Source organism: Periplaneta americana, chromosome 6 (genome assembly GCF_040183065.1).
Source record: "Periplaneta americana isolate PAMFEO1 chromosome 6, P.americana_PAMFEO1_priV1, whole genome shotgun sequence".
NCBI classification, from domain to species: domain Eukaryota; kingdom Metazoa; phylum Arthropoda; class Insecta; order Blattodea; family Blattidae; genus Periplaneta; species Periplaneta americana.
Genome location: NC_091122.1, coordinates 150,817,866 through 150,878,813, shown reverse-complemented (window position 1 = coordinate 150,878,813; position 60,948 = coordinate 150,817,866). Strand labels below are relative to the sequence as shown.

General features: G+C 34.9%; 2 protein-coding genes across 2 annotated transcripts in view; both read right to left on the bottom strand.

The window, feature by feature from the left end:
• Positions 1-339: 339 nt before the first annotated feature.
• Positions 340-49,215, bottom strand: alphaSnap (Alpha-soluble NSF attachment protein). The gene is made up of 5 exons (XM_069829298.1): positions 49,029-49,215; positions 48,565-48,761; positions 29,305-29,570; positions 23,172-23,345; positions 340-4,024 (listed from the first exon to the last, which is right to left on the bottom strand). The coding sequence occupies exons 1-5, from the start codon at positions 49,118-49,120 to the stop codon at positions 3,875-3,877; spliced, it is 879 nt and encodes a 292-aa protein (XP_069685399.1). The 5' UTR covers positions 49,121-49,215; the 3' UTR covers positions 340-3,874.
• Positions 49,216-57,547: 8,332 nt separating this feature from the next.
• Positions 57,548-60,948, bottom strand: part of Cog2 (conserved oligomeric Golgi complex subunit 2) — a 44,101-nt gene continuing 40,700 nt past the window's right edge. The window contains exon 12 of the mRNA XM_069829295.1: positions 57,548-58,282. Coding sequence (XP_069685396.1) covers positions 58,184-58,282 — 99 coding nt within the window. The 3' untranslated portion in view covers positions 57,548-58,183. The remainder of the gene's footprint in view (positions 58,283-60,948) is intronic.

The window sequence follows — 60,948 nt, the reverse complement described above, 5'->3', positions numbered from 1 at the left end:
CCTGGATCAAATGTCCTATTTTAATTATGTAATTACTTTATATTTATTTCTAATGGGTGCAGCGGAGCGCATGGGTATGGCTAGTAATAATATATAATTATTGGTAATGAGCGACTAGACATTCTTTTGTGACAGTCTTTCAGGCCACAAGATGGACGCCAACAGTGCAGCTTTGTGTTAAGGTCTTAAATTGGATGCACTGTAAATGTTAATCCACAATTCCCATTGCTGTACCAACCTTCAATTAACATTAAATCATGTAATAAACAGAAAAATAAGAAAAAGATTTCAGCTGTGAATTTATGAAGTTGAAACAATAATAAATGTTTCATGACAGAAGAGCATGTCATTAGGATTTTATTGCATAAAACACTGGTTTGAATACATTCACATAGATAATATGCCACAGGCAGCAGATGGGTGGGGAAGCATTACAAGATGCACATTTTTCCAACCACCTGTTGCATCTGCTATATATACACCTCCTTTGTCTTCATTCATGTAATAGAGAACAACAACCTAACACACCAACATACATGATACTAGCGACAAAACATTGAGCCTGTGCAAAAGGGTAATATGGAAACCGCCCTTGAGGCTTGGTTCACAACAAGGCTAAGTACTATTTCTTTCGTAGAGACCTTTTCAGTAATGTACAAACATTTCCAAACATTTGAGAACTAAAACACATGGAGTCAATAATAACAATAATCTACATCTGTACAGAATATATATATAAACTATATAGTACACACGGAATTAAACTCTTCATAATACAAAATCAAAACTACAAGGTCTATGCAAAAATATTATACAAATTAAACTGTTTTGTAGGTATCTTTAATGTCGTGAAATAAAAATTAAATCTGTGTAAGCTCTTTCGTTTTGTGATTGAAATTGACTGTATTTACGGAAAAAGATGGATTCCTAGAATCACTGCCTCTCAGTTTTAAATATTGATAGATTGCATTCAGTTGCATTGCACTTTTATCAAATTTTCAAAAACCAAATTTTTAAGCTCCTTGTGAAAATTTACTGAAAGTTTGATAGAAAATGTGAAATTTCTTTATTAGTATACGTATACATTCTAAACTTTTAATTACTTTCATATCCTGGTGCCTTGGTTAAAAATGTAAAGATTTCCATGAAAATGCTCAATAAAGAAGGAAATCTTAGTAAGATATTTTTATATATTATAAAATTACTACAAATAGTGCAAATTTATAGATGTGTGATCATATTCAATCATCTGAAAGGAAGTGCATTTTCTATTATATGCATTAATCAAACACGTGCTCTACAAAGCAGAATATACGATCATGAAATCAGAGCTATTCAGTTTGCATCCTTCAGTATCATTTTGTAAAAGCGAGTTTACGGTTAATTTTAACCATAATCTTACTGGTCTATAGTGATGGGTCCAAACGGCTCTTAGCGTGAGCTAGCTCGTTGCCTCGTGCTCCCAAGAGAGAGTCGTTCAAAAGAGTCAGTTCGTTCACGAGCTGGTTGATAGCTCCTTCGTTCGTGAGCTGGTTGTCAGCTCTTTCGTTCGCGAGCTGGCAGCCATCTCGCTCGTTCACGAGAGGCTAGACAGCTCGCGAACGACATCGTTCAAAGAGGTGGTTGCGTAACATATCGAAACTGTCAATAATAGTGTAATCTATGACATTAGGAATCAGAAGGATAACAGGGACAATCGTAATATTTTAAACAAAATAGATGAAAAAAACAAAGCCTGCAACATAAACGTTATACAATGTTATACATATATTTTTCTACACAAACATCAGCTGATAGAAAGCCGCGTGATATTAGTTCCACATCCGTCCGCTATTGGCGTATGGCACGGTCTCACCTTCTCTGTCTTTCTCAAAGTAACTGCAGATATCACGTGATCATGCATTGAATGCCATTGGTTATTCGAGAGCGGGAGTCGTGAGACGAGCTGTGAGCTGGTTGACAGTCGCGAGCTGAAGGAGCTGGAAGTGCCTCGCGAACGACCAGCTCTCAACGAGCGAGCTAGCTCGTTACTAGCTCGAAGGAGAGAGTCGTTCAAAAGAGTCAGTTCGTTCGCGAACGACCCATCACTACTGGTCTAGATAATAAATAGTTATTACCTTCCGTTGTAAAAGTTTAATAGCTCGCAGGCACCAAAAGGCATTTATAAAATGATGAAATACAGAAATTAAACGTCAAATTTGCTGGTGCAGTACGGTGAAAACAAATATTGTAGAAAAAGAAAAGAATAATCTTGAGAACACAAGCCCTAATGTCACAAACAGGAATGGTTTTTAACTTCCATTCTGATATTGTACAAGTAACAATGTATAGACTGGGAACAAATCAATCTCCCATTACAAATGGACAGATCATTCAACAATGAGACACGGCAACAACCAAGATTAGGCACACATTACGGCAGTTCTCCAGAACACGCAACACTTCATTTACGGTCTTCTGAGATAGAGAGAGAAGAAAAAAAAAACTTTATCACATGTCCAACACCCAAACTGAACAGCAAGGATTTCAAATACAAGGACATGTGAGGCCTTGAAGGTATGAAAATTAATGCACATAAATAACTTAAAGCCTTATAGTCACCCAAACTAATGTGTGTGGTTCCACTTTCACACAAGCCTATTTTGCACATCACAATGTGTTAAATAACAGTCTTGTTTATAAATCATGTTTCTGTCCTCTTATCTAACCAACATGCTTCTAGAAAGGAAAGAGTCTTTCCCACTGTTTTAAGAAAGACAGTAATTTCTAAATATATATATAAAAAAAAAATTCTACATCCTTACCTACACTCCGAATCACTCTCACAAGGGAAAAAGTTCTAAGACACAAAGAGCAACAAGATTAAAATGTATCAACATTCGTAAATTTATCACTTAATGCGTAATGGATAAAATGTAGTGCAGTAACCTTATGGTCTTCTTTTGCTAAAAAAAAGGGGGGAGGCGGCATAAGCAGCACTGACATGTTCTTACTAACATGTACGATCAGTGGTGAAAGTCAGTTACACCCCATCAAGTTCTGCAACTATTAGCACAGACTTTGAGGTCATACGATTAGGTATTAGTTTTAATTATGCGTCTGTAAAGGCAGTTACAGAAACAAGAGTGAGTTGTAGACCTCACAACTACACTAACATCATTCGCTTGGAAACTACAAGCACTTTGTCACCAATGATATTAGTGTAGAATTTCAACTTAGTTATGGAATTTGCCTGAAGCATCATTTTTAATTATGATTATGGCTATATTGAAGAGGGAGCATCTGAAATCTGACTTCCAAGGAACAATACCGGCATAACCATAATCCAGGTTCTGACTTGTAGTTTACAACGTGCTCAAGCTTCATCATTTCAACATGACCCATACATTGTTATTTTTCTACAATAAATAATACTTCATGTCACATACATTCCTATACTCGTTTTGGAATAACTCTCTTCCTTTATTGGGAAATATATTAACGAAACATTTACTTACATATTTAATAATAGAAAAATCAGTTTTAAATAATTTTCATTTCTCCTGAAAGTAACTTACGTGCTGGGAAATCACACTCTCACACAATCAGTCGCTAACACATGTTGCAGCATCGAGATGTACGGTAACAGAACTAAAAATCCCAAATATGAAACTAGATTACTCCTTTCCTAATATGCAGATGCAGCAAGGAAAATGTAAAGTTGTAATAAGTGTAATCAGCATTTTATAAATGGGAAATAAAATGTCTATTATTATGAGACTGTATTGTTATGATTTTCTTAGTTTCATATCGGTTGTGGGAAGTGTGACATTATGTTCGTAGGACGACAAAGCTCGTTGATGTCAAGGCCGCGTCCATGACAGAAGAGAATAATTCAACGAAGATCGGGATTATCGTTGACTTGTTTCTTGATACGTAACAGTATAGTCGTGTACCACTGGTCTAGTCGTGAAATTGAGTCGTAGTCTTTTACTGCCTCGGTGAAACCATCTACATTCTGCTCCTCCATGTGATCAATCAATACCTAAACACATTCACCAAACACATTAATATGAAAATTACATACACATGCAACATAAAGTATGATATTCTAAAAATGCCATCCACGAACGATACTACAGAAAAGAGGATATGATACTATACTAAAAGCCAGGTTATGAACCGACTAAACGGGAAGCAATGTTCTGTTGCTCTCTTTCTGAGCTCTGTTGCCACATAGTGGAGCGAGATTCAAAGCGTGTTCATCATTTGTCACCGATATGTTTAAAATAACTACTATATATAGTTCTCGATAACACTATCAACAATATTAGTAATTAAAATTACTGTTTTTAAGAAAGCACGAGCTAATGACGCTGGTATGAAATGCGACTCGTAATGCACGTGGTACTCCAAATGAACTGCGAAGTTTGGCTACACTGTCTCCGTGATTCCATTGCCAGATTTTCGTTAGCAGACGACATTTTCACGTGAGGTCCAATGAAAAGCTCCATTCTTCCTTTCCCCTCCAACACTCCACACTCAACATGTCATCGCTGAACAGGCTACCCCTCTAACCCGCACTTTCCTCTCGCCCTGCCAACTACTTCCTGTTTAATCGGTTCATAACCTGGCTTTTATAATAATTTAAGATCGGAATATGGACTTTCTTGTGTTAAATTCTAACGTACCTTGTTTACATGTTTCGACCTTTTATGGGTCGTCCTCAGAACTGGTCGTCGTTGGTCTTGGCGCCTCTTGTTTTGTTTCTTGTGAGGGTGTGTTCGTGTGGTGTAATGTAGAGTCAAAGAGTGTGTGTGTTCTGAAATTGAGTTGTGTGTTGAGAATTTCGTTGGGTGTGTTTTCATGTGTATATTTCATATTGTTCTAGTGTGTTTAGTTTCTGGCTTTTTGGTTGGATGTGTAGTATTTCCATGTCTGTGTTGATGTCTCTGTGGGTGTGGTTAGCATTTGTGATGTGTTCTGCATATGTGGAGGTGTTTTGTAATTTTGTTATGGCTGTGATGTGTTCTTTGTAACGTGTTTGAAATGACCTGCCTATATGTCCTATGTAGAATTTGTTGCAGGTGTTACATTTGAGTTTGTATACGCCTGTGTGGTTGTATTTGTTTGTTTGTGTGTTGAGATGTTTTTGTAGAGTGTTATTTGTTCTGTATGCGATGTTGTAATTTAATTTCTTGAATGAGGTTGCAATTTTGTGTGCGTTTTTTTTTTCTATGTTAGTGCGATATATTTTTTTGTGTTCTTGTGTTTGTGTTGTATTCTTATGTTTTTTTGTGATTATGTTTTGTCTTACATATTACTTGTCTATTATGTTAGGGTTGTATCCGTTTTCTTGTGCTATATATTTGATTGTGTTTAGCTCTTCGTTGTAATCCTGTTGGTTCATTGGTATGTTGAGTAGTCTGTGTACCATTTTGTTCAGAATGCAGCTTGTTTGTGTTGTGTTGGGTGGTTGGATGTGTTGTGTATGTGTTTTGTTGTGGGTTTTCTGTATAATTTGAATGTGTGTTTATTGTCTACTTTTGTTATTGTGATGTGTAGAAAATTTATGGATTTGTTGTTTTCAATTTCTAATGTGTAGTGTAGCTTTGGGTGTATTTTGTTTATGTGTTGATGTAGGTTTTGGATCTGTCTTTTGTTTCCTTTGTATAGTATTAGTATGTCATCTACATATCTGTGCCAATATATGATGTTGTCTGCGTGTTTGTTGTTGTCTTTGTTTAGTATGTATGTCTGTTCTATGTGGTGTAAGAATATTTCTGCTAGTATGCTGGAGACGGGTGATCCCATGGGTAGGCCTTCTGAGGACGACCCAGAAAAGTTCGAAACATGTAAACAAGGTACGTTAGAATTTAACACAAGAAAGTCTTATAATACATATTCCGAAGTGATACAGTGTTAAATGTTGTGTAACCAAAATGTATAATTAATTTAAGTGTGGAAAACAATAATCCACAATCATTTGTTATGGATATATCATGATTAATGTCTATAATTTAAGACATGTAAAAACTGTTGATAATACAGGATTTCCAACCTCGAGCACCTCCAAAATGTAAAGGATGGTTGACTAACCCTTCACCCATGTAATAGGTCCTGCTTCCACCATTAAAGTACTCATACAGAAACTACTCTTCAATCTTAGGATTAAATTACAGGGTTGAGAGTGTAATTAAATGGCGTCATAGTGTTTAATCTTACCTGTAATGTCCGAAATGTCCACTTGCTCATAAACAAACTTTAATAAAATGCTGAAAAATAGCCCAGTTTTTTTTTTTTTTGTATGTGTAACAGGGTTTAAGATAGAAAATAAATAACTCGCAAAAATGCACAAATGAAAAATTATATTCTTGTGCAAACTGCGAAATGCTTGTGCAATATTAGGGGAGACTGTTGTACCTTTAGCATAGTGTAGCTTTGAACATTTTTTCTTTTTTATTTTTTGTTACTACCTAGAGGACTTAAACTGAAGTAGATTGTAGGGAAAGACGCTAAGTAGCTCTGGTCGTAGTTTTGGTTTCATTTATTGCAAAGTGTGAGTTCTGTGAACGAAAGAATCTTTTTTAGTACCAAAAGTAAACATTTCGTTCATTGATATATGTTATCTAACATAAAACCAGATTGTATTTGTTACCATCCATTAAGTACAATGTGTTCCGTATTATCTGGTGAGTAATAACATATTTTAATTTCCATGATTTATTCGAATCTATAGTTTTGGTAGCCACATTTGTTTAAACGTGCACCTTCTTGTACCTTTGAACACAGAACATCTTGCACCACGGAACGTGTTCCAAAGTACATAATACTATTGGTTTTTGTTTTTATTTTATTTTAAGATCATGCCACGAACTAAATCTGGAATTAAGAGGTCCCCAATTGATCCGGATGCCTTGAAGAAAGCTGTTGAAGCAGTTATTGCTCCTCCAGGAAATAAAATCTCAATCAGAGCAGCCTTCTCTGGTTTATGATTGCAAATACATTTAAATACGATTGTCAGTTCTTACAACTATATTCCCACCTATATTACATGTGTTCCAACTTACAAGAGGGTATGTTCTAAGGTACATGAACCTGTTGTACCTTTGAACATATTATATTTTATTTTTTCCATCCTTAATAGATGTGTAGAACAGGAAAATATATACACGAAGTTGTAAAGGAATCTTCAATAATTATTTAAAGTATTTTTTAATTTAAAAAATATCATTTCCCAAAATTAAAAAAAAAATAAAATGTGAAAAGTGTTTAAAGGTACAACAGTCTCCCCTATAAATAATTGTGTAGAAATATAAAATTAATAAAGTATGCAGAAACAAAAAGTTATGTTATTTGTTTCTTGAAGTTTTATTACTTTCAATCCATCTTATCACACTCTAGATATACCTACTTATGTAAGTAAAGCATTAGACATAGATACTGTATGTTTAAAATCAATTACTGCTGAATTTACATCACATTAAAATACGTTATTTTATGGGCACTCTAAACTCTTTACTAGTAGGCCTTTCCAGATTTATTGTTAGCAGAGTGCTAACTCTTTTTACTGAAAGGTGGTTTCTAATTCCAGTTTTTACAAGATTCATGCAACTAAATCCTCACTCACAATTTACAGTATGCGATGGAATTACATAAATGAATTAAAAGAAATTGTTCACTTAACTTACATGAATTGCACTAACTCTTTGAAACCAATTCCTGAACATCTATTGCTCAATACCTTTTAGAACATTGCCAATGCCATCAGCATTGCATTTAAATTCAGTCTAGTTCAAACACGTCTCTGATTTCATTTTATCCATTATGACCTTCGCTTCTGAAGTCCAATGTGGTTGTCGCATTTTTGCACATTTACATTCAAAGTTTGTTGTACTTTTAGAAGTCGAGTAGCAAAATGCGACAAATGCGACTGTGGCTTAAACCCAGGTGTGTAATATTACGAAAAACAAAACAAATGCCACGTAATGGATGCTCATGTAACTTATCAGGTACTTCTGAACACCAATAATGATTGTTTTAGGGATTCACATATCCCAATAAATGTAGTCAGTAAAAATATCACTTCTAAGTCAGAATCCCATAATGTACAGATTATAGAAACCAATTGTGAGCTTTTTTCCCCAAAATTCACTATCTCCGAAATTTGAAGTTTTCAACTAAGAGTGGATTCATATAATTTTTGAGGTTAGGTATCCACTGGTGACATTATCCCTCTGAATTCTCAATGAAAAGAATGCAATTTTTTCCATAACTAATTAAATCCAGAGCAAAAATGAGCTACTTTCTTTCCATGAAACACTATATCCATAAGACCGTAACAGAAATTCTCCACAAGGAGCAAAATTACATGAAAAATAATGTAAGTATAAATTCCTATTTGATTTTTGCTTATAGCAATGGCAGCAGAAATTCGCGTTTCCTCTAAAATCAGGTTTTTTTAAAGTTTTGGGAAGAGAGCTAACAATTACACGACATAATTTTAGCTTTGTTATCAGGATTATTCAGTTCTTGAACCACTGAAATCTTACGTTAAAATTATTTAAGTAATTTTGTTGCCGTATGTGCAGCAGATTCATGTGAAACTGTACACTGTGATGCTACACAATTGAGAGACTTTCTTGAACTTCTTTCTTATGTTCCGATTTCGTCCAATTTTATTCTGTTAAAACAGTCGTCCTACTATTTGTTTTCTTGTCTAACACCGAATTTAAAAGAAAATCTCTCCCTAATTTAAATCAACAATGTCGATTCGATCTATACTTACAAATAACATAACAACACGTGCTATTCCACAATGCACAGTAGAATCCCTCTTATCCGGCACCAAAGGGACCAGGCTAGTTCCGGATACGAGATTTTGCCGAATAATTGATTAATACAAAAAAAAGTTTGTATTTCATGGTGCTAACTGCACCCATGTGAAGCTTATTTCTCTATCTATAGTACGTCCAGTAATGGAATATGGTGCTGCATGTTGGGATCCTTACAGATTAGAACATATTAAGACACTGGAAAAGATTCAAAAACGGGCTCTTAAGTGTTGTCGGAAAAATTCACCATTAAAATGGGACACACTCATGGACAGGAGAACGCGAATTCGATTATGCGCACTGTTCAAAACATACAGAGGTGAGCCTGCTTGGAGAGAAATAAAAAATAGGTTGCAGCCGCCAAATTACTCTTCAAGGAACGACCACTCATATAAATTGAGGGAAAGAAGGCAGAGGACGGACACTGGAAAGTTTTCTTTTCTCAATCGTACTATCAGGGACTGGAATGCTTTACCTGCAGACTTACTAAAGGCTTCACCAACAACCAAAAATGTATTTAAAAATAGGCTTAAGGACCTTACTAATAGACGGTAATTATACACAGTATTTAAGGGGTGTAAATGATATGTTGTTATTGAAGTGTTGTATCAGTGAAGAATTATGTTGTGTCAGTGAAGTGTGTTGTATCAGTGAAGAATTATGTTGTGTCAGTGAAGTGTGTTGTATCAGTGAAGAAGTATGTCGTGTCAGTGAAGTGTGCTGTGTAAGTGAAATGTGTTCCTGTCAGTGACGCTTTATAGTTTATAGTGGCAGTGCATAGTATTTGAACAGTGAAATGTTTTTGAAGTGTTAGTGAAATCAGGATAGAATCAGTGAAATGTGTCGTAGTTCCAGTGCAGTGAGTGAGTTGACAGCGAAATGAATGTAATTTGAAAGGTACTTGTGCAGATATGAACATATCATACTCGTGGGTTTTAGTTGGATCTTAGTTTTAAGATACAAATTAGATTTATTTCAAATGTTATTTTAAGTGATCGTTTCATTTAATTTAGTATATTCCCTGTTGTTGTTGTTATTATTATTATTATTATTATTAATTATTGTTAGTATTAATCATTAGTATTATTATTAATTGTATTTTTAATTAATAAGTTTATTATTGTCATTATTGAGTGTAATTAGTTACCACTGCCACCGGGTATATACCCACTGCAGTGTGAATAAATACATACAGACATACATCACTTGCTTATAACTGAATAAACATAAAAACTGTGTGGGTTTTCCTTATTAAAACACATCACACAACACAAATAACATGCTAACGTTAGGCTCGAATATTCACTGAAAATTAAAGTTCGTGTGAACTTCCTAATGTGGCAACACTGACGACCCAAACATAACTAAATGAACATAAAAATTGTGTGGATTTTCTTTATTAAAACACATCACACAACACAAATAATACACTAATGTTAGGTTCGAATATTCACTGAAAATTAAAGTTCGTGTAAACTTCCTAATGTGGCAACACTGACAGCCCGAACGTAACTAAATGAACATAAAAACTGTGTGAACTGTCTTTATTAAAACACATCACACAACACAAATAATACACTAATTTTAGGTTCGAATATTCACTGAAAATGTAAGTTCATGCAAACTTCCTAATGTGGTAAAACTGATGGCCCAGACTGTGGCAATGTGACAGATTTAAACATTCCTTTTGGTCTAGTCAAAAGTGCCATTGTTTTGGTATTGCCGGTTATTTGGGTGTCAGTTACAACTGTTACTGTAATAATACAGTTGATAACACAAGTACTGAAAATCGTGCAATAAGTTTAGCATTAGTCCGTTTGCCGAAGTACCAAGAATCATGAGTGAACTTTCCTATACAAAGTTGCAAGGTGCTAGAGATTGGAAACCCTGTTATTTACTACTGCTTATCCATTGCGATCTGCAGGATGACTTTCTGTGTAAAATCTTGTAGTGACACTGGACAGCTGCAACTCTCATCCAGGATGAGACGCTACACTACACTCCATTACAATGCTAATATCTTTCAATAAACCTGCATTTTTTCAAATGCTTCAAACTACCAGATGGGTAATGTTTACTCGTCTGCTAGCCTTCTTTATTTGTCGTTGTACTAAAAGCACACACTGTTTCCTTCTGGGCCCTATTCCACAAAAGTATGGTCTAATACATTATTAGTTATTAGTCAAAGTTCCTGTATAGTATGGAGTTGTAACTTCCTATTACACAAAATAATGTACAACAGTAAGTTGAATAGAATTAATAAAAAGTTATTAGTGACGTCATAAAAGTGTTGGCAGAGGAACTGCTATTTGCCACATGACATTACAGCTTGAATTAGGTAAAGTCCATCTCCTTGGTAATAAATTAGTATTTCAGGATGCAAGAAACGATATTATCATTCCTATATTTGTCTGAATTATTTTACCAGGAATATTGAGAATTTGAATATTTTATCATGCATTTGTCAATATTTATACATGATCTTTCACTTTAGATGACAGTCGTAACTTTCCGTGTGTAAAAGTACCAATTGAAGTCGAGAGATGGTACCAGTACCGATCTTCCCATATGAGTGCGTTAATTTGTTTGTTATTGTTTCACAAACAAGGAAAGTGGTGTTGAAAGAGACTAAATTATTTGTTTTAAAAGAGCTAGAGGCAAGGCAAGACACTCTGTTCGGTACATTTACAAAGACACAATAAGGAGCTGTACTGAAATTGTATGTCACTTATAGTTGCTATCACAGAGTGAATTTATCTACACACTGAACACTTTGATATTTCATGCATATCTGCTATTGACTACCATTAACCAACCAATGAAGAGTATTTAGTAACTGATGCTTAGCTGATAACGATTGACTTCAATTCGTTGGATATTCTAATCTATGCCTAATGTTAGTGAAAGGTCCTTCTGCTTCAAATGCACTTAACCTAAAACGTTCATTGTACTCAAGTACAGAGTAAAAATGGAAATTTATTCTTCCTTTGTATAAACTTTCACTACTATTACACTGCATATTTGAGTCAACTATTTCCTTACACAGAAAGTTTACCGGAATTTCAAGTTATTAGAATTTCTTCAGTTGTAGAAAAATCTGTACAAATTACAACAGAGTGACTAATACTAATACTTATGTGGAACAGAACAATGAAAAATCGTTTGTTGTAAGTATGGAGCAATGAAGTGGAAATGTACAAGAAACCTTTGTGGAACACAATTCTACTCCATTTTGAATCTTGCATACACTACTTTTAACACTTGAATATAAGTAATTGATTAACTAGCGGACTTACTCATGTTAATTATGTAAGTTTGTGCGGCTTACAGCTGTTTCGGTGCTTCATCACCATCCTACTCCATTTTGAATCTTGTGTACACTACTTTTAACACTTGAATATAAGTAATTGATTAACTAGCGGACTTACTCGTGTTAATTATGTAAGTTTGTGCGGCTTACAGCTGTTTCAGTGCTTCATCACCATCCTACTCCATTTTGAATCTTGTGTACACTACTTTTAACACTTGAATATAAGTAATTGATTAACTAGCGGACTTACTCGTGTTAATTATATAAGTTTGTGCGGCTTACAGCTGTTTCAGTGCTTCATCACCATCCTACTCCATTTTGAATCTTGTGTACACTACTTTTAACACTTGAATATAAGTAATTGATTAACTAGCGGATTTACTCGTGTTAATTATGTAAGTTTGTGCGGCTTACAGCTGTTTCAGTGCTTCATCACCATCCTACTCCATTTTGAATCTTGCGTACACTACTTTTAACACTTGAATATAAGTAATTGATTAACTAGCGGACTTACTCGTGTTAATTATGTAAGTTTGTGCGGCTTACAGCTGTTTCGGTGCTTCATCACCATCCTACTCCATTTTGAATCTTGTGTACACTACTTTTAACACTTGAATATAAGTAATTGATTAACTAGCGGACTTACTCGTGTTAATTATGTAAGTTTGTGCAGCTTACAGCTGTTTCGGTGCTTCATCACCATCCTACTCCATTTTGAATCTTGCGTACACTACTTTTAACACTTGAATATAAGTAATTGATTAACTAGCGGACTTACTCGTGTTAATTATGTAAGTTTGTGCGGCTTACAGCTGTTTCGGTGCTTCATCACCATCCTACTCCATTTTGAATCTTGTGTACACTACTTTTAACACTTGAATATATGTAATTGATTAACTAGCGGACTTACTCGTGTTAATTATGTAAGTTTGTGCGGCTTACAGCTGTTTCGGTGCTTCATCACCATCCTACTCCATTTTGAATCTTGTGTACACTACTTTTAACACTTGAATATAAGTAATTGATTAACTAGCGGACTTACTCGTGTTAATTATGTAAGTTTGTGCGGCTTACAGCTGTTTCAGTGCTTCATCACCATCCTACTCCATTTTGAATCTTGCGTACACTACTTTTAACACTTGAATATAAGTAATTGATTAACTAGCGGACTTACTCGTGTTAATTATGTAAGTTTGTGCGGCTTACAGCTGTTTCGGTGCTTCATCACCATCCTACTCCATTTTGAATCTTGTGTACACTACTTTTAACACTTGAATATATGTAATTGATTAACTAGCGGACTTACTCGTGTTAATTATGTAAGTTTGTGCGGCTTACAGCTGTTTCGGTGCTTCATCACCATCCTACTCCATTTTGAATCTTGTGTACACTACTTTTAACACTTGAATATATGTAATTGATTAACTAGCGGACTTACTCGTGTTAATTATGTAAGTTTGAGCGGCTTACAGCTGTTTCGGTGCTTCATCACCATCCTACTCCATTTTGAATCTTGTGTACACTACTTTTAACACTTGAATATAAGTAAATGATTAACTAGCGGACTTACTCGTGTTAATTATGTAAGTTTGAGCGGCTTACAGCTGTTTCAGTGCTTCATCACCATCCTACTCCATTTTGAATCTTGCGTACACTACTTTTAACACTTGAATATATGTAATTGGTTAACTAGCAGACTTACTCGTGTTAATTATATAAGTTTGAGCGGCTTACAGCTGTTTCAGTGCTTCATCACCATCCTACTCCATTTTGAATCTTGCATACACTACTTTTAACACTTGAATATAAGTAATTGATTAACTAGCGGACTTACTCGTGTTAATTATGTAAGTTTGTGCGGCTTACAGCTGTTTCAGTGCTTCATCACCATCCTACTCCATTTTGAATCATGCGTACACTACTTTTAACACTTGAATATAAGTAATTGATTAACTAGCGGACTTACTCGTGTTAATTATGTAAGTTTGTGCGGCTTACAGCTGTTTCAGTGCTTCATCACCATCCTACTCCATTTTGAATCTTGCGTACACTACTTTTAACACTTGAATATATGTAATTGATTAACTAGCGGACTTACTCATGTTAATTATGTAAGTTTGAGCGGCTTACAGCTGTTTCAGTGCTTCATCACCATCCTACTCCATTTTGAATCTTGTGTACACTACTTTTAACACTTGAATATATGTAATTGATTAACTAGCGGACTTACTCGTGTTAATTATGTAAGTTTGAGCGGCTTACAGCTGTTTCGGTGCTTCATCACCATCCTACTCCATTTTGAATCTTGTGTACACTACTTTTAACACTTGAATATATGTAATTGATTAACTAGCGGACTTACTCGTGTTAATTATGTAAGTTTGAGCGGCTTACAGCTGTTTAGGTGCTTCATCACCATCCTACTCCATTTTGAATCTTGCGTACACTACTTTTAACACTTGAATATATGTAATTGATTAACTAGCGGACTTACTCGTGTTAATTATGTAAGTTTGTGCGGCTTACAGCTGTTTCAGTGCTTCATCACCATCCTACTCCATTTTGAATCTTGCGTACACTACTTTTAACACTTGAATATATGTAATTGATTAACTAGCGGACTTACTCGTGTTAATTATGTAAGTTTGTGCGGCTTACAGCTGTTTCAGTGCTTCATCACCATCCTACTCCATTCTGAATCTTGCGTACACTACTTTTAACACTTGAATATAAGTAATTGATTAACTAGCGGACTTACTCGTGTTAATTATGTAAGTTTGTGCGGCTTACAGCTGTTTCGGTGCTTCATCGCCATCCTACTCCATTCTGAATCTTGCGTACACTACTTTTAACACTTGAATATAAGTAATTGATTAACTAGCGGACTTACTCGTGTTAATTATGTAAGTTTGTGCGGCTTACAGCTGTTTCGGTGCTTCATCACCATCCTACTCCATTTTGAATCTTGCGTACACTACTTTTAACACTTGAATATAAGTAATTGATTAACTAGCGGACTTACTCGTGTTAATTATGTAAGTTTGTGCGGCTTACAGCTGTTTCAGTGCTTCATCACCATCCTACTCCATTCTGAATCTTGCGTACACTACTTTTAACACTTGAATATAAGTAACTGATTAACTAGCGGACTTACTCGTGTTAATTATGTAAGTTTGTGCGGCTTACAGCTGTTTCGGTGCTTCATCACCATCCTACTCCATTCTGAATCTTGCGTACACTACTTTTAACACTTGAATATAAGTAATTGATTAACTAGCGGACTTACTCGTGTTAATTATGTAAGTTTGTGCGGCTTACAGCTGTTTCAGTGCTTCATCACCATCCTACTCCATTCTGAATCTTGCGTACACTACTTTTAACACTTGAATATAAGTAATTGATTAACTAGCGGATTTACTCGTATTAATTATGTAAGTTTGTGCGGCTTACAGCTGTTTCGGTGCTTCATCACCATCCTACTCCATTTTGAATCTTGCGTACACTACTTTTAACACTTGAATATAAGTAATTGATTAACTAGCGGACTTACTCATGTTAATTATGTAAGTTTGTGCGGCTTACAGCTGTTTCAGTGCTTCATCACCATCCTACTCCATTTTGAATCTTGCGTACACTACTTTTAACACTTGAATATAAGTAATTGATTAACTAGCGGACTTACTCGTGTTAATTATGTAAGTTTGAGCGGCTTACAGCTGTTTCGGTGCTTCATCACCATCCTACTCCATTTTGAATCTTGCGTACACTACTTTTAACACTTGAATATAAGTAATTGATTAACTAGCGGACTTACTCGTGTTAATTATGTAAGTTTGTGCGGCTTACAGCTGTTTCAGTGCTTCATCACCATCCTACTCCATTTTGAATCTTGCGTACACTACTTTTAACACTTGAATATAAGTAATTGATTAACTAGCGGACTTACTCGTGTTAATTATGTAAGTTTGTGCGGCTTACAGCTGTTTCAGTGCTTCATCACCATCCTACTCCATTTTGAATCTTGCGTACACTACTTTTAACACTTGAATATATGTAATTGATTAACTAGCGGACTTACTCGTGTTAATTATGTAAGTTTGAGCGGCTTACAGCTGTTTCGGTGCTTCATCACCATCCTACTCCATTTTGAATCTTGCGTACACTACTTTTAACACTTGAATATAAGTAATTGATTAACTAGCGGACTTACTCGTGTTAATTATGTAAGTTTGTGCTGTTTCGGTGCTTCATCACCATCCTACTCCATTCTGAATCTTGTGTACACTACTTTTAACACTTGAATATAAGTAATTGATTAACTAGCGGACTTACTCGTGTTAATTATGTAAGTTTGTGCGGCTTACAGTTGTTTCAGTGCTTCATCACCATCCTACTCCATTTTGAATCTTGCGTACACTACTTTTAACACTTGAATATATGTAATTGATTAACTAGCGGACTTACTCGTGTTAATTATGTAAGTTTGAGCGGCTTACAGCTGTTTCGGTGCTTCATCACCATCCTACTCCATTTTGAATCTTGCGTACACTACTTTTAACACTTGAATATAAGTAATTGATTAACTAGCGGACTTACTCGTGTTAATTATGTAAGTTTGTGCTGTTTCGGTGCTTCATCACCATCCTCAGAGCCTACTAGATCTCGGCGTCATCTCGAACTTCTCTGCCTGTTATGTGGGTGCGTTTGATTGTTGAAAGGTGTTGAAAGGTGGAGTCAAATAGTGTGTGTGTGTGTGTGTGTGTGTGTTGAAATTGATCTGTGTGTTGAGAATTTGATCGGAGTGTGTTTTATTGTCTTTGTATATTTCATATTGTTCTAGTGTGTTGAGTTTTTGGTTCTTGTGTTCGTGATGACGCCGAGATCTAGTAGGCTCTGAGGATGGTGATGAAGCACCAAAACAGCTGTAAGCCGCACAAACTTACATAATTAACACGAGTAAGTCCGCTAGTTAATCAATTACAATTCTACTAGTAACTATTAGTTACAGCTCAATATATTTGTAATGTATTAGATCATACTTTTGTGGAATATGACCTTGCTCTGCACCACCAGATGTGTGCTCAGTTTATGCAACTTCCATGTAATCATATCACAGAACCTGCTTCAGAAAGTGCAGAAGACTCAAATGGGGCTAATTACTATAATATTTAGACCAAAACTTGAGTAAACGTTACTAGCTTTAAGAAACAAGATGCCACATTTCACTTTCAGGTAAAATTATGAATTTGAGGATATGTTTCAAACACGTTCTTATGCTTCATGGACGGCATTTTCAGAATACACTGCATATAAGATAATACTTTCACAGTGTTCAACATAGTGTGAAATTTTTTTCTGCTCTACATGTCACAGGTACATAGATATACAACATTTCATAAACACATATAATGACTTCATCATCAAGGAAAGCAAATAAAGGTGAACCTATCTGTTGCATCTGTTACCACTAGATCTCTGCATTCTCTTGAAAATGGCCGATCGAACTCACCGATCAGTCCTCAGTTGTGAAGAAGGCAGTCGGGAAATGATACGCCCGAGTGCATGCAGTCGAGAATTTATAACCGATTAATTGAAACATTTACTTGGTCAGTCATGAGCGCTCGAGGTTGTTGCACTACAATTACATCATCTTTTAATGCCTAATACTCAAAACAGCCTACCTAAGAAGGTTATTATTTTGTTTTTATTTCAGATAGCACAACAAGCAGGAAGTATTTGAATATTTAAACAAGAAAACATAATTTTTAAATAACATAATTCTTTAAATGAAATAATGTTTCATATTATCAATAATTTTATTCAGAATCTATCTTGTCGAACTCGTATCAGTAATGAAAATGTTTATTGTACTGTAGCTTGTTAAATGTGTGTCTGCATAAAAAGAACAGAGATTTTATGATGCATCTCAAATTTCTTCCAAAGAAGACAATCTATTTCAGTCACGGTATTTAATAAAAATAAACCAAATCTAGATGTTCACTTTAACATTTTTACAATAGTGTGTATTAAGAGATGCTTAATTGCAGACAATGATTGACATTGGAGCTACTTAAGGTAAGGTGAATGCAGATTCTATTATTCCACTTCAATGACCATATCACGAAATATCAAGGATGCAGCAAACAAAATTCGTGCTGAAGTTATTCCAGAATTTAAAGAATCAATGCAAAAATCGCCATTTGGTTTTAAAATTAATAATTTTTGGTCAATCTTATCTAGAATTTCCTTCTTGGTTTCTTTAATGTATTTACTTTTGCCCTGTGCCATTACAAATACAACACTGTTACAAAATATTATAAGTTAACTGTTCTGTTCAACTAGAGGAGAAAGACTAACTTTTTTTTTTAGTGCTGCTTATACATATGCTTATGATTATTACGATTCCTTGCTAACTAATGTAAGTTCACTCTTAGCTGAGAGACTACAACGTGTTCATAATGTGTGCATACGATTCATCTGCGATACTTGTAAATTTGACCATATAACACCTTCCCTCCAGTTACTTTCATGGGTGCGTCTGAAGGAACGAAGAACAATACATTCACTGTCTCTTCTGTTTAGAATCATGCATACTTCTACTCCGAATTATCTGTTATCGCACTTTCAATTTCTTACAACTCTTCGAAACAGACATCAAGCACTTCTTTCTATCCCTCATCACAGAACGTCTTTATACTCATCTTCCTATACTGTAGAAATACCTCGCCTCTGGAATTCGTTAGCTAATGACGTCAGGGACTGCCGGACTTTATATCAATTCAAAATTAAATTGGCAAATTTTGTCTTAGTTAATGTTTTTAGGTATTGCTAGAAGTATTGATTTGTGTTTTTTTTTCTTTTTCTTTTTTAATCTAGATTAAAATTTCAAGTTTCTTGTTTATGTTAGTTAGTTAATTAGATAGGATACAATTAATTATGATACTTAATCACTCATTTAAAGTTTGTGTAACTGCAACCTGTGTATATTTTTGTGTGGCTTTACTCTGTTTATAGTGTTTTTTTTCTCTCTCTCTCTTTATTTCTTGTGTAGCTTTACTTTGTATATAGTGTATTTTTTTTTCTGTTTATTTGTATTATTGTATTTGTATTCCTGGTGTTGTGAAAGAGAAGGCCTGATGGCCTTAACTACACCAGAATAAATAAATAAATAAATAATAAATAAATAAATATACTTTATATTTATACTTTTACAGACAACATAGCTTGCTAAAATTTTATTTTATTTGATTGATTTATCAATTTATTATTATTATTATTATTATTATTATTATTATTATTATTATTTAAATATTTTATTCTAATTTTTATTCAATCTGATAGCCTGTATACCTACTAGAATCACTAACCAGGTGAAGGGCATCAGGCAGTTTAACATTTTCATAGCGCATACTGTAAACACATTGATGGAAGACAGTTTTCAGTCTATGATACTCTTCGAGTGACCGAGACAACTGATCGGCTATAATGCTTCATCAGGTGTTTTGCTTTCTGCGGAGTCAGGACACTTGGCAGCCAGCCTGTTGCTTTTATTTTCTGTGGGGAGCATTGAAGGGGAAAGTGTACACAGGTATTCCTCATATACTTTAGGAACTACAGGCTGCAATAACGACTAACATTCAACAAATCAATCTTTGTCAACATGCAGAGCATATGCATGCATGTCTGGATGTTTGAGAAGGCCATTTCCAACAAATTTCGTATATAAGTGTTCAGTGCACAGTGATTTAGGACATAGTGTATATAACAACATTGTTGCATTTGACGTCCAGTCCTGGAGGACATCTTTTGGTAACAGATCTAACAGATACATACACTTTTCCCTGCCTTCCATGATGATGGAACCAACACGTATTTCAAAACATCGATGTTCATGCACCTATGGCAAGGTGCAAAAACCCAAAAATCTCACATCTAACATATAAGATGATGTTTACCATGGCATTATTTTTAATTATATTTAGTAGTTATGAAACAAAAAATAGAATTCTTATTTTTGCGAAATGTGAGAGTCCAGTTTTTCATAATAATATACTTTAATTTATTATTTATTAAATTGACAACATTATGACAATGCATTTAATTTATACGCATGAGGCTGATGTTTAATTTCCGTACAAACCACAGGAACAGGTGGTGTTCATACAAAATTACAAAGGAATACATGCATTTGTTCCATGTTGACGTAAGGCCATACAACATGATGGAGAAGTTGCTGTCAACAGCTATACTGTACTGAACAAAAGAGTGTTAAAGACATAACTTGGAGTTCTATATGGAAGACCTGACTTCCGAAATATAGATGGAGCTGTTCAATTGTTACGATACATAGCCTCCAACAATCCACAGGATCCATTCTGTGAAGTAACGAAATTGTTAAATATTTTGGTTACAACACCAATGACCACTGCTGAGCCAGAAAGATGTTTTTTTTTTGCTTGAAACGCATAAAAACGTTTTTAAGGAACACTATGTCCCAGGATCGCCTCACTGCTCTTGCAATATTGTCAATAGAAAAGAGTGTGATGTACAAGATGGAGGAATTTAACACCAGGGTAACTGACAAGTTCTGCAGTAGGAAGAGACATCATATGGTCTTCATATTTCGTCACTAGGCGAGTCTCAAATTAAGATAAATACACATTAGTAATATGCATTACAAGAGCGGTATGTTGAAGTTTTAATTTCCGAGAATTGAAAGAAAATATACCACTCGTGTATCATACATTATTTTGTGCGAAGATCGTTTATTACATACCTGAAAGAGGAATTTCTAATTAGTTGCAATGAAATCTCCATCTTGGTTTCTGTTCAATGACGGCAAATTTGGAAAACAAAAATATCTATCTTCAACATTGTTGCTTTAAAATGTTTTCTGTGTTTACTATACTCCAACAGGCCGTGATATACGTCTGTCTTTTTTTTTCCCCCAGCCTATAAATGCGAACTTGAAACAAACGGTAAGGTTATGTAATGATTTATTTTTCATTTTAATATTTTAACAATATTATTTATATAACATATTGCAGTAATAATATCGGCATCTGGAATCTTGTTGATTTTTTCACGGCTTCCTTAATGTTACTTGCATCACGAATACAGTAACTTTAATGGAGTTGTAGAGTTTACTTAATTTTTGCAAATATTTAAAAACAATAATTAACAGTGCAATTTAGGTGAAATTGCAGTGGTAAGTTTCCAATTTATAATTATTACTATATTGAATGTCTCTAAAAATAATATGTTAAAAGCCTAAAGCAGTAAAATCAATATGTCACTTAAGCGGTAAGAAGAGGGAAATTGTTGTGTGTGTTGGGTTGGGAATACTGACTGTGGAATTTTAGACTTACCGCGGATTGGTTTTGTGCAGAAACCAAGCAAATACGCACAATCTCGCACAAAAGTGTATACAGTAGGCCGATATAGAGATTGTAGCACACTCATTATTTTGACCACCAGCCACTACTGTTGTGGATACAAAACACTCTCTTTACAAGATTTTTTGTGCAACTGTAATGAATTTTCAGAATATGTTGAGAAATATTTATTACAGAGAATAACTTACGGGTTTTCATCTAACACCAATGTTATGCATGTTATAATAATTTTATGAGATGCACAAAAAATTGAGAAAAGAAGAGTATTAAATTAAAAAATACATAATACCTTCCCTCTTTGTAATTAATACTTCATACTAATCCCATATGTTACTTTGTGAAAACATTCTTCCTAAACAGAAAAATAATAGGCTTAGTTTTGATATGAATATATCATAAACTTTCACATGGGACATTTTGAAAAAAAAAAAAAAAAAAGCATTTGAATATAATATAAAGTAACTATTTCTATGAAAGCTAATGATAGTAGAATCTAGAAACTTTGTGTGTAACAAACTTGAGCCATAATTATTACGCAATACGAATTTCAAAAGAATTAACTAAAAATTGTAGGATTAAGAATTTTCACCTGCGCCTTGCCGTAAGATGGACCTTGCTAAACGCACTTGCCGTAAGATGGGCTTTGCTGAACGCACTTGCCTTAAGATAGGTCTTGCTGAACGCACTTGCCTTAAGATAGGCCTTGCTGAATGCATTTGCCTTAAGATAGGCCTTGCTGAACGCACTTGTCTTAAGATAAGCCTTGCTGAATGCACTTGTCTTAAGATAGGCCTTGCTAAATGCACTTGCCTTAAGATAGGCCTTTCTGAACGCACTTGTCTTAAGATAGGCTTTGCTGAAATAGGCCTTTCTGAACGCATTTGCCTTAAAATTGGCCTTGCTGAACACACTTGTCTTAAGATAGGCTTTGCTGAATGCACTTGCCATAAGATGGGCTTTGCTGAATGCACTTTCCTTAAGATAGGCCTTGCTGAATGCACTTGTCTTAAGATAGGCCTTGCTGAACGCACTTGCCGTAAGATGGGCTTTGCTGAATGCACTTTCCTTAAGATAGGCCTTGCTGAACGCACTTGTCTTAAGATAGGCTTTGCTGAATGCACTTTCCTTAAGATAGGCCTTGCTGAATGCACTTGCCTTAAAATGGGCCTAAGCTAAACACAATTATTCTGAAGTTATTACTCACGCATGCAAAGAGAATGAAGTAGTTAAAACAATTATTGTTATTATCGATAATATCAAGGGTGCAGAAAAGAATTAATTTTCAAAGAATGAAGAACTAGCATTAAGTCCTACATTATAAATAATTATAATACTCCTCACTTTGAAATATAATTATCATGCAACCTGTATTTCAATGCGTTTGTCACGTTTATTTTTAAACATATGCACTTAGTTTTTCAATGAGATAAATTGCTAGTAATGTAACAACAAGAAAATTGCACAAAATATTAATTTATTCTTGTGATTACTCTCACATTTCGTAATTACATGAATACACGAAAATTTAAAAGAGACAACTGAAATCAAGTCTTTCACAATTACCCAATTCTATTACAAAATCAATTATGCCTCTATTCATATATTAACTTTACTTTTCATAGTGAGTCTTAACAGATCAATTCTTTCTCTTACCTTGAGCAGTTTGTATTCCCGTGAATCCTGGAAGGCTGGATACAGTTCCTGATAACGCTCCAAGGCATGCTGGGCATTCAGGACATCAACACACAAATGGCAGAGTGCTGCCCGGAAGAAGTATTCCTTGCAACTGTATTTCAGAAGAGAACTCTCCAAAGAGGAAGATGCCACCTTGCAATTGCAAAAATATTATGTTACTACAAACTCTCATTCTTATTAAAACAAAATTTATTCTTTTACCATGTAAGGTAGATGAGGGTAATTGTAAACAGGGGGTAATTGTAAACAAAAGCTGTGAGAAATACAAAACTGCCAATATAAAAATTTTAATTTGGAGGAATACTTAAATTAACATGTTGGCTAACCAATAAAACAGTTTGGCGCCACATAGGAGTAACTGCTTAGTTGTGAACGAATGTTTTGTAAGAGTCTACAAAAAGAAATGAGAAACAATTTTGCTTCACCTTCATTTTTGGCATTGTAAGTAAACGTACAGTGCTATTTTTTAAGAATATGTTGTTTTTATGAGTAATGTATAGTAGTTATCATTTATTAAAATGGTTTTGAGATCTCCCATAACCTCAGTTCATTAAATTATGACGTGTTTACATTTGCCCCATAGTTTTAATTGCTTGGGGGTAACTGTAAACATGTTTTACTATGGTTACATTTCGTACTTTTCAGTAATCAAAGAGACTCCCACCCAACTACACTGTAGAGGATTTAGAGAGGGTTGTCACAGATGTAAAAAATAGTAACTACAGTTATCGTGAAGCTCAGGAGAGGTACTGAGTTCCTATATCGTCATATATCATAGGTTAAAGGGACGAAATGTACCAGTGACCAAAACTGGAGTACAGCTCTTTCTTCTGAAACAGAACAAAAAATGTTCAGTGTCTGATAGCTCGTGAGAAAATTGGTGTTTACAATTACCCCCTCTCAAAGGGGGTAAAGGTAAACTAGCAATTAAAAGATGAAAAAAGTCAACATTATTTTAAACCCACTTTCTGGGAAAAGAAAGATCTAAAAATAACACAATGTTTCTTTGTCATCCTTACCGTTACTGAGGGTTGTGTAATGTTGAAATATATTTGAAATCAGTGAAAAGTGTTTACAATTACCCTGGTCTACCCTAATAACATTGGTATAACATTATGATCGAAAGTATAATTGACTAATGCTATTATTATTATATAACTTCGTATATGATAATATAAGGATAAGGACAGCACATGTAAAACACCTAGGTAATGGCAAGCATGGATGCTGACAGGATTTCAGTTGACTGTAGTTTCATTCATTTTGCTCCCTTTTTTTATGAAAAAAAAATTGAATAAAAGCCTTTTTATTATTCTTATAAGTTCAAATGCCTTCAATTTTTCATAAAATTAAATTGTGCACTCTGATTTCCTGAAGCTTTATATTACATAATATTAATATTACTATATGAACTGCCAGATGCGTAATTTCTACATCCGTTACAGTGAAGGGATTAAAGAAACATTACATGAGATCTCTAATGTGTCATTCGGGTATTGCCTCATATTGGCATGTTGCTTTTTAGAAACAATTGAAGAGTTCGTGGGAAAAACGAATGTCACAGTTTTGTTAAGGTTGATGTCATCTAATTCAATGGATCACTACGAAATTTAATGTTGTTCTTATGAAAAATGGTAAAAAGGAGAATTATCACCACGAATACAGTAATCCTTTCCTTTATTTTCTATAGAAACAGTACTACACCTTGCAGTTATAGACTCAATTAGATCATTATCTAATACTAAACAGAAATGTGACATTCATAGTTTTTCCCGCGAACTTTTCAATTGTAATCAAATCAGAATTCAATAGCTAATAACTGAGAGCTTTTAAAGGTGTGTATCATATCCGTTTCAGTGAAGGAAATCCTATAATATTATTATCAGGAAACCATTTATCAACATAATCTTTTATTTACTCTCAAACCAACATCTGTTGGTATATGCATTTCCCCAGACTGGTTTATAAATTCCAGTATAGTTTATAAGATATAAATCTTATAAACAAAACTTGAAAGTGCTAAAATGGTGTTTAAATAAACACTCGACCAACGCAGACCTCTGGTAAGAGCCTCAGAAGGAAACAAAATTATGTGGTTTTTCGAAGAACTATCACATGGACCCAGACCACTGGAAAAACCAAAACTTCCATATTAAGATACTTTAGAAAAGGACATTAGGACGTTAAAAAATTGTGATTGGAAAAATACCTGTTTAAAATACAGCGGTAGTTTATTGCCAATTCAGCAGTGAAAAGGTTTCACAGCTTATGATGATTTTTTTAAGTTGGTTATTTAACTACGCTGTATCAACTACTAGGTTATTTAGCATCGATAAGGTTGGTGATCGCGAGATGGCATTTGGTGAGATGAGGCCGAGGATTCGCCATAGATTACCTGGCATTCACCTTACGGTTGAGGAAAACCTCGGAAAAAACCCAACCAGATAATCAGCCCAAATGGGGATTGAACCCGCACTTGAGTGCAACTTCAGAGCGGCAGGCAAGCGCCTTAATCGACTGAGCCACTCCGGTGGCTATGATCATGGTGATGGTGGTGGTGGTGGTGGTGGTGATGAACATTCTTCTTATTGTTCAGCAAGTTAATTTAACCTTTCGAAAAACTTTCATTATATGACAACATTACAAAACCAACCCGACAGTACTAAGGGAAAATTATACAATATTCAGTCTTATCTTGTTTTGTTTATGAGGAAATTCCCACGAACACATTAACAAACCTACATATCGCACTCCCAGTAAAATAGTGTCGTAACTCGAAAAATGTGATTTGTAAAGATATGCTATTTCCTAGTAAAATACTGCTGTAATAGTACATTATGCAACGAGCCTATAATGGTAGTAATTAAGACGCGAGTATGTTTGTTTATGAAACGAGCGCAAGTGAGTTTCATAATTTTCATACGAGCGTCTTAATTACCATTATAGGCAAGTTTCATACGACTTTTTATGCTCGACCATATTTCTAACTTGAAATTATTCATAAGTATTCATGTTATGGTTATCTAAGTGAGGAGCGGAACTGACCTTCTAAATTGTGAGATGTGTGCAGATGCGAAAGTATTGATTTTTTCCGAGGAACGAATGTCATTGACCTTGATATAATCTAGAGAATAACATGAACATTAGTCTTGATATAACCTGGAAATTGATTTAGAATTGAAAAACGGGATGACAAATTGAATTTATTTGAATATTATTTACAATTAACGCTAATTATTATAGTAACAGAACATAACCTTCTGCGACAGTATTGGATTTCCAGCCTCCATGGCTTTTCGCTAGTTGTCTTTCGATTGCATATCCGAGAATAATCAATACTTGCGCTTTTATAATGGTACAATGGTGATTTCTCATTGGCTGAACAACTGAACTATAATGAGGTGCATTAAAGGGCTACTACCAGGTGTATAATTACTACATTTCGGCATAGTCGAGCATAAAAATATTTTAATAAATAAGTACCAAAACCTTTGATAATTTACTATTTTATTACCAGAATTTCGTACCTCCAACCAGTAAACCAGCGTTGGAAATTATTTATCAACAGTAATCTCACTAGACGTTTTGATTTATCTAGAGAAAATCAAAACTCGAGTGGGATTTAATTGACTATTACACGATTAGAAGAAAGTATATAAAGATTAGAAATAACGAAGTACTCCAATACAATAAAATATTAATTGACTTACGAAAATACAACTGCCTTCAAATGTATTATTGTACCATCTCAACATTACAAATATTACGCTAGATGAATGCTAGATGGCAGTAGTGAGCAATGCCTTCTCGTCGAGAAGTTGTCGATCTATATACACGATGGCAATGTTACTAGTCAAGAAGGCTTTGTTGATTCAGTTTCATTTTTATTAAAATGCAACATTCCACTTCAATTATCCGAATCCCAGTAATCAACGTCACTTGACAGATGATTTTTAATAAATCTTAATATTAAACAATCTCTGATACGTGACTATCCATAATATCATATAGCAGAAGCTATAACATAACCTAACTAATATACACAAGTGTTAGAAAAGTTTTAATTAACGACGATGACATATGTAAAAAATAAACATGAATAATTTTAAAAGGAATAATTATTGAATGTACAATTTTCAAATTTGAATGTGGTTGGTGGTTCAATTGATGTTATATTGGACGTGTGCGTAATAGAAGTGGAACTCGTTGATTTAGGCCTACATGGTATATTCAACTTATTCAGAATTTCCAAATGAATAATTTTAAAAGGAATAATTATTGAATGTACAATTTCCAAATTTGAATGTGGTTGGTGGTTCAATTGATGTTATATTGGACGTGTGCGTAATGGAAGTGGAACTCGTTGATTTAGGCCTACATGGTGTATTCAACTTATTCACGATTTCCGAATGGTGCTCTTCATTTATTTGTAAATCGGATTTCAGAAGATGCATGGGTATGATCAGTGATTTTTATTAATTCTTGTTCTTGAATGCCAGTGCGAGTCATATTTGAAAGTGCTGTGCATCGACTGGAGTGGTTTGTAATTTTCTGTTTTTTGACGTCCAGACGAGCGCAGTTTCAAATGTTGGCAAACAAAGAAACAAATGCTAGGGACGCGATAAAATTGTACGATAAGCAGCCATGATTGGTTGAAATATGTCCTTTCATACCGTTTTATTGGTGAAAAGTAGTATGACGTAGTAAGAGTGTAATAGTCAAAGTAATATGTGATTTTCGACATATGACAGTATTTTGCAAGGGGTGCAATATATCAGAAAACAATATCCATGATATGTTAAGATATTTTGATAGAACTACATGTGTAAGCCAGAATATAATTAGACAGAATAATTTATAACAATGAAATCCTGCAGCTAATAAAATAAGGCCCAATTGTATAAAACTCCCTGACTAAAGATCAACTTTGATCGAAGATCGAAAAGTGAACTGAGTTCAGACACTTCTTCTATTGTATAAAACTTATCTGCGATCAAATTGCCTTGGTTCAAATGCAATCTAAGTTCACGTGAAAAGGATTTGGCAACATCGCATAAACAGGTGACATACGTGATGCGCGGACCATGTTATACAGGTTTGTTCAGTGTTGCCAATCTAGCGACTTTAACTCTTTTTCAACAACAATTTCTTTTCACTTTTATATTGCTTAAATAGGGATTTAGTGACCTTTTTAGCAACCCATAGTGACAAAATTTAATCTTTCTTTGTTGATAATGAGAAATCTAGCAACTTTACAACTACTTTTTGGCGACTTTCCGTATTACACTGTTGGAGACACTGGTTTTTTTGTGCAATTTAAATAATGAAGGACAATAAGAAGAAGGTTGACTGTTCTCCAAGTTGTTATCATGTTATGGTGTTTGATACTGCTAAACATAATAAAGCTTCATAAAACGACAATTTTCGTTTAGTAATACAGTTAATTGAACATTTATGAATGTACCTATCATATCCATTAATAATTAATGGTTGTTATAAACATAATATAATTATAGGTTATGTTATTTGATACTGCTGAACACGATAGAGCCTTATAAAATATAAGAATGTTTGTGTATTAAGGCAAGAAATTGAAAGAAATAGATATAAATGTACCTAACATATCTATTAATATTAATAATAATGGATATTTTATTTGCACCATCTGTCACTCGTATATTTCAAACAGAAAAGAAATAACTGAACTTGGATCATCTAACTTAATCAGAGAAATTTCTTCAGTCAAAGTTGACTTCAGTTTGAGACAAATTAATCTCAGATTAGACTTTATACAATACAAAATTCCAAGTTCAGCTGAAACAAGGATCAATTTAACCTCTGATCTAAGATTAAATGGTTTATACAATCTGGCCTAAATCTTTGTTATTGGCATTTGTGTTCATAGCTTTTGAAGACACTTCGACAGCAGATATGTCAATTAGTAGGATTCCATTTTCCATTACATATTAAGTCATTTCTTCACAAAATCTTTAATTCGTTGCAATGTATTTTATAATACACACTAAACTCGTACAAAAAATAATCTCTTACCAAAAAGTGGTCATAATGCATAAAGTTCGAGCTGAATTACCTGTTCATATATCTGTATTGCCTTGTCGTAGTTTTCAAGCTGCGCTGCGTACTGAGCAACTTTCAGCATGCATTTGTTTGCTGACGAATTACTTTCTTCTCCCTTGAAGTAGTCAGCAGCCTGTTCATAATGCTGTACAGCACGGTCCAGATCCACAGCTTCTGTCTCGTACAATTCTGCAATGGACTGATGATGTTTTGCTGCCATTGTGAACCTTCCCATGTCTGTGTATATCTCGATAGCCTTTAATAAGCTGCTCACAGCCTCTGCAGACAAATATTTCAAGAGGTATTAACAGATATGTCTTCAGACATAAATTAATCATAGTAAAGTTCTAATTTCACACAAATACTTAATGATAGAGTGTGCAATATACTTTACAGGACACAATGTACTCAAAGTATTGTTTGAGGACTTTACGTCCTTCTGCGAGGATTAATATCACCATCGATGAGAATTGAATTTAGAAGCAGCGCAAGAAAAAAACAGGTTGGTATATCTATTCATTCAAAACTGACAATGGCATTAAGGAGAGGTGGTCATTAAAAGGATAAAAAAATTGCAAATATTTTTTATTTGCTTATATTAAAGAACAATTATTTATATTTATAATTTATTGAGGCCTATATTCCGAGAATATCTGTATTCAATAAATATAATATTCAAATCATGGTGCCATAATGGCCAGTAACATACATTTAACTTTAAATGCTGTTTACCAAAACCTACATTTTCCAAATTATTAGAACATTTTGTAAAAAAAAAAAAAAAAAAAAAGAAACTATTTGAGCTAGAAATACGGAATTTTCATCTGCTAATTTACCAGATGTATAGTGTTACTCTACTAGTTTTAATCAATTATATTAAAATTATTTTGGCCTACATTTCCAAATAGCATGCTGTACGCTAGTAAAAAGTTAAAAGAACTTCAGTTAATACACACTTCGTGGGAAGCTTTTCTTCAACATTGTAACATCTGTCTATCATTAATCAGAGCAGATAATCCGCATGTAAACATGATGAGACAGTTAGATGTCGAACTCAAATCGTCGTGTGATTCCCTCTGCCTTTCTTTACCCGGAGACTTTACTAAAGCTACAATTCGAAATTTTCGAGAAGACTTGAGAGGTCGTGAATATGAATCATGGAAGACCCTTTCAGGACGGGGAAAAGGTGTTGAGATGTATAGCGAAGTAATAGCCGCCAACAGTTGGATTGCAAACAGGAAAGGACTTTCGACTAGTGAATGGATATCTAGCCTGAAAATGACAACAAATTTAGCAGCTGTTCGTTCCGTTCCCGGCAGATCTTTCGATGGTACCCAGTGCAGACATGGCTCCCCGGAGATTGAAACTTTAGCACACGTCTTGGGATTCTGTGAACAGGGATTGCTCTTGAGGAACTCTAGACATCTTGTAAGATCCAAAATTGCTGCTGCATCAAGAAATAAGGGCTGGATAATAGAAGAAGAAATCTCCTGTCTAGCTGAAAATGGGTCAACGAGACGAGTAGATATTTTAGCATACAATGCTGACACTAAACAGGGCATCATTGTGGACCCCACAATACGTTTTGAAGTAGAATGTCATCAGTCAGCCGAGGTCCACCTTGAGAAGAAGTCGATCTATGAGCCTACAGTCAAGTATTTCAAGCTGAAATATGCCTTAATTCACGTTGAGGTATTCGGCTTGCTCATAGGTGCTCGAGGGACTATACCAGCTTTTTTTGAAGAATTTCGACAGCAGTTTCCTCTGCCAACATCTCTGAGGGATGACATTCTGATAATTGTGCTAAAAAATCCTGCCAAATCCTAATTAATCACATGGTGCCACATTAATAGCAATTGTAATTTTTCACACCCTTTTCTTCGTTTCCCTTCTTTAAAATTTAATATCTATGTTTACATATGTATAATTTTTTTTGAGGATATACTGAGTCCGTAAGGGCTACCCTCAATGGGGGGCAGTTTATTATTATTATTTTATTATTGACAGATGAATCATAAAAAATATCCACAAAATCGGGGGGTCATCTTATATGGCAAATACAAAAAGAGACCTTAAAATTCTACACTAAAATCAATACAAAATAAAACAAATCACATTCGTCACCTGAGGCAAAGAGCTCATCAAGTACATCCTGACTTTCATTGTTGACAGTATAGCCATACGGATCCCATTCTGAATTTGGCGAGACAGTTTCTACTTCAGTATTCCATAACAAATAGTCCTCTGTGCCATCCATAGTGTTAGAAATTCCACACTTTTTGAAGGATTTTCTCACTGTTTCTGCATTCACTTTTTCCTATGATGGTTGACAGTTTGAGGGTCGTCTTAAAGGACAAATATAAGCTAAAACCATAATGCTGTGCTCGAAATTTATACCTCGTCTTATCTGAAGGTCGTCTTATCTGTAGAAATATATGGTACTAAAAATTTCAAACATGCCAAATTTCGTAATATTTAAATGAAACCTATTCTTTCTGGCAAGAGTGACTTCTACTACTTCCAAGTCTACAGTATGTGAGTTAATTTTTTTAAATCTGAAATATGTTGTTGTTGTTGTTTTCTAATGCCAGGCATTTGACAAAGTCTTTTGACCTCTTGCATTCCAATATTTTTCAAAGATATTATCATGGTCAGCCACTGAAGCACGGATTTTGAGGTGTTCCGAATCCATTTCTTGATTAGATGTCCACAATGGGCAGCTAGGGGACTGATATATTCCAATTCTATGCAGGTGCTTGCTCAAACATTCATGGCCTGTTGCCAATCTAAATGCAGCTACAGATGATCGTTCACCTCTGCTGGGGGATGTGGACATGAGGCTTGGATATAGCTAGTCGATCTTGGCCCGTCATGGGCTGTCACGCAACAAATTATTATATTACTAAGTAGATTTATGTAATCAATGGAAGATATAATATTTATTTTCCGGCATTAAAGGAACAGGCAATACAATATGGATTAATAACTAACAATTCAAAGGCTAAACACTTAAAGTGCACTACTAAAACTGATAAAGCAAGTAACCTAAACACTGATAATGCAACCTTTGAAGAAGTAAAGTCCCTTACATATCTTGGTTCAATGATAAAACAGAAATGATGGTATACAACAAGAAATAAACGAGAATTGCAATCACCAACTAAGCTTATTATGTCAATAATTTTTACAATTACAGTTGCAAGTTGTTCACATATGATCTCATGAAGAAGGATTACTCTGACATTCCTAAATGTAGACTGTCAGAGACAATGAAAAATTACACAGTCAATGTTAGAATATGCAATAAGATGCCTCGACAATTTTTTGATCTTGAAAGGAATGCCTTATGTAGAATAACTTGTCTCCAGTTGGCTGAATCAGAAGACATTTTGCAATATTAATGAATTTTTAGATTTGAGGATTGTTGTGTTCCAAACATCTGAATTTTTTTTTTCGTCTACTAGTTATTGTTGACTACGTCACAAATCTATCATGACTATAGATATAATAAATAAATAAATAAATACTAACTAAATAAATAAGTACATGAATAAATAAATAAACAGAAAGGGAACTTATAATGTCATGAATATCATTGCCACTAAAATGTCCACTAAAAGACTGGTTTTTATATATATATATATATATATATATATATATATATATATAAAACAGTTGCCAAAACAGTTAAGAGTTCAGTCTGGTTTGTGAGTATAAATAACTGTGACAATACAAGACTGCTTGACAATCGAGAGTTGACCACTCCTGATGTCTTGAACATTCACTTGATTCACTCACAAGCAGTCTTTGCATCAATGACGTAGGCAATATTGTCATGCAGGTTTTCGGCTTTGCGGGTGCTGTTAGCCTTGCTTTCTCTGTCATTGTTCAACTCTATTACACAGTATTTAGAACAAAGCAAAGCTATGACAGGAGCATGTTTTTCATTATTAACTAGCTTTGGGAAACAAATTGTGGAGAAATGTTCTGGTAAAATTTCCAACAAAATTGAAGTTGACTTGAATTGACTGACCATTCCCATATTCACCAGATCTATCGCTCTCAAACTATCAGCTATTTCGGGGGAGGGGGGGGGGGCACAAATAAACATACAGCAATAAGTAGACCTACTATGGCAGAATGGTTTACAGACCAAGACAAACAATTTTTTAAGGCTGCTTCATGACCACTGTGCTAAGTGTAGTGTTTTAATAGATGTTCATACAGTACTACCTGGTATTGTCGGACCATCGGATCAATGCCCCTTCAGCACTGTCGTCGTTCTTGGAAAAGTTAACGTCTGTACTCACTCCATTCCACCCGCTTTCCTCCCACCACGTCAAACAGCAGGCCACGAACCTTGCCAAATAGGGATGTTGCCAAACTTCCGTCAAATGGTGTCATAAATAACTGGTCCTCCATGCTACAATATCATTTCTTTCAATCAATATAAATCTTGCATTTCTACATTTTTTAAACCTAAATCCCATGTCTCGAATCACTTTCCGTAGCGTTTCTCTCCAACCTTGGAAATTATTGCTTCTCTCGCAACCTTCAGTAATTTCTTCAATGTCGGAACTTCTTTCTGCACGGTATAAAATTCTTGTATCTTTCTTCTTAGAATATACATCAGTTCATATCATCTACAAGAATTAAAGGTTCCCTTGGTCTGTTCTTCCCTGGTGTTTCTAGTTTTTCATCTCCTGTACAGACTCCCTCTCTCCTGATTTTCTTTATTAGGCGCTCTGACCTGCCTATATAAATTACATAACATATTGTATTATATTAGTATTAGTTAAGTAAGTAATTTCAATACATAGTCAATTGAAATAAAATAAGCCTCACCAGTGATCGCAGCTGCTCTTTTCGTTGCCTTATTTATAGGAAAGAGATATTGACCTGTTTGTTTCTCTTTATCGCAAAATGCTATTACGTACTTGCTTTATAATATTTCTTTCGCCACTCCTTGCTACAGTGTTCATGTTGAATTGACAACACTGGACTGCAAGTGCAAATAAACTGTCCTGCAAGAAGGCTCAAAATTGTGAATAGTGGGGAAGAGAAAGGGAGAGAGATAGAAAAGAGAGAGATAGGAATGCATGGAGAGAAATGAATTACTAAGGCTGAGTAGGTATTAGGATTCAGTTCGCATATCTTACAGGGTCACAGGTCCGATGGTCCGACAATATAAGATGAACACTCGTTTTTTGGATTACACAGAAACCCAGTACTTCAGTTATGTGTAATATATAAGTTCACAACAAGGGGAAGCTAATCCCTTAACAATGACGTGCGCTTCACTATACCTGAGCTGACCTGGTGAAACCTGGGAACTTTCCAGGCTTCGAACAAATTTGCAAGGAAATATAAGGCAATTCTGCATGTAATAATTAAAAATCTACGAAACATAAGAATCTGAGAATATACAGCTGAGGTCACTTCATTTCCGCCTATCTTAATCAAAAAACAAAATTATGATGAAATCGTGAGTCAATTTCGAGTTTATCACCATTTTGTGTTTCTTACTCCAAATAAAAGTACAGTAGGCCTATATTAATTTACTTTACTAAAACTTACACTTAATATCCATCATTCCCATATAAATTGGCTTCTAGATACTGAATGTAAATTAAATTCGTTCAATAGTTTAGGAGACTATACACAAACAGACGGATAGGGATATCACAGTCTAGTATATACAGTCATGAAGCTCAATACGTAGTAAATATGCAAACATTAGATAGTTGCTCACCACTAGGATCGCTAATATCGCCTCATTACAGGCAATGCAAAATAGTACCGTCACAGTCTATTGTTTCTAGCACCCTCAAAACTCAGCTTCGTGACTGTATATAGTAGACTGTGGGGATATATACGACATTCCAAAAAAAACAACTTCTCTGGTATCAAGAATACTGAAAACATATGTTTCCACTAAAATCTTTAAATCAATATTTCCTCTAAAGAAAAAGTAAAAATGAAGATTTTATTGCATTGATTCTTTCCTAATTTAATACAAGATATTCTTTTGAAGAGTACTTCACACAGCAATGTGTTGAAATCACTAGGTGTTAGACTGGCAATCGATAACAGACCGCTAATTACAGCAAAGCTTTGATTATTGTTGTTAATTCATTCTACAGAATTGCGGTTATCAATGATAATCAAATCATTTAAACCCATGGAACAATTCGTTCCAAAAATAAACACTATTGCATTCAATGAATACAGATGATTAAATCCATTACATTTCTGACAAGTTTTTAACAGGAAAGCTTAATAAACGTTACAAAGTCAAGAAACACTGAATTTCTTGTTCTATTCGAACGTTATATTGGAAAAGCTGAATAAATGCTGCAAAACTCTGTGAACACTGAATCCCTTGTTCTGTTGGGATAGTTTGTTTATCAACTTTGACACTGAAATTAATAACAGGCGCACTATTAGATGTGTATGCCACAAGGTCAGTGGACCTGCAGAATGCACTAATCAAGTACCAGTACAGACACAAAAAGCTCGTAATCAAACAAGAACAATTTACATTATGGTGATGATAAGACTAGTGTGCACTGTGCAATAAGCAGAATGAATACTGCCGCTTGTATCAAAACATGCAAGTCTTAAAATGTTATATATGCACAAGACGTCAGATGTAATAATTAACCGGAATATGAGTAGTCTAGGAAGAAAACTGTCTGTCCAGATCTGGAGGTCCTGGGTTCGATTCCCGGGCTTGGCTCTTGGTGAATTTACCTTGGAGAAGAAAAACTGCCTAGGTGTCTAGAGTCTGGAAATTTGTATGACTGTGAGTGTGCCTGGTTATATTAATTAGCCAATCTTAAAAAAAAGATATATATATATATATATATGTGTGTGTGTGTGTGTGTGTGTGTGTGTGTGTGTGTGTGTGTGTGTGTATTAGGCCTATATACGAGTGATTCAGACCACCCGTAAGTCATTTATTTCGGAAACTAATGCATTAAAATTTTCGAGAAAAAAATATTTATCACTAAACCACATGTGAACTTTCACTTGAGCTTAATTTCATCAATCAGCTCTAACAGGAAGTAGGGTCAGTGGCGTATCACTTTAAAATTTCAAATGAGAGTATGGGTTTTCAAAACAAACAACTTTCATACAAAACGTTTTTATTAATTCCTATTCTTTCAATGAGAAAACGTACAGAAAGGCAATGAGTGATTCAGACCACACGTAAGTCATTTATTTCGGAATCTAGTGCATTAATTCCTGTTAGAGCTGATTCATGAAATCAAGCTCAAGTGAAAGTTCGCATGTGGTTTAATCATAAATATTTTTGTCTCGAAAATTTTAATGCACTAGATTCCGAAATAAATTACTTAAGTGTGGTCCGAATCACCCATTGCCTTTTCGTATGTTTTCTCAGTGAAAGAATAGGAATTAATAAAAACGTTTCCTATAAAAGTTGTTTGTTTTGAAGAGCTCTATCAAATGGTACATATCTGATCCATATTCCCATTTGAAATTTTAAAGCGATACGCCACTGACCCTACTTCCTGTTAGAGCTGATTGATGAAATTAAGCTCAAGTGAAAGTTCACATGTGGTTTAGTGATAAATATTTTTTTCTCGAAAATTTTAATGCATTAATTTCCGAAATACATGACTTACAGGTGGTCTGAATCACCCTGTATACTGGGTGTTTCAGACCATCCGTATCAGGCTTTTATCTCGAAAACTATATGATACTGGTTGTTCAAAAAAAAATTTTGATGACCAAAACCTATGTAAAGAATCGATTGGTGATTGTACCATTTCCTGTAACAAACCGGAAATAGGGCTACCTGTGGTCAACTTCGAAATTTCAAATGAGAACATAGGTCATTGAAGGTCCCATTGGAAACTACTTTTAGAAAGAAACAACTTTTACTGAAACCTTTTTTTTTTCTGACTTTTTATTGTTTACTCACAAAGCAACAAAAATGGTATCTTCTGAGAAAGATGTACGTTGTTTATGTATTATGTACATACTATATGGGTAGTAGGTACTTGATAAATTGTAAACACTGCAGGTCTTGAAACCAAGTCACTTTCCACTGTCTTTTATTTTGCATAGCAACAGTGAATTTTATTTATCGTCTCCTTGTGGGTTTGCTATTTGGAAAATGCCATTCACGAATGAAGAAACTTGGAGAATGCCAATTAAGTAATGACTTCACTTTCGGCATTTCCCACTTCCAGTCTTTAATTGTAATTTTAAAACGAATCTTTAAACTGTAAAGTTTACGTGTTCAGAATCATTAAGGTATTCATTACGACACTATTGAGCACTCAAGTAACGAGAATGGCAAAATAAACTGAAATATGATGCAATACTTTCAGTGTTCAACATGGTGCAATGTTTTCGCCACAGAAGTACAAAGTGGCCATAAAGTCTAGACACAAAGGCAAAGACATCCATTCCTTTTCCTTTGCTTTTTTCTCTATCTTCTCATCGTTTTCTTTTTACCTTCTTTCCTTTCTCATTTTTCCCTTACTTTTTCCACCTCATTTTCTTCTACTTTTCTCCTATATTTCCTCACCTTCTTACCTGTCTTTTTTCCTTCTTTCCTCATCTTCAATTCCTTTCCCCCTTTCCTTTCTCATCTTATTCTGTTTTCCCTTCTTTTCATCTCCATCCCCCTTTCCTCATCTTCATCTCTTCCGTTTTCCTTATTTTCATTCTGCTTTCTTTTTTCCTTTCTTTTCATCTTCACACTTTCTTTCCCCTTTTCTTCCTCATCTCTTCCTCTTCCTTCTACCCTCCTTTCCCACCACATCGTTATCTTTTTCCTTCCTTTTCTCCCTTCTTCTCTTTTCATAATCTTTCTCTTTAATCTTTCTCCTCCTTTTCCCTATGTCTTTGCAATTATGTGGCATCAATCAAAATCTCAATTTATTACTGTAGTGTTACATCAGTTGTCAATAATGTCAATTTTATTTCCAAGATAACATACAGTAAACTATTAGTTTGGAAAAACCGCCAAAGTGAACATCCTGGCCAGAACCATACTGTTCAACAAAGAATACATCTATTTCATCTGTTGAACTATGTTGAACCATGATCAAGTTAAAGTTTCGCTCTTAAAATCACTTTCCTGGACTGTTTCCGTAAATCAAGTTCAGCAATCTGATTGAAGGGTTTTTCTTGGGCGTCATATTTCCCATTATATTCCAGGAAGTTCTATCTCTCACATTCAAAGATAATAGGAGAGATTGTTACTTCCTTCTCAATACGTTAAGCTTCACTCTGGGTCTTTGAAGATACCCGCCCATTAAAGAGATATTTCATATCTAATTTTGAGACACACCCATGACAAAGCTTTAAGTCAATTAAAGAAAACTTGTGGCAGATAATGAAAATAAGGGTTTATCCAAAACACTTAAAAAACTGAAATGCATATACCACACAAAAAAGACTGAAATATGTAAGTACAGTATAATATTTCACTATCTTTAGCACACACAGTATTTAATATTGGAAATTAATAGAAGATAAATGTATTAATATACCCTGCAGATTTTCAAAACGAACAGCTAATGTTGTAGCCTATGTAACAAAAAAGTTTAATACTATATTGTAGAAAGTCCATAGTTTTCTGACAAAAAAAAAAAAAAAAATCCCCCCCTCCCAGAATGTTTAACACCCTCTCATTCAGTAAATATAGCGAATAGGATAGTGATTTTTGTCCATATCGATAAAAAATCTAATAAAGAATAATTTATCCCTCTGCTGTATTTCAATAGTGTGGACGAGTTTCATGTAAATTTAATTTAAAAACCTCTAATCTGAAGCCAATGACCGAAGCAACCAGCTTGCAATATTGTATCTAGAAAGGGTTATGGGAGATAGTTTGCTAAGGCAGACAGACCTGAGTTCGTTGACCTCTTATTTCTGTATTAAGAGAAGAAAGAGGGACGTGTTAGTGGTGAAACCAGCGAATAGGAATTATAAAGAATGGACACTGAGCGAATTTTCCTGTGTTTTGTTTCTCTGTGCGCCAGCGGTTAGTTCCACTTTCAAGTGCTAGAGGTAGTGTAATCGAGCATACGCTAAGATAATAATTGAAAATAGAATGAGACACAGGATCCAAACCGCCTACCTTATTGCATAATCCAGTAACGCTTTGCTTCAAATAAATTCAAGTTAACAGCTTTTCCTTATTTCTCAGTGACAAACTAGTTGTAATAATAATATTTTATATTTCAGATACAATACATTATATTATAAAATAATATAATACATTATAAAATTAAGTATCGAATTCGTTTAATATTTGTATAATAATATAATATAGGTATATGGTTTTACTTCTCGTAAGAGTTTTGTTTTTCCATTTTCAGCGCTATCAAATCATTACATATTTTAATTGTTGTTGGTGTCAACGTCTCAAGTCTCATTATAAATGAACTCTAGAGTCTAGACATTGCAGTTAATGAAGGATTTATTATTTTATGGATCCAATTTATTTTATTTGAGTACATAATGTACCTAGATGTATTAATTATATGTGTTATATTTCCGCTGTGTCGACTGCTAGCTGGTGTGATGTCAGTGCCAACTCTAGGGAGAAAGCAGAATCTGACGCTTTAGCTGGCTTGAAGGTCAATGAAATCAGTCCGGCTGCATCAAAGGTACCAACGCGAAGTGTCCATTCTTTATAATCCCTATTCGCTGGTGAAACTTCCAACTCAATTTTCTAATTAACCATGAATTTAATCACGAAACGTAATACAGGATTTCATTCCCTTTCAATCTCTGTATTTCTATTACAATTTTATCCTCCTTTTCCCAGCCCAGCTGTAGGGTAGCAATAGTCATTAGTTCTCAGCTTTGTGTTTGAGGTTGGGAAGGAAATGGAGAGGGCATGTTCTTTATAACTCGTAAGGGATGAAATGTGTTATACGTGTTACTTTACATTATTCAATAGACTATCAGACAATGAGTTGATATTTGCTTAGTTATAATTGGAAATGCATTTACTGAAATGATAAATATAAATGAAACAAAAATTAAACGGTGTATCATCTGTATTTTTTTTTTTTTTACCAGTTTAAATGCAATGTACATGGCATGATGACAATGACCTTCAACAACCCAGGTGGAGACGTTTGTTCAGAGCAATATAATTCTCAGCTTGTTGTAGGATGCAACATTGCAAGTTCTCATAATTCATGTATTTTAAAATGCACGTATTTCTGGAACTATTCAAAATATATCAAAATGATATTTGACTTTTTGTTGCTCTTTACTCAAGAAATCATCCACCACAATTATTGACATTACTTACGGTATACTCTTTGTGTGTATATATATATAATCATACATCATATCAATTGCGTATAATAAAGATACACATTCATTTTCAGACAAATGCCTCATGTCAACAGACCAACTCTTATTTTTAAGAATCTTCAGGAATTCCATGTCATCATAAAATGAATGTGATCTTCCAATTCTCAAACAGTAGGTACTGCAATATGTTAAGAAACTTGATACTATCGAGTCATTACAAACATTCTTTTAAAATTTGTTATAAACTGAATATAATCTTCATCTTGTGATGTTTGGATGACGTATATACGTCCGTTGATGTGACATATTAATGAATTAAATACTATTATAGTCACAATCATGCCATGGTATGAAAGAAAAATTTCACAACCTCGAGCGGGAATCGAACCTGCGACTTCCTGTTCTCCGGTCAGGCACTCTACCACTGAGCTATCGAGTTCGTCTCACGCCAAAGGCTTGGAATTATCCTTTCATACTGGCGACTCTGTTATAGAGTACTGTCCATAGCGTCTGATCTTAGTCAGCACTGCTTATGGGTGAAAAGAAACTTTACAAATGTAATCTTCATCTTACGATGTTTGGATAACGTATATACGTCCGTTGATGTGACATATTAATGAATTAAATACTATTATAGTCACAATCATGCCATGGCCTTTGGCGTGAGACGAACTCGATAGCTCAGTGGTAGAGTGCCTGACCAGAGAACAGGAAGTCGCAGGTTCGATTCCCGCTCGAGGTTGTGAAATTTTTCTTTCATACCATGGCATGATTGTGACTATAATAGTATTTAATTCATTAAACTGAATATATATCTGAATTTATACCTAAACACGTGCTGAACTATTAATTTAATAATATACAATGTGTCCGCAGAAACATTCTGAGGTTATAAACTGCTATAATTCTGTCACTATGTATTTTACGAAATTCATATCGGTGTCATTAGAAAGAGCAGCTCAAAGAATTTCAGGAAATGCGAAATTGATAATTGTTTACTGAAACAATAGATGGCAGCACAAGAAGAAAGAAAAAACTGCTGTTTCCGCTATTTCGCTTGTCATTAAGGCATTCTTTAAATTACTTCCATATGCGGACTTACAGAGAGTAATACAATCGTGCTTTTTGTTATTAGATGAACTTAACATTGAAACATATGATTAGCTGTGTCTTTTAATATCGCAATAGTCAAACTGTTCACATGTTTTATGATAATAATATCAAAAGGAGTCACAGGAAAAGACTTTATTTGGTGTTGTGGACTTCATCTATGGTAATTTAATTGAACCTAGACAACTGGCACACAGTATGTTCTGACCCTGTTTATATGAGACATGCTGGAATGATCTTAGACAACACTGTTATGATTTTTCTTACATCCCTAATAAATAACATGTTATGTATTTAATTATTTGTTTGCTTGAAGTGTATTAATCACTTCACCTTGTAATAAGCTCAGTCATAACAATATATATGTAAAAACTACACCACAATAATTCTCATTATGTTTACTTTATAATTATAATTTCAGTAAATAGATTTACATCTATATCAGGCCTGCACAAGGTTTGCGCTCTCCGAGCCGGCTCACAGCTCATGAGCGGAATGCAGATATTAGCTGCGCTCTGTATAAGAGTGGACTGGAAGAAGGGGTGATCTCGTACAAAATATACACAAAAGGAAGTACTATTACGAGTGTTTATGAAATGAATTCCCGTTCAGTGTTTGCAAAACTATCTTGGACTATTATTAATTAATAAAGAAATATTTATTTTACAGAAATAATAGAAATTCTATAGTTACTTAAATGTATAATCTCATTTTGTTATATTTTTATTTATCAGTACATCAAAACGAAGTTTTATGCTGTTGGCAGCTGAAAGGAACAGTACTGATCGTAATGAAACATCAGTTACAGATGTTCGATGCCTGCCTTTATTTAAGTTGATTATAGAAAACAGTTGCTTATAAATATAAATGTTGAGCCAAACATAGCAATCATTTTCACAGCTAGCCTGTGTAGTCGTGGATATTATTGCTAATGTTTAGTCTTGTAAAACTCAACCAGGCTAGAAGTATTATTCAAATGATCTTTAGCCCTTAGGTCACATTGAAGATCAATAAGTTCGAGCTGTAAATCGTTAAAAGTTAAATATTATGTTTTATTTGACGACGCTCGCAACTGCCGAGGTTATATCAGCGTCGCCCGTGTGCCAGAATTTTGTCCCGCAGGAGTTCTTTTACATGCCAGTAAATCTACTGGCATGAGCCTGTCGCATTTAAGCACACTTAAATGCAATCGACCTGGCCAGGAATCGAACCCGCAATCTCGGGTATAGAAGGCCAGTGCTATACCAACTGCGCCAACCAGGCCGACCTGTAAATTGTATGACCTATTTCAGCTGATTTTGAAGGAATTTATTATGATAACTTTAAACTTCTTTCCAATTAAGACAAGATCTTGGAACCTAGAATTAAATTCATATTGAATTTCAATTAATATTTGCACATAATCGTTTAACATAGCTTCATCACGAGCAGTTTCTATCATTGGAAAGTGAGCCATATTACCTTCCGAAACTGACTTACGACTTATGTCTGGACTCGTAATGATGCATTACGTTATGTTTCTTTCTACCTTTCAAAATGTTGTGGTAGATAAGGCACTGAGTATTTACTCTGGCAGCTATGAAAAAATAAGCATTTTCCCATGCAACATTGAAAGAATTTGCCTAATGATCACTTTTCCGTCTTTTAGATTCCTCCATACCGTACTGTAGCAGTAGGTAAGCAATGTGAAACAGTTACTGAAAATACACACTGCACTCCACTAGACAGCTGAGTGGTCGTTTCCCTCTCCTCTACCTATAGCAAGTCTATGTCATTCTGACGTGTCTTCCTTTCTGTTTCAGCGAGCGGTAAACACAGCTCTCCCGCTCCAAACGAGTGCTGTTTGTGCAGGTATGATCTATATAATCAGCACTAACTAGGTTATCAACTCCTTACCTGATAGTCTGCTGTATAGAATAAAAGAACATGTATAACATACATTAACAAAAGACGTGAACAGTATATCCTACTTGTACTGTGGTCTGTGAACTCAAACGTTGAAATGTGATTTTCAAATGAAAATACGACCGCTCATATTTGCCACATGTAGAGGAATTATTGAAGGCAGATGCCATTAGATGTCTATTTCATGTAAGAAATCCTCTAATATGATCTGTAGCATACCCAAATACTCTCTAACAATAACACTGGAAAGCTTTCCTGTTTAGCATTGCAAGTGGCAGCAAAAAGTGACTGTGCTGCCATCCAGTGACTTGAAATGTTGATACACTCCTTCCAACATGCTAGGTTACGTGAGGAAAAGAATCTCCGCATGTGTGCATTTGATGTCAATAAGAAAACGCAAAGCAATAGTATAATTTGGAGTCGTTTTGTTCACAACATTTTAAATTAATAACAAGTTAATTAAGTTAATAACCGACTGGTTCACATGAAAACCAAGCCTTTGTCCTCTATAGCAGCCATTTCACCTCAACAATGAACAAATTTGTTTATATGCGCTATTATGAGGCAATGTTACAACTAGGAAAATAATGTTGCCACAACTAAACTTCTTGAGTTTCTCTTTCCATTGGTGCTTTTTTCATGCACCTCAGATTCATAGAACGTAAATTAAATGTGTTCGAAACTGGAAAAGTCTTTTGTAGGAGCCCTGTATATACCATACCAGTAAGTATTTTTCAGCCCTGATTTATTTTTACTCTGTCATCATTTTAGGATTTTCATCTAAACTAGGATTCAGATTTAGCTTTAAAAGATAATTAACAATTACTATTTATTGCTTTAATATCTGTTACTTATTTGCAATGAATAGCCAATGTTATTATACTGCGTCAATAATTTTGATGTTCACTTGTTAATACAGTAATAACTGCCCTGTGAAATAGTAAAAGAAAAAAATACTGTTTTAATCCCAGACAATTCCGAATACATTTTCCCTTGCGTCATTCTTGGAAATGAAAATGTTTGCAATCTTACTGTTGTCACTCTCATTCAGAACTTGTCCGTAGAGATGTGACACGCTGTTACCTAGTTGAGCCTTTTTTGGGTCAGAGGTTGACTGCAAGTATGTCTCGAATCTGCATAGTGCAATGAAGCTTCTTTCAGCTTCACAGCTGAATAATGGACATATCAGTAAAAGCCAGACAATATTTTCTACATTTCTAAATAGACATCTAACCTCTTTCATCATTGATTTCAAAGCTTCTTTAGCATCATTTAAGCAGGTACCCTAATCTTGTTCTTTCATTGGAACAAATGTATTTCCAATTTTAATTATAACATGTCCGGAGCTTCTAGGTGTTTGATTTCAATTTCCTGATTCATACACACAGAAAAGCCCTCATAACGAAGTGGAAGTGGGGTGGTCATGTAGCAAGGCAGTAGCAAGGCAGATGGGCGCGAGAAACCACCATGTGGGACCTCTACATAGGAAGGAGAACACAAGGCAGGCCAAGAAGAAGATGGGCAGATACATTCAAGCAGCAGCTGGGAGGGAACTGGTCAACCATCGCCCGCAACAGGAACGAGTGGAGACAAATAGTGAACAAACTCATATAGAACTAAAATTTGACAAACTCTAGTGTATCTCACATAGTGAATGTGAATGTAAATATTGTTCACGTGAAATAGCTCATCATGTGAACCACACCATCCGAGCTTCCCCCCACTGTGTCCCATGAAGGGCTAGGGCCTCCCTAGCCCTTCATGGGACACAGTGGCTTCATTCATTCATTCATTCATTCATGACTATTTCAGGATAAGATGTTATCACATCAAAATTTTCCCTTTTTATCATGACATTTTTCAGCAGAACTTGTTTCTTTCCACCACGGCCATTGAAAATTCGATTTTGAAGTTCTACCACAGCTGTGTCTATCACTTCACAGTATTCTTGTTGGTAATATTCTTCATATGATTGATATCCGTATGACTCGAGCTTTTCCATCAAATTTGCTTTCCCATTGCAATCTTTTGAAATAGACTGAAACTTTTCATTAGCCTAAGTCAGTTTAAATCATCAATAATGGTTTCAACAGATTTAATAAGGCCTACCATAGTATTTTTCTTCCCCTGTTAAGACTTGTTCCCAAGAGTTGAAGGACATCAATTACCTGTTCCCCCATCAATAAACCAAGACATTGAATTGAATTTAACCGAGGGGGGCACTATGGCTCAGCACTACAACTTCTTGAGATCTATTGCGCTAACTCCCTGGTGACGCATTCCCAAACCCACACTAAGATTCTCTGTGTACCCAAGATTTCGAGCAGGCAACCCCACTCGTCCCTAGGCCAGCACCCTCCATGCATTGCCAGCCGGCATTCAGGGGATGCTACAAAATGATAACGAAATGAAGAAATGGTGACAGAATGGTGTAAATGCCTAATTTGGGGAAAAACAGGAGAACCCTGGGAAAAACCCCAACTGCGACCTTGTCCGCCACAAGCGTCACTATGGATTTTATCAATGAAAAAATTCCAGATATAACCGGGAATCGAACCCGGGCCGCCTGCATGACAGTCTGAAGGTCTGATCATTCAGCCACTCCAGAGGGTAACCAAGATATGTTAAGTTACTCCATTTCCAAAAACAATTTTGAGTTCACTTTGAAAAATTCCAAGAAGTCAAGTAATAAATTAAAAACGAATGGTATTCAACCATATGACTTATTGCATAATTTGCATTAAAGATAATTCTCAAGATTGAATACTATTCTTTCTGAATTCAAACAAAATGATTAGACCACTGCCTTCTTTATAATCTACTTCTGATAGTTTACTCAATGTTTCAAAGATCAAATAATATTTTTTTTGAGAATGTTCTCTATTTGTGACTTTCGGTAGATCCATTTCGTGGGACAGGCTGGTTTGATCCTGGCAATATTTTCAATTGATCCCTGAATTGCTTCCTCATGAATGTGGGTAAATACAGATTTAACTTCAGTGTTGGAAAATAAGATTCCCAACTTGATTGGCCCATTCCATAGAATTTTTACTGTTCTACATTAATTACAACTCTTCTACATGACCAAGTTACAGCAATGAGCACCACAATGCACATAAGCCAAAGATTGTTTGTCAATTATGATGTACTGAATAACTTTATTGAACACTCTCATGTTTTCAATCCCATCACAAGCTTGTTGTCCAAGATTTGCCAATGGCAGTTGTAGTCTAATGAGAACATCTCAAATGAATGATGCTATGGCTTCACCAGTGGTTAAAGCAGTTTGGTAAAATCCTATAAAATAACATTGGGACGAACTACATTCTTCAAATCACCTTGCCTCGAATTAAAAATTCCATTTTTTTTTTACTGAGTAAATTAGTTTCCTTCGGAACTACGTATGTTTCGGAAAATGACTGAGGGGGGGGGGGGGTTCCCCCTTGTCCCCACCTGCCATGACGCCCATGACTGAGATCATAATTGTGAAAAATGTTCTGAATTCTAAAGAAGATAGTAAGTTGAAATTATTAAATCAAAATATTTCGATGAACTTTAAATAAGTGATAGAATTCATTACGTATATTCTTGGTACAAATGCAAATGTTGAAAGATTGTTCTCCTGCATGAACTCACTATAGACTGATGAGAAAAACAAGTTGCATATAAAGACAATAAAATCAATGCTTATTGTGAAATCATTTTTCAGCGCAGATTGTGCTGCATTTCATGACTTAATGCTTCAGAACAAACAATTGTTACAAGAAATCATTTCTTCACATAAATAGTAAAAGTGAGTCTGATTTATAACAGTGTATTCTCAGGTGAACCTATTTTGTAAGGAGCACTTCTTCAATTTACAATAAATTTTTTTCAATTTATTGTTTAAGTAGGCCTAAGTTACTTTAAATGAGTTTTCTACATCACACGATACTGAAGGTTTTTTTACGAAAAAAAGTGGAAAAATCGTCTAATTTTTAAAGAGAAGCTAGTTTGGAATGTGAAGAATTCATATAGGTAGGATTAAACGTCGGTTGACCTGAAAACAAAATAGCAGAAATTGGAAAGAACTGATCAGTATACGTAACCTAAAAGTGATTACTGAACACGTGAAATAAAATGGCAGAACATCTCAAAATAAATGCGAAATGAATATTTCACTTCACATAGTATACCCTATACAAAGATATAAAATGTCTAAACTAACCTCACCTAACCTGTGACACAGTCGTATATGCAAGACATACTACGAAAAGACTAAATAACCTAACCTAATCTGTCACAGATTCTCGCACTGTAGAACTAAGAAAAATGCAAGTTGGAGATTTCAGTGTCGTGTGCGACAGAAAAGTCCCTTAGGATAATAGTAGTACCACAGTCTAGTATATACAATCACGAAACTTGAGTTGTGAGGTTGCTAGGAACAATAGACTGTGCTGGTACTATTTCGCATTGTCTGTAATGAGGCGATATTAACGATCCTAGTAGTTAGCAACTATCTATGGATGCATATTTACTACGTACTGAGCTTCGTGACTGTATATACTAGAATGGGGTAGTACTAGGCCTACATAATAAGAATAATTCAAATTGAATAACACAATTTTTAATAACGTGTTATGATGCATAAAATTCGTTGTCAAGAAATAGTCATTACGTAAATAACTTACTTTTCTAAAATTCTAATCACAAAAAAAAAAGGCGTAGGTATTCAACATAGCAGTTAGTGTGTAGTTATCTTTACGTATATAACAAATGGAATGGGACATGGTTAATGTACGGTACATACTCCCGACATATGTTGTCATACAGGCCAGTTGCCTACGTAGGAAAATAGAGTTAGCTCTTTGTGAGTCATAACATATAGAATATTTTCATACTTTTATACATAATATAAAACATAAAATTAGGCAAATATAGTTATAATTGAATTATTAGCCCTTACCATTTGGGTCTGACTTCTTGAAGCAATTTGCAGCATCTACAAAATTAGTTGCTGCATCATGTTTGCTGCCTGCTTTTGCATGAAGAGAGGCTGCTTCACAGAAGGCATTTCCTGCTGCTCCCCACTTTTTTGCCATTTTGAACATATTTGCTGCTCGTTGATAACATTCCACAGCTTCTTCTACTTTTGAAGACCCCCTGAAAAGCAACGTAGGCTATAACAATAGGTCTACTTGGTATACCTACAGCACTTGAACAACGAAACGTGTTGTGCAGTAACTTATAATGTTCATCATAGTTCATGTTGTCTGCAATTATATTTATGTGACAGAACTCTATTAAAAATTAGATTTCAAATTTATTGTCAATTTATAGTTCATAAACTAATTCGAGACTATGCAAATCCGGAGTGTAAGTTGTAGTTGTCATTCGAACAAAATTTCTTGAAACGAGTTTTATAATTACCCAAATAATGATCCAAAGAAGCCTTTCGATGAACTTAATTTCTTCTCCGCCTCTGCCATCAACTGCATTGCTTTTTGCTCGTTATCTGCCATTTTTCACGATAAAATTTCTTGTAAAATTCAGTTTTGCAATTTTCTGCCACTTGCTTATTGACGAAATGTATCGTATTTCTACCACTAGAGGCCACTGATAATCAGACTAAAAGCGCAAGTTCTACGATGACGTTTAGTCACGTGTGGCATGTTTTGTCACATGTTAGAAAGGAGGGCTTTTAATTTTTAAATACTTGAAACAAATCTGTTTATTGTATTAAGCAATTTGTTGTTCATTGCAGTGTTTATCTGTAAACTTAGACGTTTCTCGGCAATTATATATTAGTGTATTATCTCTAAATATTTATCCTAGATATGTAATTAGACAGTACGACAAACTTTTTATAAACCTAGTAGACTGTGCGATGTCACACGTAAATTTGCGAAGTGCGTAATTTAAGTATGAGTATATTATACTAGGTACGGTACGAGGCACGCGCTGCATACCATTAAATTATATAATAAAGTATTTCAGTCAGATATTTTGGTAGTCACTAAATGCAGTGGTCTTTTTATGCCGCTGGAATGTATCGGAACTCGAATATGTGAAATACTACTCGATTTCTAATTCATTAAAGAACTAGAAAGAGCCTATATGCTTCTTATGATAGTTACGGAATTGACCATAATGCTAGTTCGAGAATAGTACCGGAAGAATTCGTAAAGGGTCTAATATGATTACTTGATTAGTTTCCTTTCCCTCATTAATTTCCGAGATTTCATTTTTACCTTCTCAACACGTACCTACGCAGTGAAATGAAAAGGTGATTTGTTTCGAGCGCGCTGAAAGAAAGAGAATACTAATAAGAGAACTGTTGAGCTTAAGTTGAAATTTCCCTCTAATTGTGCACTTTTTCAAGTATTCACAGCAGTTTGACAAAAATAACAAAACAGCTGCCCATAAAAATAAAAGCTAATACCTTACTATAATAATACCGGACAGCTAGCAGTTCTGCGCGCGAACGACGCTGGTGCTGCTACCTAGGTGGAGATATTCGCGAATAAAGCTGTAATCAACTGCAATGTATATTGTTGCTGGGCTAGTTAATAGTTTTATTAATTAGTGCTGTGTTAAAATGTCAGGGTGTATATGTGCTGTTTATAATTGCTACAATTACAGCATTACAAATTGCCCCAAATCTTACTTTAGATTTCCGAGAGTTTCTTTATTAGGCCTAATGCCTTTGTCTCTGTGTTGATAGAACAATAAAAATTAGCTTTTTTATTTAGGCCTAATAAATGAAGTTAAGTTAAAATATATTGGAAATTTTAAGGTTTTAACTAATTACGTAAGTTTTATTGTTGTCCACATGCATTTAACTTATTATTACAAGCAACAGATTACTACCATTTTTATCTTTGCAGTTGTTAGTAATGGGTATATAAAGCGCTATTTTAAATTCATTCTATATGTCAGAATTAATTTTGTCTCACTAAAGCAATGAAAAAATACGCAACAATTAATTACGGAAAATAATATGAAGCATGCAATATTTCTCATAATATGCAGCTTTGATATAAAATAATGTTACATTAAATACGGTACTATTCAATTAATATTTGTATTTGTGGACGTAATTCTACGCCACTCCGCTAGATGTCAAGTCCGCGATATTTCGCACTCATGTCAATGCTGCTAGTATACAGCTATCCGGTATTATTATAGTAAGGTACAGCAGTATTTGATAAAAGGACATGCTCTTAGAAGAAAAAATGAAAATATAGCAAAGGTGGCCTTAGACTGGCATCCTCAAAGAGAAACGAGAAATAGAGGGAGGCCAAAAATTACTTTGCGAAATAATGTAAGAAAAGCTAAACAACACGGCTGGACTGAAATCAAAGTTTTGGCAGAGAACAGACTTCGATGGCATGCTTTCATTAAGGCCATATGCTTCCCAGAGGAGTGACTAGAACCACCACGAGAACTATATTTTACATAATAAGAAAGTATTCTTACCTTATGTATTGAATGGACGCTTAACTAAAACCATTTGAACCAACATCCACAGATGTATACATAGACTCTTCAAAAAGAAACTGTAGGTCTAACCATTACGACACTTCATTCATATCTGAGGGCCACTGATGTAGCTCAGGAGGTAAGTGTGCTTGCCTGCTCATCTAGAGCTGCGCTCAGGTGTGGTTTCGATTCCCATTTCGGGCGATTACCTGATTCAGTATTTTTCCGAGGTTTTCTCCCCAACTGTAAGGCGAATGTCGGGTAATCGCATGGTAAATCCTCTACTTTATCTTGTAAAGTGTCCACACCTGTGGAGTAATGGTCAGCGCATCTGGCTGCGAAACCAGGTGGCCCGGATTCGAATCCCGGTCGGGGCAAGTTACCTGGTTGAGGTTTTTTCCGGGGTTTTGCCTCAACCCAATACGAGCAAATGCTGGGTAACTTTCGGTGCTGGACCCCGGACTCATTTCACCGGCATTATCACCTTCATATCATTCAGACGCTAAATAACCTAGATGTTGATACAGTGTCGTAAAATAACCCAATTAAAAAAAAAATCTTGTAAATTACCATCTATTATCAATTTCATAAATGCTAAATAACCTAGTAGTTGGGGATAGTAGCCTATGTGCTCTGCATCAGTCACACAGCGAGCAATCCATTTTTTGCTTCAGTGATGCAGACACTCTTCCAGCTTATTCACAAGCTGTCTGGAAACATTGTGTACAGTATTGTAGCTACAGTTATTAATACCTGAGTTTGTTAGCTGTGCCACAAGTAGAGTTCATATCGTTTACAATACTTCCAGTGTAAATCATAATCTGTTGATAAATTAAATTCCTAACTGTTTAGATGTTTCAATCGAAATGAGATAGCCAAGGCAGTAAAAAGTAAAATGTATATGTATACGTGTGTGTGTGTGTGTGTGTGTGTGTGTGTGTGTGTGTGTGTATATATATATATATATATATATATGGTGGATGGTAACCTCTGCTCCAAAATGAAACTGATAATAGATCATGAGGAGAGAGTTGAAAAATGGAAATAAGTTTTTTTCTCCAACATTCACTGTTTTAGAAGAAATCATTATGTTTCTATGAGACACTTGGCAACATTATGGCTACTACAATATATCTACCAAGCGCGGACTGCACTCCTTACCTTCCCCCTCCCCTCTGCTGTACTCAGTGATGCGCAATAGTGCATTGCGTTGCAAGATTTATTTTAATGATTTTTGCAATTATTCAATTTAAATTCATGGGTAAATGGTTTGATACGCAAAAATAGATTCAAGACATTAACTGTTCACATTGTTTTTACCTATCTGCTTGTATAGCAATCAACCATTTCTCTTGAGTCATTACTGCAATAGAGCACTGCAAACATCCTGCATGTATATGTGTATATCTGTATATGTATATAAGTATGTATATATCCGTGTGTTTGTGTGTGTGTATTTACTTCCAAACCTATCGCTTTACTTGCTGCAAGTAAAATTTCCGTGTTTTCCCTAACCGTTTGTGAATTTTCTCCTAACATATTCACGTCATCTGCATAGACAAGAAGCTGATGTAACCCGTTCAATTCCAAATCCTGTCTGTTATCCTGAACTTTCCTAATGGCATATTCTAGAGCAAAGTTAAAAAGTAAAGGTGATAGTGCATCTCCTTGCTTTAGCCCGCAGTGAATTGCAAAAGCACGAGATAGAAACTGGCCTATACAGACTCTATTGTAAGTTTCAATGAGACACATTTTAATTAATCGAACAAATTAATTTCTTGGGAATACCAAATTCAATAAGATTATTATATAAAACTTCTCTTAACCGAATCATATGCCTTTTTGAAATCTATGAATAACTGGTGCACTGTACCCTTATACTTCCATTTTTTCTCCAATATCTGTCAAATACAAAAAATCTGATCAATAGTCGATCTATTACGTCTAAAACCGCACTGATGATCCCCAATAATTTCATCTACGTACAGAATTAATCTTCTCAAAAGAATATTGGACAACATTTTGTACGACGTCAGCAAAAGTGATATTCCTCGAATATGGAATGGAATTTATCGTAAAAGGTAGATCTTAGAAAGGAGATCTTTCAGCGAGAATGTTAGCCACTTGTGATCGCATCATAAGGAAACCAAGCGAATTCGAAAGTCAATGGTATGACATTGCAATGTTTGCTATAAGCCAGTCAGATGTCATTTTTATATTCTTGTCTAAACCATGCAATTCAAAATGTTGTAATAGCTATGTAGAAAAAGTTTGACCCTCATAAAAATATACAACCTAGGTCCTCACATCCCTCTATGGAAATGTAAAAGAGAGCTGTCTAATTTATAAGTACATATAGCATTGTAGTGGAGCAATGCTAGATATGGTTTCATTAACAAAGCCTGTTCTTTGTAACACCTGCTACCACTTCCCAAAATCCATAATAAAACCATCGAAACCCCTTATATGTAGTCTGCTTCAATATAGTGCTGTATTTATTGAATTCTTTGTTTCTGGCTCTTTTGTGTCCAATGTGAAGTTACCTTCCACAAGAAACAAACATTTATGAATAGGCTACGTATTCCAGCTACCTAAAGACTGAAGTTAAAGACACAGTGGGTATATAGTACGCGGAACACAGGTAATGCAACGGATAAGGATATAAACAAACGCATCTCGCTGCATGTTCGTGGAGTACAGTCAACTCTCGACATTCTGAAGCTATACTAGTAAAGACATGCTTGAGCAGTGATGTTCATTTTCGTCGTGATCTTTGCAGTGAATAATAACGTGCATTCGTAAGTTATGGAACTTGAACATATGTGGATGTCACTTGAAATGATTTTATATTGCAAGAAATTCTTTCATTAGCACATGATGTTATTACCAAAACATTAAAATATGGTGTTCACTTAAATCGGCTACAACTTGCCATTTAAAATTGGAATATATCAGTCTCCTGACTGTCCATTGTGCAACTCAAATCAAGAAATGAATTCAGAACATCTCAAAATCTGTGCGTCAGTGGCTAACCATGACAATATCTTTGAAAAATATTGGAGTGCAAGAGGTCAAATGACTTTATTGTCAAATGCCTGGCATTAGAAAACAACATCATCATGGTAGGCTACATAAATCCATGCTAAATTTTCAGATTTTGATGGTACTGATAGTTTTGGATTACGTTCAATACACTTTCCGTGTCTTTTGCTACTGCAGTGTCTTTCAGTGCACTGTTTTTGTCACTCTTACGTTTATTTTACACAATGTATATGTAATATTTGTCTATACTGACAGTGAAAATACTAGTTCAAATATCCTCAACTATGCCCTGCAATATTACATGCTTAAGCGTCTTACCCACGGCATTTTACCTCTGCATTGAACCTTCAATCAGTCACAAAGATGTAGTTATTTAAATAATACGACTGGTAAGAGCAGTGATCTATAAGACTACTCACTATGACTGCATCCTGATTTTGACTTTCTAGAGGAAGAGAATGCGTAACTATTTTGTATACAAATGTACCTGTACCTGTGCTGTGACGTCATATATACTTCGAATCAGGCAACTTCATTCCAGTTTATACGTAGCTGGAATACGGACCCTATTTATGACAATAAACTAAATATAGGCCATTGATATGAACAACTCCAGAAAAAAAAAGATGTAACTATACCACAATAAAAAAAAATTAACAAGTCCAGGACCAGTATGAATGTGAAATGTATGTACTGGTAATACATAAATAGTACAGTTCTGGAAAAAAAATTTTGAACTGTTTGAAATGACCAAGACCAAATTGGAAGACACTACACATGCTTGGAAAAAAAAAAAAAAAATGTTATGTTTTATTTAACGACGCTCGCAACTGCAGAGGTTATATCAGAGTCGCCGGATGTGCTGGAATTTTGTCCCGCAGGAGTTCTTTTACATGCCAGTAAATCTACTGACATGAGCCTGTCGCATTTAAGCACACTTAAATGCCATCGAACTGGCCCGGGATCGAACCCGCAATCTTGGGCATAGAAGGCCAGCGCTATACCAACTTGCCAACCAGGTCGACTACATGCTTGGATGTGGAAAGCCTTCATACATAACGTATCGCTAAGGGAGCTGTTGAAATTCCTGCAATCCAGAATGTTGTAACCCATTGAAAATTGATTTGTTGTAAATAAAAGATGTAAATTTACAGATCTTGCAATCAGAAGATTTTCTCCCCTGGCAGGTTCCAAACTGCAAACCTTTCAGCATGCATGCGCGAGACACTCAGAATCAAGACGAACTGTGGTTTCAAATCTACAGATCTAGGAATACCTGGCTAATGATGAGGAGGAGGAATTGGGTATCTCTAATCCGATTTCTCTTAGGGTCCCGAGTGTTTCCGGGAGCTCGTCGATTCCATGCTTTGCGGAATCATACTTACCAGTTTTAGAAGGGTAGGTGGCTTGTGTACAAGATATTGAGATCGTACACAGTAAGTCTACATTTCCTTTTTTTATTTAATTGAGTTTATCTTTATATTTATTTTTTTGTTTGAGGAAGACAAAGTGTATCTTCCGATTAACAATCTTTTTAAGGATAATATGATCCCCAGGAGATGAGTAGTAATAAATCCACTCTTTTTAAACAGAACATCGGTACCAGGACTCTGAAGAACATATCAACTTCAACATTACATATAAAGAAAATGGCAATGGCCACAGACTCGACTGTCTGTTGTGTTACTTTATTTTTATAAAAGCACTGTGATATTTTCTCCATTTGCATTAGAGATTTAATTCAAACATTGTGTTGCTGCAATTTAGGTTATAGCATTAAAGAAAACATAAATACTGTAATTAACTTTTGAAATAGAAAAAAATGTACTGCGAAAATGTAATAAAATGTTCCAAGGTTGTATTATTAAAAATCTTGTAATGTTTAAAATAAAAATAATATCACGAGACAAAATGCTCAAGCAATCATAACATATTTTCAGTAGCATGGTCTTTTTGACCGCATGCGCTTCCTCATGTATAACGCATTGAAAAAAAAAGTAGACCACTGAGTGTAATAGGTACCTTATGGCTGCTACACTTAAGTATCTATAGTTGCGTCACTGTTATTTCCAGCGTGACTCCTCCTCTTTCCTTACGCCTTAGGAAGTGAAGGCTCTGTAAAGTCTAGTTAGGTAGTATCGTTTGCCATTTTTGTTCTTTCGTTGCCAAGCTACCAGACGAGGAATCTGTTTGTCGCACCATTAAACATGATCATGTCGTAGCTCCTATGATAATAAATCAAATGCACTGTAATTGAGCAACTAATTGAGCGGCAATTAACGTCCTCGTGTGCTTTCTGCGAACGCCAGCGAAAGATCCAAAATGGTGGGCGATTATATTATACTGTTTTCGCTGTAAGAAAAATCCTAATGTAAACACAAGCACATGGCTGTCATACCCGTGATTGGCTCACAGTCCAAACACTCACACGACGCAGGAAAATATAGTCAGTATTTGGAAACCATAATCTTGTATTATTTGGAAATAAAAAATTGAATTCTAGTTGTTAAATACAGTGAAACATACAACTTCACTCATACGTAAAACGCTATGTAAAAGAAAAGCTACTTTTATATTTTGTTATGTACTAAGAACGCAGATAAATACCAACAGTAATACCGAGGTAGTCTGTTCTTGTAACAAGCTGGCGTCACTTGAGCTCGTAGTTGTTCACGTAAGCACGTGAAGGCTTCTGCATCCTCGGTGTGTGTGGTTATTAAACATAAGAGTGGAAACCCTCTGAAAAGTGGAGAAAAACGAATTGTCTTAAATGTATATAATAAATTATGTGAGTTTTAATTACAGTAATTATAAAGTAAATGATTCCTAAGCAAATGAATGCATAGTAGTGAGGTTAGGCCTACTTGACAAGCAACAGGAAATGTTTAACATGAAGCAGAATGTACAACAGCAGGCGGGAACATGTACTGAGAATCTATGGCGCCAAACAGCAGCCAATGAAGCCTCACTTCAGTCACGTGCTATTGTTTATATTAGGATTTTTCTTACAGTGAAAGGATTATAAGTATTCATCCAGCCTTAGGAAGTGAATAGTCAGCAGCAGTAAATCACAAGACGCACAAGTTTAAATGTAGCTGGCCTGCAACATGATTGGCTGCCGGAAATAAGAGCGACGGGACTATAAAAAAGAAACATAAAATAGCATAAGAAGTTTCTGTGACAGATGCATTGTTAGCATGTAAAAGTGAGAATAAGAATGTATCTAAAAATCTTAAATGAATTTTCTTTGTCAAAATTGCATGTCAAACAATTATCTTCTCCTATAAAAAGGAGAATATACTACACATATACTTAACTTCAAACACAATAAGTTATTCTGTTCCTTATACATTGAAGAGGATACTTCAATGGCTTCTGACTGAAAGTGAGAATAAATCCTGTAAGACTGAAATAAGACTGAAAAATAGGTTTGTTCAAATCAAAAATGTATTTCATCCTAAATATGCAATGTTTATAAACATGTATACTTTTATAGTTTTTTGTACTAATATTTAAAAGTCTCCTCTACTATGCTGCTACAATGCTGCCACCAACACCTTGCAAATCATTCATTATACATATCAAATGCACTTTTAATTTGACGTTATATTTATTCCAGCTTAGTATGTAAGTGTGCAACCACTTGTAAGAGTGACAGATCAAGACAGTGTGCACAAATTTTAAAGTGTACTGTGGCAAATTTACATAAAATTTCGTCCGGTAAATGTTCAACATTGTTAGAAATTTGATTTTACCAATACTATGGCTTCCTTATAGGAAAACCAGAACAGCAGCAAGGAAACAAAACCTGTGCATAAATAGCCTGTATTCAATTTGTAATTCTGAGAGAAAATAACATATGTAAAATAAAAAATTTACATGGCGGAATTTTATTTTATATTTCACACACACAAGAGGCACTAGTGGCAAAAGACTTATTAAAACTGCATTCATTTGTAGGAAGGTTCGCTTCAGCAACTTCTTCAAAGAATCACACCACTATGTACATTACATACTACTGCAGGATTCAATTTACACCGCATTCTCTCTTGCATACTTCATCATTTACTTGTATCGCTTTTAGTTCTGGCAGATTCCACCAATGCAACAAGTTCTTCTAATTTATCCACATTCTTTCTCGTCACACCGACACTTTCAATCTGAAATTAAGAATTAACATTGGATGAAAGGTTGTGATGTTTCACAATTGACAACAGATATAGGAAAAAAAACTGCACAAAATCAATATACGAGGTGTGATTGGAAAGTTTTAAGACAAGAGCCGCCACTACTCAATAGGAGGGGGGGGTAGGTTTGCCTGGAGGTCTATAAGAGAAAGCTTGTTTTATCCTTGAAACGTCCTGAAAAGATCATCATGATATCTTTGTTTAGTAGAGAGTTTCAGCCTGGTGAGTGAAGACGTGTTTTTGGTTCTAGGAGGATTTATTGATTTTGCAAATGTATGAAAAAACGGAACGAGTTTGTAATGCTGTTGTTGTTTTCTAATGCCAGGCATTTGACAATAAAGTCATTTGACCTCTTCCACTCCAATATTTTTCAAAGATATTATCATGGTCAGTCACTGAAGCACAGATTTTGAGGTGTTCCGAATCCATTTCTTGGTTTGAGTTGCACAATGGGCACTTAGGGGACTGATATATTCCAATTCTGTGCAGGTGTTTGGCCAAACAATCATGGCCTGTTGCCAAGCTAAATGCAGCTACAGACGATTTTCGTGGTAAATCGGGAATTCACTGTGGATTATGATGCAGAGAGTTCCATTTTTTCCCTTGAGATTGTGTTACCAAATTTTGTTTGTTGAAGTCTAAGTATGTAGAATTAATAAATCTTTTCACAGAGTAATACATAGATTTAGTAACAGGTCTGTAAGTAGCAGTGCTGCCTTTCTTTGCTAAAGCATCCGCATTCTCGTTTCCCAGGATTCCACAATGGGATGGTATCCATTGGAATACAATTCTTTTATTGAGTGATATTAATTGAGAGAGCACTTTAGTTATTTCTGCTGTTTGAGATGGTGTGTGTTTTAGAGACTATTGATAGAATAGCTGCTTTGGAGTCTGACAATATAACTGCATACGAGTTTGTAATAAATTTTGTTTTAAAACCGGGAAATCAACTTCGGAGACTTATGAACTCTTAAAAACAGCTTTCGGGGATAAATGTCTGAGCGAAAACATTGTGAAAGTTCACAATTTAGTGTGCTCTGACTGTCGACTTACAATTAGGAAAACGGCTGATGAACTGAATTTAAGTTTCTATGCAGTTTAGTCAATTTTAACTGAAGATTTGAACGTGTGTTGAGTGTCCACGAAATTCATTCCAAAATAATTGTCAGACGAGCAGAAACAACACTGACTTCAAGTGTTCCAAGAACTGATTAATCAGGGTGATAATGACCTAGATTTGTTAAATAGGGTAATTACAGGTAACGAATCATGGGTTTATGGGTATGACCCAGAAACAAAGGTATAATCATCGAGGTAGAAGGACCCAGGTTCGCAGCGACCGAAAAAAGCGTGACAAAGTTGGTTCAATGTGAAGATAATGTTGCTGGTTCTTTTTCGATTCTACAAATATCGTGCATCACGAATATGCCCCTAGGGGGCAGGGGTATAAGTGCACTTAGTTATCTGTGAGAATATGTGGTTGAAAGTACTTAAGATTTTGTAAATTCCGTGAAATCTGTTATTTCAGTTTTAATATGTGAGGTGGTTAAAAGATGTATCCCTTTGCCACTAAAATTTTTAATGTTTTAGCTTGCCCTAGATGCACTTACCTCACGTTCTCAGAAATGTCACTTGTACTCCTTTACTTCTGACTCCCTCATATTTAAATAAAGACTCAACTTTTTTACGATTTACATAGCAATTTGAATCTATACAAAAAATATTATATAAACTAAATCTTCAAAAAGAAATAGTATTCCATGGATGCCTAGTCACTGCGGCATTACTGGAAATGAGGTTGTAGATAATATTGCTAAACAGGCAACATCTTTGGGGCCCAAACCTATGCAAATAACTTCTTTAACCAGCGCATATTCTGCAGTTAATTCTCATTTAACAAATTTATGTGTCGAATTATGGCTTTCTTCTGATAAAGGCCAAGTTCTTCAAAACATTCAGAAGAAACCTAATGATTTACAAATGTTCTGCAACATTCCCAGACACATACAAACTTTCTTAGCAAGGGCCAGGACAGGCCATATTATCACTCAGAAGTATCTTCACCGCTTTAATCTTGTTGACTCTAGTAGTTGTTGCTGGTGCAACAATAACGAAGAAGATTTGGAACATGCCCTCTTAAACTGCCCTGTCACAAACATCCAAAGAACTAATCTAAAATCTGCAGTCCCTGTAACTTCGGACAATTCTCTCCATTATATACTGAACACATCTCATCTTTGGAATGTGGCTGCTGAAATATACAACAAGCATCGTGCTTTTTACCCATCAATTGTAAGAAGAGGAAATTCATAGTGAAACATAGTGGAACACATGTTGTCAGCAAATAGCTGGATACACTACGAAGATAGAAGATAGATAGGTATTTAAATAACGACGTTTTTCACGATTTAGGATTTATATACAGACTTTTTTCACGAATTACAGTAGTTTTATTTACAGACTTTGATATATTTTATTTACGATTTTACAGTGTTCCTAGCTATTATGCTTTAAGCACTGCTATATGTAAACCACTTGCTGACTCACTGCTGACTTGGTAATTGTTATGCAACGACAAAATATAAATGAGATATGATATAATGCTTAAACAATAATAAAACAAATAATTTAAGGAAGCA

What these genes read in the sequence shown, in the direction of transcription:
- alphaSnap (XM_069829298.1), bottom strand. Translation starts at nt 49,120, where the DNA reads ATGGCAGATAACGAGCAAAAAGCAATGCAGTTGATGGCAGAGGCGGAG. An exon ending in CAAGAAGTCAGACCCAAATG is followed by an intron (nt 29,571 to 48,564) that starts GTAAGGGCTAAT and finishes ATTTGTCTGCAG; the next exon opens with AGGCTGTGAGCAGCTTATTA. An exon ending in GGGAATACAAACTGCTCAAG is followed by an intron (nt 4,025 to 23,171) that starts GTAAGAGAAAGA and finishes GAATGTGTTTAG; the next exon opens with GTATTGATTGATCACATGGA.